Raw genomic sequence first — 60948 nt, 5'->3', positions numbered from 1 at the left:
AGAATCTGAGATAGGTCCAAGGTTGGAAATCACTAGGAGGTGTGCGGACAGGGGCTTGGTCCACTTGCCTCTAATGCACCATGCACAGGCAATTTTAAATTGTGTTTAGTGTGTTCACCTACTATCCAGAGCAAGTCAAAGAAATCCTAGAGTAGTTGGCAACCTTCAGTCTTGAAAGACTCTGGTATCGCGCTCTGAAAGGTGGTTCTGGAACAGCGTCTAGTGTGGCTGAAAAGGTCGATTCGGGAGTGACAATCCCTTCCACACCGGGAGCAAGTGCAGTCTGTCCCTGGTCTGTCTCCCTGGCTATGGGCCTTCCTTCTTTGCCTCTTAGCCTCAGACTGTTGGCCAAGTGTCTCTTCAAACTGGGAAAGGCCATGCTGCACAGCCTGCCTCCAAGTGGGCCGCTCAGAGGCCAGGGTTTCCCACCTGTTGAGGTCCACTCCTAAGGCCTTCAGATCCCTCTTGCAGATCTTGCAAAGAAATCCTAATGTAATCAGTTTTGCACAGTTTACATAGACTGAGAAATAGTCTCCCAGGTGCCTGATAGAAAATTCCATGAAACTCCAGAGCTCCCAGAAAGATCTGCCCAAGAACCACTATATAGCTCCAAAAAATCTCAATGTATGTATTTCCAAGTAGCAATTAGCATATTGGTTGTAACACACAGTTTGTTCATTCATTCCCTGTGTGTACACATGGGGAGGCTGTGATTGACCGTAGTTTCTTAGTGCGTGTGGCTATCGCTCAGCTCGCCTACCTCACAGAGTTGTTGTGAGGACAAAAGAACAACTCTGTCTACCACCCAGAGCTCCTTGGAGGAAGGGTGGTATTAAAAATGTGAGAAATAATTAAAATATATCTGCTCCCTGTTCTCCAACTGGAGGGAGGGTCCAGGGGAGCTTTAGTGTCTTTTGGAAGAAAGCAAACTGGAGGCTTGGTGTTCTGTAGTATCTGTTTTATATACAAATATACAGGTTGAGCAGGCAGCATCAAACACCTCCTGTCCCAGAGCAACTGCATCCTCTCTAAACTTCAGCCAGCTAATCCAAAAACTGTCATTCTTTGCATGCTCCAATTTCTAAGGTGTGTTTTTGGCCCCACAAGAGACACTGGCATGTACGTTCTGGATGCTTTTGCCTGTCCCACCACTCTGCGACATGCAAGATGGAATCCCTACAGAAAGACCCCTCCCAAAGGAGAGCCTGATGATAGTCTTTGATTGTGACAACTGACAGAGGTGGTGCCTCTTCACAGAAACAGACATGTGGCCACCAGGGTGTTCCAGTTAAAGTGGCCACATTTCTAGGGACAATCACCAGCCAGTAAAAATGGGTGTTTCCTGCCTAAAACACACTGACTTAACCACAATCATTTAAAAAAAAAAAAGTGATAGAGATGAGAAGATATCTGCAAAAGAAACCAAGATCTATTGAGACCAATTGCACTCCTAGGCTCCAAACCACCCCACCACTTCTGGCCTCCAGGCCAACCCCAGAAGTTGCAGAGATGAACAAATGTGTGTGTGTGTTTTTCTTTCAGCACCTCTTTCCTCATACTCTGGTGTCCACCGCATACATTCTGGCTGTGGCTGTCTGGGAGGGTGGGTGGTAGAGGCTGGTCACAGTCATTTCTGGAGCAGAATAAGCCTTCCGCAAGGAACTGGAGGACAGGTATCTGCCCGAGCCCACATCTAGGCACAGGAAGGCTGCAGGTTAGCAAGAGCATCACAGACCATCTCAGCTCCTTCCAGCCAGCCTGAGTGCTGTTCCAGCACTGGACTGGAGGAAGGGTCTCTTCCCACTGGACTGGGCTTTGCCACAGGCAAGAGTAAGAATCCTGGTGCTGGCTGAGCAATTCCACTGAATCAGTGAAACGCTTTGTTCCCCTTGGAATTCTTGGGTGTTTCTCCTAAGCAGGACCCTCCTAAATCACCCAGAAATGCTGCACCCCGTGAACAGCCACTGCCATTTCTCACCCAGCTCGCAGAGGCTCTTCCCACTGGGCGCAGTTTCTCGTGGGCCCAACCAAGTCCACAGTACAAACCAACCTACCCAGCGCACTCTTGTTTCTGTGACTCCAGCAACACCACGTGACTTTTTGCCCTTCTCCAGGTCCCTTTTTCTTCCCTCAAAGTTCTGCAGATGTTTTCCCTAAGCAATTCCCTTGATGCAAAATCTCTTCCCAGCTCCCAGAAGAACTTTGCTGCCTTTTTTTCCCCCTTCCATGGCTCAGAGCATGTACTGTGCTGGGGGGAAGCTCCCTCAAGAGTCACTGTCAGGATGGGGGCAGGCTCGCCTAGCCACTGCTCTTGTGTCTCTTCTGCCTCTCCCTTTAGACAGAGAGCCCTTTGGGGACAGGGAACTATGGATTGATTTGTTTTGTTATGTAAACTATGTTGACTTTGTGAACTACTCTTGTTGAAAAGTGGTATATAGTCTTAGTAATAACAATGATAATTTTGTGGGGCCCCCAATTCAGCCCCAAACTTGAGACACCCCCGACCATCACCTCAGCAGCCCATGGCCTTATCCTCTAAGCAGGTGCCTCTGGAGGAGTAAACAAACAAACAAATAAAAAAATGGACAATGACATCCCATTTCCTGATCACCCTAATCACGTGTTCAAACAGGGAGTGCCAGATGGGTGAGCCAGCACATTCCACACGTCCTGCCTTCTTTAAGGGACTACATGAGGAAGGAGCAAAGCAAGGGATCAGGAAAGCAAACTACCTCTTCCTCTTGGCTCTTACCTCTGAAGAAATGCATGCAGCAGGTCAGTAAAGCACCCGATAAGAAACACCCTAGAGATCCACTCAGTCCAAGCCAACACGACCACCCAAATTTATACTGGATGCCCACAAAGACATTGTGCAAAACCAGGGTTGAGCGCTCCACATAGACCCCAATGGCATACCAGGTGGAGCCAGTGAGCCCCGGAACACCTGCAAGAAGCAGAGGAAGCTCCTGAGGACCTGACAGATGAGACCTACCCAGGCTCAGACTGCACCAGCACCATGACACCCCTCCAGGGTACGAGATCAGCCAGTCGTAGAGCCAGTGCTGTTTGAATGCTGAGCTATCACAGAATACAGATTGGTCACAGAATTCAGCTGGACTTCTGAACACAAAGTGTTCCCAAGTTCCTTACTCCATTCGTTTTCGCTGTAAAGAATTTGATCCAGCAGCTATTCATGCAGAAAGATCCCATCAGTCCCATCACTTATTGGTTCTTGCCTCATTTGTTTTGCAAACCGAAGTCATTTCCATTACCTGTTCCCGGAAGACTCCAGAAGGAGCAAACACAACTTTATTAGAACCTGTGGAAATGCAGGACCCCTCATAAGAACATAAGAACAGCCCCACTGGATCAGGCCATAGGCCCTTCTAGTCCAGCTTCCTGTATCTCACAGCGGCCCACCAAACGCCCCAGGGAGCACACCAGATAACAAGAGACCTCATCCTGGTGCCCTCCCTTGAGCTGGGAATCCTGCCCTCCTGCCTGGGATGCCCTCCTGCCTGGGAATCTGCTGCTGGGAGGGGTAAAACCTGCAGGGGGCCCTCTTTGCTCAGGTCCCTTAGCCAGAAGCAGTGGCAGCTCCAGCCACACCAGAGCCCCGGAAGAAGAAGAAGAATTAGGAAGAGGCACAATCTAAAGGGTGTCAGCAGGCCCTTGGAGGGCACGGGGCTCCTGGCATTTTGCCTGCAGATGCTGCATGCTGATGCCAGATCCGGCTCCCTCCTCAAATCACACGAATGTGGTGGGGCTTAATGTCTCAACTCGAGGTTCTGCAGCTCTCCCACAGAGAGAGACATTCCCTCTCCCCATGGGTGTGTGTACAACCGTTGCTGCTTGTCAGTGGGAACACCTGACATGACACTCTTTGCTGTGCGCAAGTCCTGGTGCAGGGACGAGAGGGAGGTTTAAACACTGCTGTGCACCTGCCAAAGTCAACAGCTGCCCCAGCCCATAGCGACTATGATGTACCCCGACTCCCCCTATGGACACCCAGACCAGACCGTCAGGTGCCACAGAATGGTCCAGCCCAGAAGGCCATCAGGAACACCCCCTTGCAAGGCAGGATGTCCTTTTTCTCCCCCTAACCTCAGCAAGATATCACCATGCCGAACCTCACGCAGTTGCCAGAGTCTCAAGGCTCACAGCTAACGCCTGCAGTGCCAACCCCACCCCATCCCTGGGGAAGACTGGGTCCAACAATCATTCTTCCACAATGCTCCCAGTGTGAGTGTCTTTCAGGGTAATTGGGGGGGGAATGGCAGCAGTCAGCAGGGCTCCCCATTTTTCCACACTGTGTCCTGGGTTGACACTCACACTGAAAGCACTGCAAGAACAAATGATAGGTAGAGGTGTTTGAAAATGGTGTTATTAATTTTACTCAGAAGTAAGCCCATTGTTTTCAGCAAGATTTTGCTGTAATCCTATTTACTCACCAGAAACAAACACCTCAAATTATGGGCCTTGTCTACACAGAGCAAGAAAGACTCCACAGCACGGCCACAGCTACCCAAGTAATCCTCTCATGAAGCTTAGGGGTGGTCACCACGAATGTGGGGGGTCCATCAGAGGACCTCCTTGAACCTGGGTTGCCCCAGTGTCTCAAGATATTCCCAGCAGAGGATGCTGCAAGGTGTGCACTGGTGCACCTCAGAAAGCTGAGAGCAGAGAAGATGGCTCTGGGATTCTGGACCCTACACCCCATCCCCTCAGGCCCAACAGCCCTTTGTCAGCTACCTCCAATCAGCAGGGCCAGTCCAGATAGGAAGCAGATGCGGGTCTTGATGCTCGGCTCATCTGGAAGGAATTTCACACAATCGAGGCCCAGGAGGAGGAACATGAATCCAAAACCAGCCAGGACATCGGCTGTGATCAGCATTGCACGGGTCAGGACCAGCTTCACTGGAAAAGAGACAAGGCTGGTTTGGTGAGCAGTGGTGAGAGCCAGAGTGAGGTGCAGAAGGCCTTTCCCAGCCTTGCCACCTGATGGGAGGTGGAACCTGGGACCTTCTGTATGCCCAGGTGACTTGCTTTTCACTTTGGTCCTAGGAAGCCGCCTTTCTCCAAGTCCACCCTTTCCCATCTAGCCCAGTGCACTCCCCAAAGCTAGGCAAGCACCTGTCTTTCCCAGCCCTCCTACCCAAGGCCCTTTAACCAGAGCCACAAGGGCTTCTACATGCAAAGAACCAGCCTGAGGCCCTCTTCTGGGCTGAGTTCAGCCCCATGGCCACCCAGCCAGGTGTTGCTGAGGTTTCACTCCCCCAGATGAGAGAGGGCTAAGATCAATGTCACTGCCCGCCCGTTCCTCTCCTGACTATCTGGGGGAGCAATCAGAGGTGCTTTCCGGCTGCTGGGCAGGGTCATGCGGGCTGCCACCCATATGGGCAATGCCCAGCTGATCAGTGGAGCTGTGCCAGCTTCGCCTCTGCCAGCCAGCAAAGCCCCACCTCTCCCCAGCTGCACTTGAGGCTCTCGTATACCCACCCACACATACCAGGGTGCTCAGCAAATATGGAGTCATACTCGTCACAGGTTGTGATCCCGTCAAAGGCATTGGTGACACACTCCCACCACAGGCCACGGCATGTCGCAGTCAGCTATGGGAGAAAAAGGAATGGTTGCTAGAAGGCTGTCGGGGTGCGGAAGCACTGACCATCTCTGGGAAGGGGAGAACGGGAGACCCAGTTTCAAGAGGCAGGCATGAGTAGGCACAGTCCCAGAGGAAGCCCAGTGCTCTTGGGAAAAGCAGGTGCTGAGGAGGACTTTGAAAAGGAAAGGATGTAGTGGAAATGGAAAAGGCGCAGAAGAGAGCAACCAACATGATTACTGGGCTGGGGCACCTCCTTTATGAGGAAAGGCTACAGCGTTTTGGCCTCTTCAGTTCCGAAAAGAGGTGCCTGAGGCTGGGCACGATTGAGACATACAAAATTATGCAGGGGACGGACAGAGTGGCTAGAGAGAGACGCTCTTTCCTCACTCACTTAACATCTGAACCAGTGGACAGCCACCAAAATTGAGTGCTGGGAGAGTTAGGACAGACAACAGAAAATATTTCTTTACCCAGCGTGTAATTAGTCAGTGGAACTCCTTGCCACAGGAAGTAGTGACGGCATTTTGCCTAGATGCCTTAAAGGGGGATTGGATACATTTCTGGAGTAAAAGATCATCACGGGTTACAAGTCTTGTAGGTATGTGCAAGCTCCTGGTTTTCGAGGTAGGTTACCTCAGATGGCCAGATGCTGGGGAAGGCACCAGGATGCAGGCTGTGTCTTGTCTGGTGTGCTCCCTGGGGCATTTGGTGGTCCACTGTGAGATACAGGAAGCTGGACTAGGTGGGCCTTTGGCCTGATCCGCAAGTCTCTTCTTATGAGAGAGGCAGCCCTGTGGAGTCATTCTGGGGTGGGTGCTCCAGGCCTGGGAGGCAGCAGAGAAGGGGCAGATCCACTTCAGAGCCTCTCTCCTCACACCTCCAATCTTCCAGCTCAGTATCTCTTCCCCTCCACATTTCCTCTTCCTCTCCGTTGCCCTCATTCTTTTTCCAATCCACTGAGTGGGAGAAGGAGGAGCAGCAATGGAAGCAAGAGGACAAGGATGGGCCTCCACCACCAGTCTGCTGCTGACGTAACCACTTCAGTTGGCCTCATAGGTGAGCTAATCCTGGGGCAAAGCCCTCAGGAGTTTGTGCTGGATGCAGGAAAGCCTGGAAGCCAGTGACGAGATCTGACCTGAAAGGGGCAATTGCCAAGTCTGAGCAACAAAGATTCCGAAATCTTTGCCTGAATTCGAAAAATCCCCAGGGAAGAGAGATTTCCAAAGACCGGTGGCAATTGTAAAAGTATTTGTTTAAAGGACAGAAGTCCAAGTAGAGCTTAGGAGGCAGCCAAAAGCCAGCACTCTCCAAGAGGGGCCCTGAACACCCCAGGCACCTTCAGCCTGCAGCCAGCTCATAGCACATGCTCCCTGACTCCATCTCTGTTTCTTCCAAGCTGCAAACGTCTTTGCTCAGTCACACACATGCAGCTGCCCCTTGACCTGAGCTGGTGGGTCTCCTCAGACCTCACTGGCTTCCTCCTAAGAAGCTGCTTAGCGCCAGAACCAGGGGACTGGTTGAGTAAAATTGAGTGTTCGGAGAGTTAGAACAGACAAAAGAAAATATTTCTTTACTCAGCGTGTGGTCAGTCTGTGGAACTCCTTGCCACAGGATGTGGTGCTGGCGTCTAGCCTAGACGCCTTTAAAAGGGGATTGGACAAGTTTCTGGAGGAAAAATCCATTATGGGGTACAAGCCATGATGTGTATGCGCAACCTCCTGATTTTAGAAATGGGCTATGTCAGAAGGCCAGATGCAAGGGAGGGCACCAGGATGAGGTCTCTTGTTATCTGGTGTGCTCCCTGGGGCATTTGGCGGGCCGCTGTGAGATACAGGAAGCTGGACTAGATGGGCCTTTGGCCTGATCCAGTGGGGCTGTGCTTATGCTGTCATCAGAAGGCCATGATGAGCCATGGGCTGTCCACCCAACAAAAGCACTGATTGTCCAGCAGAAGCTAAAACCACAGCATTTGCTGACTGCTCTCAGTGTTCAGGCACAATTCCTTGCTGCCAAGTTTCTCAAACAATTAAGAAAAACCTGCAGAGCCAAGCCTGGTTCTGCAGCACCCAAAAAGTCAGAGGCTGAATCCAATGCAAGAACTGAATCAGGGCCATTTCCATTTCTCCCTAATGTTGGGCTTTGGGGAGTGGGCGGTCCAACTCAGGACTGCTGGGCCTCTGTTCTTTCTGCAAAGCCAACCCAGGGTTTTGTTGCTGGCACAGTGTCCGGGGCAGGCTGATGCCAGCTCCTTCAGAGGACTACGGATCATTACCCACATACTGGTGTTTAGAAAGGCAATGAGCTGATTAGGTGGGAAAAGCCACTCAATCTGTCAGGGATTAACGCTGGAGGCCTTTGCGGAGTGGTTCCATATTCATGCTCAGAGCGGGACGTGTGCGGCGTGGCTGCTGTTTAACCCCCAGCTGCATTAATGAAGGAGGGGATGTGGCAGCTGGAGGTGCCTTTGAACCAGCAAGGCAAAGTTAAAACAATTTTTGCTGCTAACTATGGTGATTTACCAACAGTTCCCTATAATAAATTGCAAAACTGTTGATTGATGGCGTTCTCCAGTGCACAGAATGAACTGGATTTACTGTTGCAAGGGTGGGCAGGGGTGGCAAGGAGAGCCCCGGTGGACTTAGCAGTGGCAAATGTGTGCAGTCATTCAACAGCATAAGAACAGCCCCACTGGATCAGGCCAAGGGCCCATCTAGTCCATCTTCCCGTATCTCACAGCGGCCCACCAAATGCCCCAGGGAGCACAGAAGACAACCAGAGACCTGCATCCTGGTGCCCTCCCCTACATCTGGCATTCTGACATAGCCCATTTCTAAAATCAGGAGGTTGCACTTGTCTACGAATTGACACTCCTTGTCTATGAATTGGCAACCCTCCCATTGCCCCCACTGCGAGCCAGTCCCTTTCTGTTGAATTTCTCACTCTTTACAAAGAGCTTCTGAAGTTGACAACCCCTGTGGAGAAGAGCATTCCCCTAGCAGCCCAATCCTAACTAAATTTGTGATGCCGCCTCCTTCCATGTAACCTGACCTATCCATGGAGGCCATCACCATAAAAAGGGGCCCTTTTAACCATGCTGCCATTGTTGGAGGTGAGGGGGATGGTGGAGAAGAACAGGGAATTCAGTGGTGGTGCCTCAATTGTGAAACTGCCTGCCCTTGGAATTAAGAACTGCTTCCGCTATTGACAACCTTTTGGCAGGTCCTTAAAACATTTTATGTAGGATAGCATTTGATGACTGACATGATTCACTGCCATTTCTAATTAATTTTTAACTCTTAATGGTTGTTTGTTATGATTCTTTTGGCTCTCTGGCTTTACAGCTTTTATTGTCTTATTATTAATTGTTTTTAAATGTTGTAAGACACCTTGGGCATCCTTGCTGAGAGAAAAGCTGCATCCAGCCCAGGGGCAGTCCCAGAGGTCTCCTTAAAGTAAGGGAACTTACCCTTACCTTGGGGTAAGCCTCAGTCACTCCAGTGGGTCTCAGTTGTGCATGCTGCAATCCTATCTCCCAGCCCAGATTCATCCCTTCCTCTCTTTGAACTTATGCCAGAAAAATAGCTGATGTGCGTTCGAGAAGACCCACTGGCAATCAAGCAGGTTACTGGGAAGTAAGTAAAATGATTTTTATTTACTTCTCACCAACTGTTTGATCACCCCACCACCACATCACGCAGCACATGCTCCGTTGGCACGCTGACATGCTATATAGTGGCTGGCGATAGGATTGGGCCCTTTAACAATCATTTTGAAAAACTAGCAGCAGACACTTTTTGTGTAACCTTCTTGCTGGTAAAGGTGTAAAGTTAAGCTGGGCTATGCTGTCTGCCATTCTATAAGTGGGAAAAACATATTACGTACATTAACATTAAAATATTTGTTTTAGAACTTGTTGCCTGATTAATTGGGGACATCATTTCAATCTATTAGGGGGCTTTTAATAATTTAATCTAATTGATCCACTAATTAAAAACTGATACCATTATTATGACGGCAACAACAGCGCATATGGTGCCTTACAGAGAGACATAATCAAATAATAATAATAATAACTAGGTGTTTCTATACCACCTTTCTGGTCATTGGATTACTCCTCTGACTTTATTCAAGGCCTCACTTAATAATCAAAAGACCAGTCTGTGCCCCAAGTAGCATACAGTCTACATTAATCAGGGATGGAGGGAGAAAGACCATCATAGGAGGGCAGCCTGTCACTTTCTCCTCCCTGGAGAATGCCCAGTCGGTAACGTCTGCCCTCTATCTCTGCTCCACCTACTGAATTTCTGCCAGTTATGCAGCTATTAGAATCCCAGGAGCCCTGCCAGGAAAAAAGCTGGCTATGCTTCAGGTCCAGCAGGAAGTCCCTAGCAAGGGTAGCTTAGAAGACAGGGACCTGGCCGGCCACAGTGGTTCTGCTGCCCTCTGCCCAAGAGCCAGCATCCCCCGCTGTTGCGCCTTACCTCAAGGGAGTCATCCGTGTTCACCATCCAGCAGTCAGTCCAGGTGGCTGCAATCAGGAAACCAGCAGCAAAGAAGGCAAAGAAGCAGCCCAGATACTGGAGAAGGCGCTGCATTTCCCACTTCTCAGGGCCCACCTGCTTCTCCCACAAGGCCTCTGCAGACTGCCCTCCAACCATGGGAACGTCCAGCCTGCCTTTGCTAATGATCAACAGAAGACAATGCAGGTTCTGCAGCCACCAGACGGACACAACAGTTGAAGTGCGGGGGGGGGGGGAGCTTGTACCTTGTGCAGTCACCAATCACTCCTATTCAATTAAGGCCGGGGGGGGGGGTGATTTTGCAGAAGGGAATGCCAGACCAAGCCCAGCTATGGCTGAAGAACAGCACTCTTCATGATCATGAAAATCAGGAAGGATCCATGCAAGTAAAGGTCAGGAGCAGGGACGGAGCATGATATGCTTTCTCTCCTCCCCCCATTCTTGCTGTCATACCTGAAATGTCCTTGGTCACCAACTATGGCAAAGTCTTTCAAACAGCTGTCCATATTCTGAGCAACATGGGGGAGGGGTAGTCACTAGCCAGCCAGGTGCTCAGTGAGGTGAGGTAGGTGAGGCAGAGCCTCCCCACCAGAGCCCTTCAGAGCCCACCTCACATGCAGCAGCGCTTTTCAAAGGACTCCAGTGGGCCTCACTTCACTCAGCCTCACCTCACACCTGCCTCACCTCACATGGTGGTGGCACTTTTCGAAGGACTCTAGCGGAGAGGCTCTGCCTCACCTCACACCTGCCTCACTTCACAAGGTGGTGGTGCTTTTCAAAGGACTTGGGTGGGGTGGTTCTGCCTCACCTCATACCTGCCTCATCTCACATGCAGCAGTGCTTTTTGAAGGACTCCATTAGGCCTTACATCACATGACCTCACTTCACACCTGCCTCACCTCACATGGTGTCCCATCCAAATATTCCAACTCCCTTCTAATGACCACTTTTTGGCTAATTAACACCCTCCTTTTCCAAGAACAACAGCTGTGGTGTACAAAGGACACGCACAGAACTCCTTATCAGTTTGTGCAATTAACAAGAATTTATCGCTACTCACACTGACACTCCCTGCAAGTCCTCTTGTCCAGAGGCTTTCCCTCCCCAAGACTCCACTTAACTCAGAGGGTAAGGTCTGAAGCCTCCAGTCCAAGTCCAATCCAGCCTCCAAAGCACAGTCCAGTCCAGTCTTCCCAGTCCAGTCTCCCTGCAGCAGAGTCCCTCCTCTGTGTCTCCTCCAGCAGGGTCCTGGCAGTCCTCTCTTCTGTGTCCTCCAGCAGAGTCCTGGCAGTCCCCTTCTCCCATAGCTCTTGGTCAGGTTCCCTCTGGGTCAAGGGTACCATCTGGTCAGCTGCTTGCGCCTTCTGAAGCTGCCTTTTATCCTGCAGCCCCTTGTTAAGTCCAAATGCAGCTCAGCTGTGAGCTACCTCGTTAGCTCATTCAAAGTCCCATCAAGGTCAAATGAAGCTCAGGTGTCCATCCAGGTCTCCATTGGCCTTGATTGATTACAGCTGTGGAGCCAGCCCTGCCCTTCCCAGAGCTGTCAAACAGCTGTCAAAACATGGAATCGCTGTCAACACCACATCATCCACCTGATGATCTTCTGATCTTCCATTACACATGGTACTGGCACTTTCGAAGGACTCCAGTGGAGAGGCTCAGTGGAGAGGCACCTCACACCTCTGCCTCACCTGACCTCACACCTGCCTCACGTCACACACAGCAGTGCTTTTCAGAATATTCTGGTGGGGAGGCTCTGTCTCACCTGCCTCACCTTACATCTCACCTCACACAGCAGCGGTGTTTCCCCACCAGAGCCCTTTGAAAATAGCTGCCACTGCTGTGTGAGGAGCTTTGCAGCCTCAGTCCTCCCAGCTGCAGTATGGGGATACCTCCTGACTTTCTGGAAGCTCAGCATTAAGAATAGTGCACGTGAAGTGCCAGTGTGAGATCCAGGAAGCTGGGTAGGTGGGCCTTTGGTCTGATCCAGCAGGCTCTTCATATGTTCTTCTGATTGTCACAACAACCCCGCAAGGTAGGCTGGCAGGGGGAAGAGACTGGCCTGCCCAGCATCAGAGCCGAGGGGCTGGGAGCCAGGCCTCCTGGGGCCAGTCCAGTCTGATGCCACCCTCTGAAGACGGCAGCAGAAGAAGGGCAGGAAGCCTCCAGTGTGGCTCAAGTCTCCTGCTTCTTGGGCTCAGGGCGCAGCTGGGGGTCCTGCAGAGTGCCTCACCCCAGCTGCAAGGGGCCCCCTTCGGAGCCATTCTGGGCGGGGGGTGCAAAAGGAGGCGCATTCGGGCGCTTGCCAAACTTGGTGCTTTGCCCCCCCTCTGGCTACGCCACCGCGACGCTGCCTGTCCCATCGCACGCGGCCCGCCTTCAGCGGGTGGAGAATCGCCTCGTCCCCCGGACAGGGGCCGGTTCGAGCCGTCCCGTGGCAGGCGCGGACCACGCCCTCGCTCGCTCCAGCAGCGGGAAGGCCCCCGGGGGAAGTGCGCCCCTCCCGGGTCACCTTTTCGCGGCCTGCGGGGAGGGCTCGGCCCCAGGCTGCGTGGCTGCGCTGCTCAGCGCGGGGCTCCTGGGGGGGGCTGCGGCAGATGGGCAGGTGAGGCAGAGCCTCTCCACTGGAGCCCTTTGAGAACAGAGGGCTGTCAAGTGAGGCAGGTGTGAGGGCAGGTGAGGCAGAGCCTCCCCACCCCTTGGAAAAGTGCGTGTGAGGTGAGGCAGGTGAGGCAGAGCCTCCCCACTGGAGCCCTTTGGAAAGTGCAGCCCCATGAGGCACTCTCAACCCATGTGCTTCAGCTGTCTAGGCTTCACACCTGGGTTGACAGTGCTCGAACGCCTCAAGTGGTGGTGCTTTTCAAAGAACTCCAGTGGGGAGGCTCTGCCTCACCTCAGATGCAGGAACATTTTTTTAAGGTCTGCAGTGGGCCTTGCTTCACGTGGCCACACCTGCCTCACCTCACATGGTGGTGGCACTTTTCAAAGAACTCCAGTGGGGAGGCTCTGCCTCACCTCAGATGCAGGATCACTTTTTGAAGGACTCCGTTGGGCTTCGCCTCACAGGGCCTCATTTCACACCTGCCTCACCTCCCATGGTAGTGGCACTTTTTGAAGTGCTTGTGTGGGGTGATTAGGGTCCACAAAGGCTGATGCCAAATGAAATGGGTGAGCCCTCAAGGTGCAACAGGGCTCTTTGTTCTGCCCTGAGCATTATCCACCAGGGGGCAGCAGCCTCATTCTTCCTGCTCTGCCAAGCTAACTAGAACCAAGTAAAAAGAACTTCAATCTCAACTTTCCACTTAGAACAGGCAGTTGCTGCTTTGAGTGTCCCTTTCCCCAAACTAAGCACAGGGACCCGCTTGCCTTCTGTGGTGGCTCTTAATAGCCTCCCCATTCTGGCAGACTCAAGCAACATATGGGGGGGGGGGGAAGGAGCAGGCAAGCATGCAAATCCCCCACCTGCAGAAGTGGTGCAATTTTGCACATTTGAATGGCCTCTTACATGTTGTACACCAAACCAAAGCCAGCCACCAAATCTCTTGAAAAAGGATAAAGCCACACCATCCAGATCCCATAGTTTGAATCCCAAAATTTTCTGTCCCCAAAGAGGAAGTGCAAGTATTTGCCATGGTCTCTTGCACAGAATGCCCTCCTGAGTTCAGATTAAAAGTGCATTTGAAACCAGTGAGATGAGTAGGACTGTTCCTGAGGGTCTATCCGGTTGTTGTTTTTGCTGCACAAAGGACCATCTGTGCACACGGCAGTTTACAGAGACGGTCTCTGCCCCAAGGAGTTTATAATAGGCAGGAGGGTATGGTCTAGAGCAGGGGTGCTCAAACCTTCAACTTTAGGGATGCTGGACCTTTAACAAGTGTATAGAAGAGAGAACTGCAGCAGGTGCAACTTGTCATCCCACAAATGACAAGCTGCACATGCTGAAATTCTCTCTTCTATACACTTGTTAAAGGTCCAGCATCCCTAAAGTTGAAAGTTTGAGCACCCCTGGTCTAGAGGGTAGAGCCTCCATTTGCCTGAAGATTAACATCCACAAGGTTGCCAGTTCGAGGCCACCGTTCGACCTTGAAGCAGCTGGCAAGCTGAAGCCGAGCTGTTCCATCAGCTCAGAGCGTGGGAGGATGGAGGCCAGATCGGAGTGTAACACCTTGAATGTAGTGGTTCTTGAAAGAAAGAACCTTCTTTCAATTTGTAAAAATCCCTGCGTGGATTTAATAAGCCTGCCTATGTAAACCGCCTTGAATAAAGTCTTGAATAAAGACCAAGAAAGGCGGTATATATAAATACTATATATATTATATTATAATCTAAAATTCAACAACGGAGAAGCAATGAGACGAGGAAGGTAGAGGCATGAACAACAGGAAGACATTTGCATCAGTTTGAGCTGCACGTATATACTGTGCATAGGCTTTGTTTTAACAGGGTTGACATGAGCAGCTGCGGCCAGTGGCTTCACAAGAAAGGGGGATCTGAAGGAAATGAATGAGGGGTCTGTGAGAGGCAGCTCCAAGCTGAAAGGGCAGCAAGGGCAAAGGGCAGAGTCATTGGAGGGCACAGGAGATTGTGGCACAGCTGAGGGTCAAGCTCTTGGGCAGGACTGGAGGGGGGTAGGAGAGCTGAGAGGTGGGGAAGAGGGAAGGCCACGGAGGGCTCTCAAGGGAGGTTGAGGAGTCTGTGCAGCAGACAGAAACCCTGCCTGCCTTGGGTGTTCCAGGGGCCGTCAACGACATTAGACCAGGAAAAAAACTTGGGAGCAAAAGTTCTGCAGAGAGGTGGGAGGGCTGCAGTCCCTTGTTCTGGTTCCCTGTTGCAGAGTTTCACACTCTCTCCTGTCTGGTCTTCAGCCTGCTTGATAAATAGGTTGGTGCTTCTGGCCTTCACCTTGTGCACCAGAGATGCAAGTTTTGTTTCATTTCCTGTGGGAAACCAACACAGACTGGTCCTTAGGGAACGAGAGGGAGAGAGTCTACTAAGCTCTTGTTAACAAAAATGAAGAGAGGACTTCAGAATCATAGCATGTACTGTCCCAGTAGTGGACCTGCCCTCATTGGAACCCAGGGCATGTCTGTGATGTGCGCCCCCCCCCGCACACCACCCCCCTCCCCAGAATACTCCCTCCCAGGATACTCACCAAGGTTCATGAAGCCTTGCGTGACATTCTCCAGCAGTTGAGAAGCCGGGAAGTATTGCTTAGAACAGTGCGAGAAGCCTCTGAAGGTTTCTCAACCGCTGTGGAATGTCGCGCAGAGCCTCACCTGCCCGGAGAATGGCTCGGACAGGCAGGCGAGGTGGCGCAGCGAGTGAGGCAACAGGGGCACAGTGAGTGCGCGGTGAGTGCAGCACCTGGGACTTTTGCCCCCCTGCTCTGCCCCAGGTCTGCCACTGCTGCTTCCCAACATCCTGGAGATCCACTGAAACCACAGCTCTTTAGAACAGGACACACATAAGCGCTCACATCAGAAGAGATGCTCAGCAGCTGAAAGTGCCTTCCTGATGGAGACTTTACTCTCAGTTCAGCTGATGGCATAACAGGATCTCAGCTGCATGTGGACTTGGGGGTGGGGCTGAGCCGTGAACACAAGGGATTTACAATGTGCTGTGAAGATGCAGCATGGCCTGGGCCAGGTCCAGTCCCTCAGCCCCATCTGGAACATGAGGGAGGGAGCCCACGTGCACCACCCTGTGCTCTTTGGGGCAGAGGTGGCATAAGAGCCAGGTGGTGGGTTGCACTACCATCAGGAGTGAGTGATGCTGAACCTGAGCTGGGACCTGCTGTGCCCAACTTCTGTGACCCATTCCTCTGGGGAAGAGCTTTGAAGGAACTCAGGCTTTGGGGGAATCACCACACCTACATCCAGGTGACTCACCATTTCCTGCACAGAGCAGCAGGTGCAATGATGCTGAGAATCAGGCCTGGGCCTTGCTGTGAGACGTGCTTTCTGAGCAGGTGTGCATCAGCACTGAGTCCAAGTATCTGGCCTGAGGCCCTTTTCCCTCCTTGACGTTTCATTGCCTGCTCCTCTTTGGGAGTCATGAGGTTCTTCTCAGGAACTTCAGGGGTGGCCAGGAGGCGGATCCAGCATTTTCTCTTCCTTCTTCTGGTGCTCAGGCTAAAGTTAGTGTTTGCCTGTCATGACCCAAGAGATCAGTACTTTCCTGGGAGTGGCCTAGGAAGGAGGTGCTGGAACTTCCTGGAGGGGTTTCCAGGGGAAAGGTGCTCCTGTCTGAACACGCAAGATTCTGCACGTGGGAGAGGAAGGACAGCCACGCCATGCCGTGACATCTCACTGGGGAGAGGAAGCTGCATGCTAAAAATGAGGGAACTTGCTGACTGAGCTCCAGGGAACTTTCACAATTTTATTTTGCATTTTAAGACATCCATCTCCACTGGAAGATGCAAGGCGGCGGGGGTCAAAGGGCATATTTTATTTACCAAACTTAGATTGACATAGCTTAAAGAAATGTTGGGAATCTGTTGAAAGACTTGAGAAATTTACGCAAGGCTGGTAGTGACACACCTGGCCATACCTGGACCCTCCAGCCTGGGAGGCCTTTGACTGCCAATGAGTGCACCAGCTGGGTTGCTATCAGCAAAGCAAAAAATAGAGAAAGGGCGATCAGCAGACCACTTTGTCCAGCCCATGGCAGCTGCGACATAGGCGGCCGACATGGGCGGCTGACACTAGCCCGGCCAGCTGGCTCTGTAGGGCTGTGGGTTGCTTGATCTTCAGAAAGATCATTCTGTAGCAGGGGTCCAGTTCACACAGGAGCCTCTTCTAACCATGAGAACAAGAAGCGCAGCTGGGTGAGAACATGCCGGAATCTTGGCTTCTTCAAAAACCAAAGGAACCAGGAAACGGTCAACAATAATGAGATGCAACCGGAAGTTCATGAAGCATTCCCAGCAGATCTTTACCAGGGAAATTGTTCAGAAGTTAAACAAACACAGAATGGCCCCTCCTTCTTCCTCTCCAGTTGCACAAAAGCTGCTTCTCTGAGCAGAACTGAATCAGCGGAAGCTCTGCTACAAAAGGTACCTGGAAGGAAATGCAGCTCTGCATTGTCCACTTAAGCAACTGCACAGGTTCACTGTTACCCTGCACATGCCCAATCTTGTCTGATCTTGGAAGCTAAGCAGGGTCGGGCCTGGTTAGTACTTGGATGGGAGACCGCCTGGGAATACTGGGTGCTGTAGGCTTATGCCATAGTCTTTCGAGACTGAAGGTTGCCAACCAACCAGGTTCCTCTGATGAAAATGCATGAAATGCACAGGGAACTCTTCACTCCGTAGCATTTCTGCTGCACCCCTTTGGCTTTGTCCATTGTGCTTTCCCCCCTCAGAACTGCCAGATCTTGCTCAGCTGAAGCCAGACAGAGGTATAGAAACTGGATGAATGATGCACCAAGGTGGCTGGTATGGGTGCTGGCTCAGTTCACAAATGGGCCCCCAGTGCTGAGAAGCCAGCCTGGCTGACTGCAGCAGCTGTAAGTTCTGGCAGGTGCCACCACGTTCCAGAGAGACCTGCCCTGCATTGCTGACTCCCTTCCACTCCCCTCAGTGCTGCAGCAGCAATCCGCATTCCTGCACCTTTGTGCTTTGAGGTTGCTGGGAGGAGGCATCACGTACTGCTGAAGGATTGGGGCTGGAAGGCGGCTCTCCAGGGGTTGCTGCAACCACTGCCAGAGTCCCCAAAGACTTTCCACCCCTTGTGGGCTGCACTGCAAGCTGGTCGAATGTCAGTCCTTGATCTTGGCAGACATTCTGAGTGGTCCTGTGGGTGGAAGAGAGGACGTTTCTTGCAGGATAGAATGTGCAGGGAAGGAGGCTTGTTGGAGAGGAAAAGATGAGGGGAAGGAGCAGGTGGGATTTGGCTGTTCAGCAGTCAGTGGGCCAGGGGCTATGGTGGGGTGGGGGGGCTTTGGGGTCAGGACTGGGAGGATACAGGCGTGAGGCTTTGTGCAGAAAGTAGCTAACACCGTAAGTGGCCCGGTGCTCTCACTTGAGACCCTGACGTTTTTGACAGCAGAGTTGTGGGGGGAAAGCAGTCAACCATTCTGGGTCTCTCAAACCTGGCCACGGTGACCCATGCCCTAGCAACTTCTAGGTTAGATTACTGCAATGCGCTCTACGTGGGGCTGCCTCTGAAGACTGTTCAGAAACTGCCACTAGTGCAGAACGTGGCGGCCCGTGTGGTTGCCAGGGCTCCCTGGTTTGACTCAGTGGGGCCACTGCTTCAGCGACTACGCTGGCTGCTGCTTCGTTTCCAGGACGAATGGACTTTTAAAGCCTTTTACGGCTTGGGTCCGGGGTACTTGAGGGGCCGCATCCTTCCATATAATCCTACCTGTCGTCTCAGATCATCAGAGAGGGGCCTTCTAACTGTGCCACAACCAGCAGAGGTAAGGGGGATGGTGGCAAGAATTAGGCCCTTCTTGGTGGTTGCAGGCCCTAGCTTTATACTCCTGGCGCAACCTCCTGATTTTAGAAATGGGTTATGTCAGAATGCCAGATGCCAGGGAGGGCACCAGGATGAGGTCTCTTGTTATCTGGTGTGCTCCCTTGGCATTTGGCAGGCCACTGTGAGATACAGCAAGCTGGACTAGATGGGCCTATGGCCTAATCCAGTGGGGCTGTTCTTATGTTCTTAACTACAATTCCCAGGAAGCCTTGCAGGTTTCTTGTTATCTGGTGTGCTCCTGGGGCATTTTGCGGGCTGCTGTGAGATACAGGAAGCTGGACTAGATGGGCCTATGGCCTGATCCAGCAGGGCTGTTCTTATGTTCTTAACTACAATTCCCAGAATGCCTTGCAGGTCTCTTGTTATCTGGTGTGCTCCCTGGGGCATTTGGTGGGCAGCTGTGAGATATCGGAAGCTGGACTAGATGGGCTTATGGCCGGATCCAGTGGGGCTGTTCTTATGTTCTTAAACTACAATTCCCAGGAGGCCTTGCAGGTCTTCTTGTTGTCTGGTGTGCTCCTTGGGGCATTTGGTGGGCAGCTGTGAGATACAGGAAGCTGGACTAGATGGGCCTATGGACCGATCCAGTGGGGCTGTTCTTATGTTCTTAACTACAATTCCCAGGAAGCCTTGCAGGTCTCTTGTTATCGGGTGTGCTCCCTGGGGCATTTGGTGGGCAGCTGTGAGATATAGGAAGCTGGACTAGATGGGCCTGTGGCCTAATCCAGTGGGGCTGTTCTTATGTTCTTATCTATGGAATTCTCTCCCCTTGGAATTGAGAACAGCTCCCTCTTTGCAGTCTTTTCAGTGGGGTCTCAAGACTTTTTTTTAATTTAGGGAAGCTTTTAAATGTTGACATCAGGGAGCTGGTGCTTTTTATGAAGCATCTTTTTAACTGATCCAACTGTGTTTTACTGTTTTAATTGTTTTCACTAATGTTTTAGTAATTTTTATCTATTGTATTGAATTATTTTGAAAGCCACCTTGAGGGCCCCTAAGTGGGGTGGAAAGGCAAGAATATAAATAAATAAATAAATAAATAAATGCAGAGCTGAGTTGTGTACAGTGTCTATGTGCTGCAAAGTGAAGTGAGAAGAGCGACTGGTCACAGCTGCTCAGTCAGGAGACCTAAGATAACAGCAGTTCAGAATGAGGCAAATTAGAAGCTGCAGCCAAGCTGGAGGGAACAACCTAAATGCCTTTGAGCAGGGACTGAAGGGGTGACTGCTACCTGAATGGTGAGGAAGAGCACATCTGCCCACATCCCCTGCCACCGGCTCATAAGAACATAAGAGCAGCCCCACTGGATCAGGCCATAGGCCCATCTAGTCCATCTCGGCTCAGTGCTTCTCTTTGGACTCCTTGTTCAACCTTGTCCACCAGATGCTTTCAGGGAGATATTCAGTGGGCCACTGTGAGATACAGGAAGCTGGACTAGATGGGTCTGACCTGATCCAGTGGGACTCTTCTTATGTTCTTATGAGGCGTCACTCAGAGCGTCTGTCCATCCGCCTCAGCTCGAGCAGAGCAACCATGCCTGGTGTTTTTGAAGAGGCCCCAGTTCTGGCAGGCAGGCAAAGTTCTTGCCCAGACGTGCCCTCCTGTTTTCCAGCCTGAAATCCCCCAGTAATCTCTCCAATCCCTCCTGTGACTGCTCGGCAGTTTTGCCTGCCATCGCACTGGTGTTTTGTCTGACTCAGAACACTCCGTTTCAGCCACCCACACACTCTGCAGGCTTGGCCTCTCCGAAAGCCAAGTGTGTTTGGTCTCTTCTTGAGCCTCTGAGCAAGTTCAAACAGAGCCCCTGAGGTCTGTTCTCTCCCTTTCTCTTGTTTTTGTTGTTTTTGTGGCTTCCAGTGCTGTACACTTCCTCCCTGGAGGTGGTGGCAGGCCTTCTGAGTGCCAAGCAAGGGTTAGGCAGGCCCGCCCAGATCCACCTGCCACCTGGGAACAAGCCCCCCCCAGGCCTCCCTGTGACATGCAAGTCCCCCCTCAGCCTCCCCCATCCCCTCTGCATCTCTTCCCCTCCCCATAGTATCCCTCTGCCATTCCTCTGATCTCCCCTGGGCCGCCTCTGCATCTCTCCTGCCCCAGCCGAACACCCTCACTCTCCTCTCCACGTCCTCCTCCTTCCCACTCTCTGCTGTTCCAAAAGACAGACAGGGTCGGGGAGCGACTGCAGGGCTAGAGCGCCTCACCCCGACTCCTTTCTCAAGCAGGCGGAGGGCCAGGAAGCAGACGAGGGCAGCAGCAATGGCAGCAGCCCACCAAATGGGCAGCCAGTGGAGGCAGAGGTCGCGCTGCCCTGGACCACTGGGCACAATTAGCCAGAAAGCCTCAGACTGGAGCCAGGAGATTGGAGGAATTCTTCCTGTGCTTGCCCTTGTAAAGGGGACTTGAAATTCTCCCCTGCCCCATATGATGATGCAGTCGGTGGCAAATCCGGGGACAGACTCACATGCCAGCAGGCAGCGCTTTGCTCTGCATGCATCTGACCCTCCATTAAGATCACAGAGGGTGGTTCTCTTGTGCCTCTGTGGTTTGGTTGGCAGTGATGCGCAAGGTTGCCTTCTTGGTGGTGTCCCCCCAAATGTTGCGTTCCCTGCTGTGTGCTGTGCAGCTGTCTCCCTCCCTACCAGTACTTTGCTGGAGATTGAAGACCTGGCTCTTGACACGAGAGTTTCCCTGAGTTTGCCTTCATTTGTTGCTCTTCCTCCACTGCATGGTTTTGTCTGGCCTGCTGCTGTCACCTGATTGCATTTTGCTATTGCTTGTGTTTTTACTTGATCTGATGAGCCTCCTTGACTCTTCAGCAGGGACAGGTGAGATAGAAATGCTTTCAATCTGTCATTCTATCAAGCCGCTGCCTGCTTTGTCAGACCATTAAGGACGCATCCAGCTCAGGCTGCCAGCACAGACTGGCAGGGGCTCGCCAGGGTTTCGGATGCAGAAGGATCTTTCCCATTTCTGCCTGGAAGTGCTGTCTGGACTTGAGCCCAGGATCTTCTGGGTCCTTCACAGAGCTGCAGCCCTTCCCCATAGAGCAGGGGTGTCCAAACCCCGGCCCTGGGGCCACTTGCGGCCCTCGAGGCCTCTCAATGTGGCCCTCAGGGAGCCCCCAGTCTCCAATGAGCCTCTGGCCCTCTGGAGATTTGTTGGAGCCCACACTGGCCCGACGCAACTGCTCTCAGCATGAGGGTGACTGTTTGACCTCTTGCGTGAGCTGTGGGATGAGGGCTCCCTCCACTGCTTGTTGTTTCACGTCTGTGATGCAGTAGCGGCAGCAAAGGAAAGGCCAGCCTTGCTTTGTGCAAGACCTTTTATAGACCTTGAGCTATTGCAAGACCTTCATTCATTCATATAAGCTCATCTTTAATATACTCATTTATGTAAATTTATTTATATTTGAAATGCAAATTAATTCTTTTTCCCTGGCCCCCAATACAGTGTCAGAGAGGTGATGTGGCCCTCCTGCCAAAAACGTTGGACACCCCTGCCATAGAGCAATTCTCAGGGAAGCTGGACTAGATGGGCCATCAGTAATCAGCACAGTCAGGCAATGGCTGAAGTCCATGCCCATCAGAGGTCCCACCTGGCTGGGCTGACCCAGAATCTTCAGTACTGTGGAAATGGTCGCACCCAGTGCTCCAGCATGGAAGGGGTAAGAGGCTTTCTGTGGGCCCCCAGCAACCTGGCACCAGAATGAGAAAGCAAGGCAGGATCATGCTGGGGGGGGGGGCGCTTCACACGTGCTGCTGGTGCCTAGGACCTGCTGCAGGCTTCTCTTGCTCAGTGGTGGATCATTTGCTTTCCATGCAGGAAGTTGTGAGCTTGCTCCCTGACGCCTCAGGTAGGCTGAGAAAAGATCCCCACCTCAGACCCTGAGAGAGTCTGCCAGTTCAGTTGGGAGAGTCCTGAATGTGCTGGAGGCAGCTTCCAGTTTGTTTACTCCACACAAAGAGAGTTTAAACCCTGCCTTGTCCTTACAAGCAAGCGCGTAAAGTTGTTTATAATGATAATTAAACAATCTACAATAAATACTCATAAAATAAAACACATAATTAAACAAAACATCAAAGTCACACTTCTAATTAAACTTCAAGAAAATAAGATAGTCTCAGCCTGACTCCAGGCCCAATCTTGAGCCTTGCACGCTGGCTCACCGCCGGCACGCACTGTCGCAAATGTGCCATAAGGCACATTTCCAGCCTTACTGCGGGCCCAGCACTGGAGCTAGACCATTGCGAGCCCACACTGGGCCACCTCTGCTACTGGGCCTGCGGTCCGCTGCCCAGCGGCTTGCCTGAACTACTGAGCGACGGAGATGTGAGTGGGAGTGTGGGAGAAGGTGGGGAGGAGGTATTCCGGGGCTGGGGAAGGACGAGCGAAGGCGTGGCAGGAGGGAGTGGGGAGGAAGGGGTGGAAACAGTGGAGATCAACTTCACCAGATCCAGAGTCCTATGCTGGGCCGTGTGGCCCGACATGGGACTCCCTGATTCTGCACCAGCTAAAGAGCCACTGCAGACCTGAGTAGCTCCATTGCAGGGTTACCTCCCTTACCCAGAAGAAGGGGACAAAAGTCCACCTGAGGAGCTGCCCACAGCTGCCCGCCATGCTTAGGATGCCACTGTAGCCATTTTCAGTGCTGCGGTACCCTCGTGCACCAGGTAGTTGAGGATTGGGCTGTCCTACAGTAGTGATTGTAGCAGGCAAAATTTCTAGGAAGTAAGCCTAGGAAGCGGAGGTGCCAACACAGAAAAGGCCCTTTCACAGGGTGATCAGATATCCTCTTTTGCCAGGACATGTCCTCTTTTTTAGCCACTTAAATGTCTTCCTTTGAGTGGGCCCCTGTAGGCAGCATGTTGTCTTCTTGTAATCAATAAACTATATGTAATAAATCATAAGTTATATACATACAAGTCGCTCTCACAGATAAGTCAAGGGCAGGTTTTTGAGCCAAAATCATGGAATTTTCTATGACTCTCAGATAAGTCTGGGGTTAAACTTAGGGAGGTGTCTGACTATAGTTTTGTCTGATTTTACCTGAGGCCAGACCTTGAAAAATAATGTAACTGTTACCAAACTGTACAGTCTCTAATTTATTAGAAATAATAATAATAATAATAATAATAACAACAACAACAACAACAACAACTTTATTTTTACCCCACCTTTCTCCCCGAAGGGACTCAAGGTGGCTTATAACAGATTAAAAAACATAATTTAAAACAAATAAAAACATATTAACACATATCATAAAAACAGCAATCAGAATAAAAAAAATAGGTAAAAAGAGCATAGAGCAGCAGCAAATATAGTAAAAGATCATAAGATACATTTTTATTCTTTAACTTTTTTAATTCTGGTCTTCACATCCTTTTTGTAAACACTATCAGAGTAAGTGCACTGTTAACAACATACCAGTAGAACAATGATTCCCAACCTGGGGTACATGTACCCCGAAGGGCACTCACTGGGACCTTTAGGAGCGCTTGAAAAAGAATTGAATAATGGCAGAAAAAGGCAAGTAGTGCTCCGGAATGCCTTGCAGGGCCAGCAAGGCGGGAAGCCAGGTAGCTAGTTGGCTGTGAAAGCCCCACAAACAGCTAATTTTTGGTGATCAATTCATATATGAATGAAAACCAGCACAGGAAAAAAGCTGAAACATAATATGGAAAGTGATCAATCACCAAGAATTTCTCAGGACAGTTCTGGTGCAAAACAGTGCAAAGGCAGAGTCTTCTGTTCTTCAAACATATAAAAAGAGAAAATACTGTAATGCAGTGGTGCTCACACATTTAGCAATGGGATCCACTTTTTAGAATGAGAATCTGTAAGGACCCACCGGAAGTGATGTCATGACCGTAAGTGACATCATCAAGCAGGAAATTTTTAACCATCCTAGGCTGCAATCCTACACACACTAAGCCAGGAGTAAGCCCCATTTACTATCATTGTTAAAAGAATATACATAGTAGCTTGTTAAAAGTACAGGTCTGTAACATTTCCCCAAATGCAGTCAAATCCCATGGCAGCATCATCTAATATATTACAAATAAAATATTGAAATGAATGGGGACCCACCTGAATTAGGTTCATGACCCACCTAGTGGGACCTGACCCACAGTTTGAGAAACACCGCTGTAATGAATACATGAAGTATGGGTTTTCATATGGAGGAGATGAGGGCTTATATTAATATTAATTGCAAACATTTAGCTAATATGAGGGGTACAATTTATGGAAATGGGTTGCATTTTCTGTATGCAAACGAAAAAAAGTTGGGAACCACTGCAGGAGAACCATTAATCAAATCCTTCTTTAAGGTGCCTGGTGTGTTAAGCCAGAGGCTCTGCATATAAGATGCAACTTATAACACATAACTGGGAGTGTGCAATTCAATTCACAGCAGAGAGACAAGCAACAAGGAATGACTGTGAGCAAGAGAAGCAGCACATAGTTGCAACCCTATTTATTCAGAAGCAGACTCATTGCTTTCCATGGGTGTTATTCTTAAATAATGGTGCACTGAACTGTAACCTGGAACTTTTTCAAATGGAAACGAGAATGACATCCTGGTGTTTAAAAAAAAGAAGACCTCTGCAAAATGCAAGCATTTGCAAAACAGAACAAGGCTTCAACAGGCTCTGTAAACTTAGAGAAGGAGTCTGGCTTCAATTCAATGGAATTCAATTGAAGTCTCAAGCAGTGAAAAGGTTAACTTTGGCTGCAGCTTTCCAGCCTTGGTTGCCTTGGAGATTAACCGCCCTCTAATTTTCTCTGCATTGCCTGTGCTTCAACTTCTTCAGAGTTGAAAAGCTCTGCTCCCTGAGCAACCTTGGAGGTAAGGCCAGGTGATTATCTAAACTTGATTTACTGGCAAAAATTTCTTGCCCTGTAGGCGAGTATCTACAGTAGTTTTAAATTTAATAATAATATAGTGCTTAAATTAACCACATGAAATCAATATATGAGTGTTTTTAGCTTTTATTTTGTCAGGTCTTACATTTTTCTTGGATGTCTGACATTTTGGGGTGCCTTGTCCTCTTTTGCAGTTATGACATCTGGTCACCCTGTCCTTTCACTGCCTCTTGCTCCTATCTCACTCACGATGGCAGAGGGATTTGGGGAAGACCCTCAGTTACAGATCAGAAAGGATGGCAGGTTCCTATGGGGGAAGACAACTCTGCGTTTACGGTCCTTTATTATTTATGTACTCTTCCAATTTCTAATGCTCAGCTGTCTCCAACAGCTTTCTGAGATTGTCCACAAATAGGCTACTGGGGTGGAAAAACAACAAAGCACCACAGAAATGAAGGGGTAGGTTGTGCCCATCCCTGTGCTGGTCTAATTGACATGACCTCATGCTCGTGGTGTCTGTTTTCTGTCTCCTGCGCTGCCCTCCACTTCTTGTGTTTGCGAGACAGAAAGGCAGGCTGCCGGGCCAAGCCCATCTCTGGTTTATTATTGCCACTTCTGCCCGGACTTTGTTGTTTGGCATAAACATGCGCATTACTTTGAAGACCGGGTGCTCTGGTGTGGCAGACCCACAGCTGGCCTCCTCTGTAGCGACCCAAACATGTGCAATCCGCAAGCATGAGATCAGTGTTTGTGAAAGTCTCTTGAGCAAGACTATTTGTGATGCAGTGTGGTGGAGAGAAAGTGCAGGTGAGTTTGCAAGAATGGGAGAAACAGATGTGCAGACTCCCTTTGGGGAAGAAAAATCACAGAATGTCTGCATGGGCGTTGAATAAGGACATGTATATTGAACCAGACCAGTTGTTGATTTAGACCAGTATTGCGATCCAGATAAGGAGGGGCCCACTTAGTTCAGCTCCCACTTCTTCAGTGGCCAACCAGATGCCTTCAGGAAGCCCACAAGCAGGACATGAAGGCAGCAGCTCTCCCCCACTGTTGGCCCCCAGCAACTGGGATTCAGAAGCAGATCAACCCTGAACCAGAAGGTTCCAGTTAGCTATGGGCTAGGGCAGTGTTATTCAAACTGTGCGGTGTGGCTCGTTACGGAGGCGCCAGGAACTGAAAGAGGAGGCACGGGATGTCCTCTCGCAGCAATGCAGTCACACCCCTGGGAAGAAGACGAGCCCGTCTTCTGCCCATCTCTGCGCTTTTTTTTGAAGCAGAAGAAACGGGAGCTGCTCAGCTGCGAGAGTGGCTGCTGCCGCCCCACCCTCTTCTCCCTCCACTCAGAGGCTGCCGCCTTCTGTGTTCTCTGTATGTTGTTTCCAAAGCTCTTCGACTCCATCCCCCATCTGGCAAGTACCAAGCATGTTCATTTTGCAGTCCTTGTCCTTGCTGACCGTCAGAAAGAAGCCCTCCTTGATCCTTGTCTGGTTGGTTCCTACTTCCCAGCCTGGGATCGCTTCTCATCAAAGTGAAATCTCTTTTCAACCCCCTCCCTCTTCCACTCCCCCCTTTCGATCTCCAAACCTTCCCTCTTTCCTCCCCCTCCCCAAATAAAATGCTTCCTATTTTATCAGTCACCAGGGGTCTTAAAGTTGTTTCCATGCAGTTGGCAAAGGGGGGGGGGAAGAGAGAGAAGCACACACTTTACTTGGCCAGGAGCAGAAAAAGGGTACTGTTTTCAAAGTGATTTATTAATCTTGTTGTTTGACTGAAGAGGAGAGGCTGTATTTTTAAAGTGATGAATCTTGCTATTTGAAGGGAGTACTTATCAGCCATTGATGAAGTGATTGCCAGCCCAATCCTATCCACACTTTCCTGGGCGTAAGCCCCATTGACTCTAATGGGACTTACGTCTGAGTAGGCATGCGTAGGCTTGAGCTGTGCATCTCCTAGTATAGGAGACAAATCAGCTTCCTAAGCAAACCCTTATCAGCTCTGATATATTTTCATGGTCTTTTTTTTGTTTTCCCCACCAGCTGCTGGAAAATTAAATTAAATTAAATTAATAAAGGGTTCAATCCTATCCAAGGAGAATGGGAGAAATGACTAGTTGGACTGGGGTCCACAGGGGTGTGTGTGTGTAATGTTGATCAGACTGGTTGTTCACAAAGTTCATTTGATAAAACAATTCTATTGATATGCTTACAAAGTTAAAAAAATGAGTCCACCTGGACCAGACAAAATCTACCTACTCCAGCATCCTGTCTCCAACAGTGATCAGCAGCTGATCATTTACAAAGTGTGTATATTGCTGTGTATTAATAATATATTTTTAAGATTTGCATTTAATTAATGATATGATTAATATATTTTGCATCTTTTTAGATTGTGAGCCCTGTTGGGACACAGAGCCATTAGTTATTTGATTTTTCTCTGTAAACTGCTTTGTGAACTCTTGTTGAAAAGTGGTATATAAATACTGTTATTATTATTATTATTATTATTATTATTATTATTATTATTATTATTATTATTATTATTATTATTAATAATAATAATAATAATAATAATAATAATAATAATAATAATAATAATAATAATAATAAAGAAAACACAGGTCATGGTTCAGGATGTGGACTCACCTCCCTGCATTACAATCTCTGCGCATGAACTGGAGGTTGTCCATGACTTTGTGTACCTTGGCTCAACAATCTCCGACACTCTTTCTCTCGATACCGAGCTAAACAAATGCATCGGTAAAGCAGCTACCACATTTTCCAGACTCACAAAGAGAGTCTGGTCCAACAAGAAGCTGATGGAATATACCAAGATCCAGGTCTACAGAGCTTGCGTCCTGAGTACACTTCTGTAGTGCAGCAAGTCATGGACTCTTCGCTCACAACAGGAGAGGAAACTGAACGCTTTCCACATGCGCTGCCTCCAACGCATTCTCGGCATCACCTGGCAGGGCAAAGTTCCAAACAACACAGTCCTGGAACGTGCTGGAATCCCTAGCATGTATGCACTGCTGAAACAGAGACGCCTGCGTTGGCTCGGTCATGTCGTGAGAATGGATGATGGCCGGATCCCAAAGGATCTCCTCTATGGAGAACTCGTGCAAGGAAAGCGCCCTACAGGTAGACCACAGCTGCGATACAAGGACATCTGCAAGAGGGATCTGAAGGCCTTAGGAGTGGACCTCAACAGGTGGGAAACCCTGGCCTCTGAGTGGCCCGCTTGGAGGCAGGCTGTGCAGCATGGCCTTTCCCAGTTTGAAGAGACACTTGGCCAACAGTCTGAGGCTAAGAGGGAAAGAAGGAAGGCCCATAGCCAGGGAGACAGACCAGGGACAGACTGCACCCCAGTGTGGAGGGGATTGTCACTCCCGGATTGGCCTTTTCAGCCACACTAGACGCTGTTCCAGAACCACGCGCGCTTTCAGAGCGCGATACCATATTCTTACGAGACTGAAGGTTGCCAACAGTGGAATAATAATAATAATAATAATAATAATAATAATAATAATAATAAATATCAATATAGTTAATATATAGTTAATATATTTAATATAGTTAATATTTCTGGCCACTTCCTGTTTAATGATGTCACTTCCAGCCCTCAGGAACGTGATGGGGAGTCATGGCCAACAGCCACGGGGGTCAATGGAACCACTGGCCAGAAAAGTTTGAGTACCACTGGGCTAGGGTGAGGTGGATGTTTTCAGAACAGGGAGGCTACTGGGGTCAAGAGCCCACTGATAGACCTCCTCCCTATGCCTTTGTCCAAGCTATAGTCGCTTGTAAAACACTGTAGCAAGTGGCTGTCACTCCGTCTTATGGTGAAGAAGCTTCCATAAGTGGTAGCAGTGAGGTGTGCCAATTGCATGGTGCTGTCTTGGCTACTGAGGGGTAGAAAAGGAAGGGCTTGCTCCCTGGAGAGTAGAAAAGGAAGGGCTTGGAGTGGGGCAACAGCACTTGCAACTGCCGGACTAGCCGGAATGCCCCTTCCCAGTTTTCTTTGCGCATAACAAAATGTGACTCCCATCCCAGTTTTCTAGTTAGCGGGAGCTTCCAGGTAAGCCCTTCAGGTCACTGTGATAGACCCTGGAAAAGGCAGGTCAGACCCGGCAGCTGCCCTCCCTTGCCAGTGACACAGTCTGTTGCAAACTTCAGCCCCAAGAAGCAGGGAATGGAGTCATGCAACATCTCCCTGCTCCCCCCCCTTGAACGGACTCCACGGACTTAGCTGAGTAGCCAGCCCCTGACCTCAAAGCTGAATGTTGAAATGTTCAGGATCAGTGTTGGTGTGCCTGGGTGGAAGCTGGTTCCTGTTTCAGAAAAGTTTACTAAGTAACATCATACAAAGTCGCTCCCTGCCCTGAGGAGTCTGCAATCTTAACGTCAACAGGGGAAGAGAAATGGGAAGGGAATGGATAGTGTTTACGTGGAAGAAAAATGAGCGGTTGCAGTCACATGTTACAAGCCCAATTTAAATAGGAAAAAAGAACTTTCCCATGTGACACCCGTCATCGAAACTAGGATGACTCACCTGCAGAGATGTTGGTCTGCTCCACCAACACCAGAGCCCACTGCTCACCACTCCTTCATGATTGACGGAGTTCTCACCCCAAGGTATTGTTAGAAGGAAAGGCCTGGTCCGTTATTCACAAAGAACCCAGGCAGGCAGGCAGGCAGCAGTGCACAAGTGGAGTGAACAGCTGCGGCAGCTTTGGGTTCTGGACCCAGGAGGCTTCTCTACAAACACAAATCCTGCACTCAGTTCCGCACAAGCAACAGCTGAATCTATTCAACAAATAATTCAGCCTGCAATGTGTAAATTATGATTTTAAAAAGTTTCATCCCAAAACCTCCACTGCCTTGTGGCTTCATCCAGTTGTAGAAAAGGCTTCAGGAGTCAACCTCGAGGCAAAATCCGGAGCCGGAGTCCCTGAGGCGGTTCATGGCTGAACACAGTCACGTTCTGGCAACTCCTGCGGCGCCGCTGGAACCAACCATATTGGCCTCTGCCTTTCCATTGGACCATTTCAGTGACGTGGAGAGGGGGGATTTGCTGATGGGTTCTGAGCTATCAGTGAGAGATCAGGAGAGAGATCTTGGGGGGGGTGGACAGGTCGATGAAAGTGTCGACCCAATGCACAGCAGCAGTGAAGAAGGCCAATTCTATGCTTGGGATCATTAGAAAAGGTATTGAGAACAAAACGGCTAGTATTATAATGCCGTTGTATAAATCAGTGGTAAGGCCACACCTGGAGTGTTGCGTCCCGTTCTGGTCGCTGCATCTCAAAAAGGACATAGTGGAAATGGAAAAGGTGCAAAAGAGAGCAACTGAGATGATTGCTGGATTGGGGCACCTTCCTTATGAGGAAAGGCTACGGCATTTGGGCCTCTTCAGCCTAGAAAAGAGGCACCTGAGGGGGGACATGATTGAGACATACAAAATTATGCAGGGGATGGACAGAGTGGATAGAGAGATGCCCTTTTCCCTCTCACATAACACCAGAGCAACTTATTTGGCCTTCAGAAAGTCTAACGCTCCATGTGAGGCAGTTAAATATTTTTTCTACAAAAAACAATTTAATGCCTTACTGGTAGATAAAAGCAGAAGTACACCCATGCTCAATGGATCAAGTTGTTGCAAGCAATACAGCAAAAAAATAACAAACAATTTTGGACCATGGTATCAGGCTCTCTTAGCTCCAAAATGGATGACCCAGTTGTAATCTCTTCTTCTGTATGGATTAAACATTTTTCAGAACTATTTTTTGATAAGTGCAAATCCCCAGATACCCAACCCGACTTCAATTCATCTGATCTACCTACCTGGCCCCCTGTGATGCCCATGGAGATTATACAGATAATAGATCAATTGAAATCAGGGAAAGCTGCCGGACCGGATCTAATACCTGAACTCTTAAAATGTGACCCTGAGTGGTGGGCTCACTTGCTTGCACCCCTCTTCACAACGATCGATAGGACTGGCTTAGTTCCCAAAGATTGGGTCTCAGCAACAATCATCCCAGTTTTTAAAAAGGGTGACCCTAAGCTCCCTGCAAATTTCCGGCCTATCAGCTTGCTCTCTGTAATAGGCAAAATTTATGCGAAATACCTAATTAATAAGCTTTTTACCTGGACCAACTCTAAGGATATCCTAGGTCCTGAGCAATCAGGATTTTGTCGGGGCAAATCAACAATGGATAACTGTTTAATTTTATCTCACCTAGTCTATAAACAGATTAAGAAAGCCAAGGCAAGACTCTACATGGCTTTCCTTGATCTAAGAGCTGCATTTGATTCCATTGATAGAGATCTTCTTTGGTCTAAATTAGCCAGCATGGGGATTGATAAAAGACTATTGATGTTAATTAAGATCTTATACTCTAACACATCATGTAAAGTTAGATATACCAGGAGTGGTAGCCTCACACACCCCATTGCTATAAACAAAGGGGTTAAGCAGGGATGCATTTTGGCTCCCATGCTATTTAACCTGTTCCTGAATGATTTAGCCCCAGCCTTGAAGACAGTGGATGGTCACTGCCCGATACTTGGGTCCCATCCAGTGCCGCTATTACTGTATGCGGATGATGCGGCTCTTATTTCTCGAACAAGAATTGGCTTAAAACGTCTACTTAATCAATCTATAGAGTATTTTACATCCAACAAGTTACAGATTAACTACACTAAATCAAAAATCATGGTGTTTGCCAATAATTGGAAACCATTTAAATGGTCATTTATGGGCAACAAAATGGAACAGGTAAAGACATTCAGATATTTAGGCATTAATTTCCACTATAAGCATTCGTGGGTTTCTCATCGTAATGCAGTCCTAAATGCATCAAAAATCCCATCCCTTGCAATTTCCCGGGTTTTTTTTAGCCAAGGTAACAGATATGTCCCGGCTGCTTTAGAGGTATTCAAGGCTAAGGTACTCTCGCAAGTTCTTTATGGCTGTCCAATCTGGCATAAGGCCTTGAATCATTCAACTGAGAGCATACAGACCTCCTTCCTGTGGAGGATCTTGGGTTTTCCCAGATGTGTTCCATACTCTGCTATGTGTCTTGAAGTGGGTTTTATTAGACTCAAAACATTGGCTTGGTTGAGATCAGTAAAATTTTGGCTTGCAATCCTCTTCAGTGCTGCCCCGTATGGGCTAATGTACCAGCTTCTGGCTGATCCAGTACTGCCTGTGGAGGTTGAGGATTTACTCTCCAAGCTTAAATCGATAGGACTAGACACAGCGAGCCTGGGTATGATTGGTTTAAGCGAAGCCTACAGGACTATCAAGGAAAGATTGCTCGATATTGAGCGTCAAGAGCTACTCTGTGCAGCTAACACCATTTGCTCCCCTCTCCATCTGCACATCCCAGTCAGCTTTGGGAAGCCGGCTTCTTTCCTTTATCATCTGCAGTGCCCACAGGCTCGCAGAGCATTCTCCCTTGCAAGATGCTCTGCTAGCGGGCAGGTTTTGTGGCATTCCCTACTCAGAAAGAAGATGTAACTGTGACAGGAATTGTGTGGAGACATTACATCATATATTTTTTTACTGCCCACTCCATGATACCCTTCGTAAGATCTATCTGGCTCCACTGCTGAACAAAATGCAGGGCTGGGAGGATTCATTTAAATTACAAACTCTTCTTTCCATAGAGGAAACTGACTCTCTTGACAAGGTTGCCAACTTTGTTTCTGGGATTCTGGCAGGACGGAATTCTGGGTCTTCCGCTATATTATGGTGAATGGGGGGAGGGGGTATTGGATGATTACGAGTGTTTTATTTTATTGTGTGTGTGTTCTGAATGTTTAATGTTTGTTGTTGTTTTGTATTTCCATAATCTATGCCAATAAAGGTCTTATGTATATATGTATGTATGTATGTATGTATGTATGTATGTAACACCAGAACCAGAGGGCATCCACTAAAATTGAGTGTTGGGAGGGTTAGGACAGACAAAATAAAATATCTCTTTACTCAGCATGTGGTTGGTCTGTGGAACTCCTTGCCACAGCATGTGGTGATGGCATCTGGCCTACATGCCTTTAAAAGTGGATTGGACAAGTTTCCGGAGGAAAAATCCATTCCGGGTTACAAGCCATGATGTGTTTGTGCAACCTCCTGATTTTAGAAATGGGCTATGTCAGAATGCCAGTTCAAGGGAGGGCACCAGGATGCAGGTCTCTTGTTATCTGGTGTGCTCCCTGGGGCATTTGGTGGGCCACTGTGAGATACAGGAAGCTGGACTCAGTGGGCCTATGGCCTGATCCAGTGGGGCTGTTCTTATGTTCTTATGATTTGCTGCATGGGTAATAGTCTATCCTCCATACCTACTTTACCCAGGCTTTGCGCACTGGAGAGGACACTGTTCCGGAACCACTATTCAGAGTGCGATGCCATAGTCTTCCTAGACTGAAGGATGCCAACTGACTGAGTGATACCCACTGATCTTGGTGGTTGAAGTAAAGCTGCTGGCTGCTGGAGACAGGATCCTGCCTGGGTGGGTGGGCAAATGTTGCTCAGAGCCATCTTTTGACAAACTGTGACAAGCTGATAAGCCCAGTGAGAAGCTGACTGCCTGGGCACCTGCGGCAGTTGGCTGTCATGTGCACTGCTGCCATGCAAGACAAATCCTGAGGGGGCTGGATCAGGATCTCATGCTAGCTAGAAAGCGACTGGCTCTCTTGACCTGGAGAAACGTCACTGGATCCATTGAATAGGAGAATGTTGTGAAGACGTTTCTAACTCATCTCACCGCCCAAGAAGACCTCTTGAGGTAGCTTTGATTAGGCAGATGGGACTACTTTTGGTTAAACTAGTTCCTGGAGGAGCAGAGTCCTAGGAGTGGTTGCCAGACACGATGGCTCTGTGGAACCTCCAAGTTCAGAGGCAGGGGGTAGCAGCACTCCACTTTGGCTTGTCCTTGTGCATATTTCGGAGCTCCCTGATCATTTGGGCTGCCCTCTGCTCTGCACATTTCCCAGCTCTCAGATCTCATTTTTGTGAAAGTGTGACCAGAATTGAATCCAGGTTTCCAAATGTGCCTGCAGTTCAAATTTTCATATACTCAGTATCCGTTGGGAATCCATTCCAAGACCCCACACAAATACAAAATTGGGGGGGGGGGCAGCAATGCAATTGCTTACCTGGAGGTTGCACATGGCCTCCTGGTCTTCCCAGAAGCCTCCCAGATGCAACTGGAAGGCACTTCTGGTTTGTGCTGGCCTCTGAGGCTCGACATCCACAGATATTCAAATCCACAGGTCCTGAAACTGCGGATAAGGAGGGCCCTCTCTCTCTCTCTCTCTCTCTCTCTCTCTCTCTCTTTCTGTGTGTGTGTGTGTGTGTGTGTGGCTGCAATCCTAACCACACTTTCCTGAGAGTAAGCCCCATTGAACAAAATAGGACTTACTTCTGAGTAGACCTGGTTAGGCTTGTGCCCTGTGTGTGTGAGTGATCATCTGTGAACAGGGTACAGTGTACGTTACCCTGAATGTGTGGAGAGCAGTATATATATTCTGCAGTCCACATTTTCGAGGGGTCTGCAATGGACTCACATACACAAGCACAGTGTAAAGTGCAAGTGGCCATAAGGAGGAAGCTGTTCATACCAAAAGCTGGGGGGGGGGTGCATTGTTCCTTCTAATTATGCTCCCCTTCCCAGACTCCATCCTTTCTTTCTCTTGCTACTAGATTGTGGGGTGACACAACAAAGAATTTGGATTCCAGTGAATGCTTCTTGCATGGAAGAGTCAGGAGTGCAAGTTGCAACAGGCATGAATCTGTTTGACTGAATCTGGAGTGTCTCAAAGGCACGGACAGGTGGAGGAACAGGAAGCCCAGGTTTGCGAAAGTTCCCAGGATGATGGGAGGCCAAGAGGTTGCAGCCTCACGCGGCATGACGCAGTCTGGTCTCGGAGCGCAGCTGGGACGCCAAGGGCGGTCTGTCCTTGTATTTTGGAAACTCCAGGGATGATTCTTTGCTCTCGGTCTCACATTCCCTGCCTGTTACCAGGTACTCTGGCTCGCTCTCACCTTCCAAAGGAACCACAAGTGACTCATTCAGGCCTCCTGACTGACCTGATTTCCTAGGGATGCTGCCTGGTTTCCCAAGTTGTCCCCAAGCCCCAGAGGAAGCGCTTCTGACTGAAATATTTCCGGCACCAGGAGAGCACCTGGCTGCTCTCTGGGGGACAAACTCCATGCTATGTCACTAACTTGCTTGGCCCTGACCTGCTTCATTTTGCAGCTGGATTGGGACCGTGGGGGGAGCAAAGGGGGAGAGCCCTGATCCCCGTGAGCCCACTCCAGATGGGGCTGCACTAAAGCATGTGAGTGTCGAGCACATCAGTCGTGTCCTGTGTAGTTGGGCTATGGGCTGGGGGCTACTTCTTGGTGGACAGATTTTAAGGCTGGAATCTTGCAAGGGAATGCATGTAGGAGCTGCCTGACACAGAGGCAGCCCTGGCTCTGCCATAAGAACATAAGAACAGCCCCACTGGATCAGGCCATAGGCCCATCTAGTCCAGCTTCCTGTATCTCACAGCGGCCCACCAAATGCCCCAGGGAGCACACCAGATAACAAGAGACCTCATCCTGGTGCCCTCCCCTACATCTGGCATTCTGACTTAACCCATTCCTAAAATCAGGAGGTTGTGCATACACATCATGGCTTGCACCCCATAATGGATTTTTCCTCCAGAATGCCTTATCCAGTACTGCTGATAAATATACTTTAAGAGGTCTGGTCTAGAGGGTAGAGCTTCTGTTTGCCTGAAGATAACATCTGCAGGTCGCCAGTTCGAGGCCACCGGCACCGTGCGACCTTGAAGCAGCTGACAAGCTGAGCCGAGTTATTCCACCTGCTCTTTGGTGTGAGCGAAGAAGCCTCTTGGCTGCCCTCCATGTGAGAGATGAAGGAGCTGCTTGTCAGCTTGCGTGGGAGGAAATCGGAGGCCAGAATGTGATACCAGATCAAAAAAGATCCATCTGAAATGTTGTGGTTCTTGAAAGATAGAACCTTTCTTGGATTGTAAAAATCCCTACGGGGATTTAGAACAGCCTGCCATGTAAACTGCCTTGAATAAAGTCTGAGGAGAAATCTGACGACCAAGAAAGGCGGTATATAAATACATGTATTATTATTATTTAAGAAGAGACTGTGAGTCCTTCCTGCATTCACTTTTGACCTGTCACCTTTCCTGAGAAACTGGAGGCGACTTACAGAAGGAAACGAGCAACATAATTAAATGATAAACTTTAAACAAAAAAAAAAAACAAAACAGAGATAATAGAATTTAGCCAAAGCATTAAATCAGGACAAACTCTAGAAATAGCCTGAAAAGGAAAATCAATATCTCTGTTGAACCTCTTAAAGCAGAAGCACTGCAAAAATGGAAGCAAAGTACCTTCCAGTGAAACCCCACAAAAGACCCCACCCCAAAAAGTTGATGATTAGTTTCCACCTTGGCCCATCCATGAGGAAGTCACTGCAAGGCGCAGATTGACTGGGGGTGCCCACTTTGGTCTGCCAGCTCACGGCCACTGCATCTACGCTAGACCACCACTCACTTCTTCTCCAAACTGCCTCTTCCTCTCCACCCCCTTCCTTCTCTTCCAATCCAGGGAGTGGGCGGAGCAGAGGCGGGCACAGCACCAGGTGGGGGGGCATTTGGCACATCCCCTCAAGCACCAGGAGGTCTTGAGCCAGCCCTCAAGTATTCTCTTCACGCCTTCGCATGAGCACATGGCGGTCAGGGGCAGGGTAGCTGGCACATGCCCTTCTCCCTGCCTAGCAGCCATTGTCCACACAGAGCAGGGGTCTCCAAACTTTTTGGCCAGAGGGCCGCATGAAACATCTGGCACAGTGCTGTCGGCCAGAAAAAAATTTAAATATGAAATTTAAATAAATAAATTAGAGATGGAACTTAGTTGAATGAATACATGAATGAGTGAGTGGGCTCATTCACTCAGCCTCTCCGGCCCTCAGAACACCCTCCAGATGCAATCAGAGCACAGCCCTGGTCATGTTCAGTCAAGTGGACCAGAGTCTTTCAGAAGACAAGAGGCTGGCCATGGGCCAATAGAGGTTCGCTGTGGGCCACATCTGGCCCCCGGGGCAGGGTTTGGAGACCCCTGGCACAGAGGGTCACAAGGAGTTGGAGGGGTGGAATACGCACTTTTTTTTGACATTCCACCTCATTGTTTTTAATGGATTTTTGAGGGTTCAGTCTGCTGGGGAGCATATATTTCCCTGCTGGCCATTTTTCAATTTGTATCCATTTTACTTCATGCACATACATCCACATGCACACAACCTGCTGTTTTTCCTTCTGCAGGGGAAGACATGCAGGGGACAAAAACAGCTCAACTGAGACAGGATTCTGAGAAGACAGACAGAGAAAAGAATAAAGCCACCTGCCCTAACCCCCCTTCCTCCAGTGGCTTTTTTAAGTTTTAAAACTACATTTGGGAAAAGATACTCCGTGAGGTGCCATTTGGCCCTAGCACATCTGTGCAAGCATGGGGGGGGGGGGATGGAGAAGAGGAAGAGTAACTTGGAGCATGTGGGAAGTGGATTGGACAAGTTTCTGGAGGAAAAATCCATTACGGGGTACAAGCCGTGATGTGTACGCGCAACCTCCTGATTTTAGAAATGGGTTAAGTCAGAATGCCAGATGTAGGGGAGGGCACCAGGATGAGGTCTCTTGTTATCTGGTGTGCTCCCTGGGGCATTTGGTGGGCCGCTTTGAGATACAGGAAGCTGGACTAGATGGGCCTATGGCCTGATCCAGTGGGGCTGCTCTTATGTTCTTAACTACAATTCCCAGAATGCCTTGCAGGTCTCTTGTTATCTGGTGTGCTCCCTGGGGCATTTGGTGGGCCGCTGTGAGATACAGGAAGCTGGACTAGATGGGCCTACGGCCTGATCCAGTGGGGCTGTTCTTATGTTCTTAACTACAATTCCCAGGAGGCCTTGCAGGTCTCTTGTTATCTGGTGTGCTCCCTGGGGCATTTGGTGGGCCGCTGTGAGATACAGGAAGCTGGACTAGATGGGCCTACGGCCTGATCCAGTGGGGCTGTTCTTATGTTCTTAACTACAATTCCCAGGAAGCCTTGCAGATCTCTTGTTATCAGGTGTGCTCCTTGGGGCATTTGGTGGGCCGCTGTGAGATACAGGAAGCTGGACTAGATGGGCCTACGGCCTGATCCAGTGGGGCTGTTCTTATGTTCTTAACTACAATTCCCAGGAGGCCTTGCAGGTCTCTTGTTATCTGGTGTGCTCCCTGGGGCATTTGGTGGGCTGCTGTGAGATACAGGAAGCTGGACTAGATGGGCCTATGGCCTGATCCAGCGGGGCTGTTCTTATGTTCTTAACTACAATTCCCAGGAAGCCTTGCAGGTCTCTTGTTTTCTGGTGTGCTCCCTGGGCATTTGGTGGGCCGCTGTGAGATACAGGAAGCTGGACTAGATGGGCCTATGGCCTGATCCAGTGGGGCTGTTCTTATGTTCTTAACTACAATTCCCAGAAGGCCTTGCAGGTCTCTTGTTATCTGGTGTGCTCCCTGGGCATTTGGTGGGCCGCTGTGAGATACAGGAAGCTGGACTAGATAGGCCTATGGCCTGATCCAGTGGGGCTGTTCTTATGTTCTTATGTAAGTAAGGGCTTCTTGATCCTGAATGCTGAAATCCAGTGCAAAGTTAGGGTGAGAAGAATTTTGGAAACATCCTTGGGAGGCTCCTGGAAGGGGGGGGGAGAGAATCTAGCAAGTGATGGTGGCAGGTTCATGTTGACAGCTTTCTCTTTGTTATGGGGTCAGGCTAAGTTTGTTTACTCCTTGTGAGTACTTGGCCTGCTGATGTTTTGCCTCTTCTCAGTCCCCTCTGCGGCTGGGCAAACCACCCTGGGTAATCACCATGTTTTGCAAACCATGTTTTGCAATCTATTCCAAGAGCTCCAGCAAAATTCCTGCAAGTCATCAAGATGAGTGTGGTCTAGTCACAGCCCAGCACCTGAACTCATGTCTCACAGACAGAATTGCTGTTTGTGGTGCTTGTGGCTTGTTTACCTTGAGCAGCAGAACAGAGAAATTATCTAGTGGGGTCTTGGAGAACAAACAGTTATTTTCCAAAGCAAACAGTCTTTATAGGTTTTGAGAAACACAATACTGAGATGGGGGGGGGGGTATTCCACATTGCCCCTCCCTCCCACTGTTTGTGCAAACTAATTTTATAATGTGAGATAGAAAATGGGGCAACTCTGTCTTTGTATATTTTTTGTATTGGCAACCTTCAGTCTCAGAAGACTATGGTATCGCGCTCTGAAAGGTGGTTCTGGCACAGCGTCTAGTGTGGCTGAAAAGGCCAATCCGGGAGTGACAATCCCTTCCACACCGGGAGCAAGTGCAGTCTGTCCCTGGTCTGTCTCCCTGGCTATGGGCCTTCCTTCTTTGCCTCTTTGCCTCAGACTGTTGGCAAAGTGTCTCTTCAAACTGGGAAAGGCCATGCTGCACAGCCTGCCTCCAAGCGGGCCGCTCAGAGGCCAGGGTTTCCCACTTGTTGAGGTCCATCCCTAAGGCCTTCAGATCCCTCTTGCAGATGTCCTTGTATCGCAGCTGTGGTCTACCTGTAGGGCGCTTTCCTTGCACGAGTTCTCCATAGAGGAGATCCTTTGGGATCCGGCCATCATCCATTCTCACGACATGACCGAGCCAACGCAGGCGTCTCTGTTTCAGCAGTGCATACATGCTAGGGATTCCAGCACGTTCCAGGACTGTGTTGTTTGGAACTTTGTCCTGCCAGGTGATGCCGAGGATGTGTCGGAGGCAGCGCATGTGGAAAGCGCTCAGTTTCCTCTCCTGTTGTGAGCGAAGAGTCCATGACTCGCTGCAGTACAGAAGTGTACTCAGGACGCAAGCTCTGTAGACCTGGATCTTGGTATGTTCCGTCAGCTTCTTGTTGGACCAGACTCTCTTTGTGAGTCTGGAAAACGTGGTAGCTGCTTTACCGATGCGCTTGTTTAGCTCGGTATCGAGAGAAAGAGTGTCGGAGATCGTTGAGCCAAGGTACACAAAGTCACGGACAACCTCCAGTTCATGCTCAGAGATTGTAATGCAGGGAGGTGAGTCCACATCCTGAACCATGACCTGTGTTTTCTTCAGGCTGATTGTCAGTCCAAAATCTTGGCAGGCCTTGCTAAAACGATCCATGAGCTGCTGGAGATCTTTGGCAGAGTGGGTAGTGACAGCTGCATCGTCGGCAAAGAGGAAGTCACGCAGACATTTCAGCTGGACTTTGGATTTTGCTCTCAGTCTGGAGAGGTTGAAGAGCTTTCCGTCTGATCTGGTCCGGAGATAGATGCCTTCTGTTGCAGTTCCAAAGGCCTGCTTCAGCAGGACAGCGAAGAAAATCCCAAACAAGGTTGGTGCAAGAACACAGCCCTGCTTCACTCCGCTTCGGATGTCAAAAGGGTCTGATGTGGAGCCATCGAAGACAACAGTGCCCTTCATGTCCTTGTGGAAAGATCTGATGATGCTGAGGAGCCTGGGTGGACATCCAATCTTGGGGAGAATCTTGAAGAGGCCGTCTCTGCTGACCAGGTCGAAAGCCTTTGTGAGATCTATGAAGGCTATAAAGAGTGGCTGTCGTTGTTCCCTGCATTTCTCCTGCAGTTGTCTAAGGGAGAATACCATATCAGTGGTGGACCTGTTGGCTCGGAATCCACACTGCGATTCTGGATAGACGCTCTCTAGATTCTGGATAGGCAACTCTGTCTATACTCATGTAAAATACATATTTTAATCAATCCAGATATTAAGTTTGAATTTCAGAAGTAAAAATGCAAAACTGATTCAAGTTTCACACTGCAAAGTGGCAAATCAGAACTTGTAAGTGTGGTATCAAACAACATTTTGATTGTTTATTGATTGAATATTTATGATCTGCCATGAATATTTAAATCCAGATATGAAAATGTTACCCTGCAGCTTGGCTCTTTAGAGAATGCACTGTTTGGTTTTTACTTTGAATTTGAAAGTTTATAATCAGTTATGGATTATTTTGTTGAGAATCAAGGAATAAATGCTATCAAACTTGGCAGGTCATGTATACTATGATACCAAATATCCAGCCAAGTCCCTAGGAATAGGATTGACTCAGGGTGGATTCTCCAGTGGGCAGAGTTTGAATGTAGTCAACTGGCCTTGTTGATTATTGATCAGTTGGTTGAAAATGAAGACAACACTATCATACTCCATTTTTTTTTAAAATTCAAGATATTCAGAACAGTGAATGTAGGCTTTCTCCTCACTCACAACAGCCCTGTGAGGTAGCTTATGCTGAGAGCTTATGCTGAGAAATGGTAACTGCCTAAAGGTGCCGTAATCTGTTATGGGTTTCCTTTGAATTCGAACTTGAACCCAGGTCTTCCTGATCCAAACGCAACACAACACTAGTCTTTTCATAAATCATGCCATGTGTGCAAATGGTCTGTTGTGGCATGGAGGCTGATGCACCATGTGCAGCCTCTCAAGTGAACACAGTCGTCCATGCTCTGGCAATCTTCAGGGTTTGCTGCTGTTATTCATTGCACATGGTGCTGCCCTTGAAGACCACCAGAAACTGTGCTTGGTTCACAAATAACACTGCACTGTGATGTATTTCAGAGGCCATCCTTCAGGTGCCCCACCAATCTGAGGGCAGGCAGGCAGGTAGGCAGGCAGGCAGCCACCAGAGAGAGGGCCTTCTTGCTGGTGGTTCCTCATTTGTGCTCTTTCCTCCCAAGGGAGGCTCACTTCTTATCTTTCTGTCACCAAGCAAAGGCCTCTCAAGTTTGATCAAGTGTTCAACGAAGGCCTTCTGCCGAGCCAGCCCTCTCGGGGACCTTGCTCTGTCCTGCCTGTGCAGAGTGGGAGCAGGCAGTCCTGGGTTTCAGGGACACAAGGGTATTCCCCTGCCCTGCCTGGGCTGGGACGGAACCTGGGGGGGGGGACCCCTTGCACACAAAGCAGTGACTCCCCTCCCCAATGCTTTCAAAATGTTGAGTTTCAAACACTCTTCACTGCTGCTTTTGCTTGTTCTTAAACTGTGACTTTATTGTTTCCATTAATTCTTTGATAAACTGCCCTGCTAGCATGATAAAAGGACAGCATAAAAAGAACCTTTAGATCAGTGGTTCTCACACATTTAGCACTGGGACCCACTTTTTAGAATGAGAATCTGTAAGGACCCACCGGAAGTGATGTCATGACCAGAAGTGACATCTTCAAGTAGGAAAATTTTTAACAATCCTAGACTGTAATCCTATCAGATTTACCCAGGAGTTAAGTCCCATTTACTAACATTGTTAAAAGAATATACACAGTAGCTTGTTAAAAGTACAGGTCTGTAACATTTCCCCAAATGCAGTCACATACTATAGTAGCATCAAGTCTATATTAAAAATAAAATATTGAAATGAATGGGGACCCACCTGAAATTGGCTCACGACCCACCTAGTGGGTCCCCACAGTTTGAGAAACACTGCTTTAGATAAATAAGTTCTTGGCCCCTGGGTCTCAGGATGGTGCTTGTTCGAAAGACAGGATGATTCTCAGGGCTGATTTTCTACCCAGCACCCAGCATGGCCACATACAGAACAATACAGAAGTGGCTTCTGTATTGCTCCAGAGACGCTGCTCCATCGAGGTCGGATTGTCTCTTCTGCCTGGTCGTGGCTGTCAGCCAAGATAGCTATCAGCTATCTTTCCCAGCCCTCCCTGGAGGTGTCAAGAATTGAACCTGGCTACAGCCCTGCGCCATTTTCAAGTAGGAACCGTGGGGCTGTGGAAGCAACATTGCTTCTCTGTGTTTCCCTGAACCTGGCAAAGGACTAGCCAGGTGACCCACAAAAGGTGTCCATCTGTGAACCATCCATTTCAAGAGGCTTGGAGACTTGGCATCTATGGAAGTGAGGAGGTACTATTGAATCAGTTGTTCGAACATGAATCACCTCTCACCTACTGCTGTTGCTGTACCCTAAAACCACCAAGGGAACAGGGTGGGTCCTGCCATGACTGTGTCATGAGCAAGGGAATACAAGACTCACTCAAGAACACAATGTGTAGGGTTGACATTGCCAAGAAGACATGAATTGCAGTGCTCACATCTAGGGCTAGGATGCTGCAAATGCGCGGCTCCTTCCCTCCCAAGCCCACCCTGCCAATTGCAATCAATATTCATGCCCTTATTAAGATAATACCCATGTTTCATCTGAGGTTTTTGATGATTCTGAACTTCTAGTGAAAACATTCAGGGTGTGAGACTGGACAACTCAAGTGAAACCACCAGAGGGCGCTCCAAGGACTCTGGTTTAAATAGTGAGCCAGAGGTGCTCCGAACTTCAGTTCAGGTGTTTCTTCAGCCCAGCAGCATCCAGCACTGAGACCTTTTGGATTACAAAAGAAAAGGAGTGAGAAGAAGCTTTCTTTGGGTCAGTGCTAGAAGGACCGCTTGGGCTCCACATCCCAGAGCTTCCAGCCAAGGAACCACCAAAGCCTCTTCTTCGCATCTCCCAGGAGCTCCAGTGTGGTTGGGTCAAGATGGCCAATGGAGGTCTGCAGACGCTGGGCTTCATCCTGGCATTCATCGGCTGGATTGGCATTGTCATCAGCACCGCCATGCCCCAGTGGAAAATCTCCTCCTATGCCGCGGACAACATCGTGACAGCCCAGGCCATCTACGAGGGCCTCTGGATGGCTTGTGTGATACAGAGCACAGGACAGATGCAATGCAAGGTGTTCGACTCCCTGCTCAAGCTCTCAGGTAAGCAGCCTAATCACTCTATTTGTGGACATCTTGCCCAGAAGCCTGGACAAGAAGAGTCGGTGCGTGTCTGTGGGACCTCCCTGCCTCCTTCCTCTGTGGGCACATTGAGTGCTTTTCAGATCTTCAGCACCCTGAAATATTCAGAGTGTTGGACAACTGTGTCAGTTCACAGCAACCCTGGGTGGTTGGCTGATATTATTTCTATTCTACAGATGGGGAACTGAGAGCAGTGGCATAGCTAGAGGGGGTGAAAAGCACTACGTTTTGCAGGAAGCCTCACTGCAGCATGCAAGCGCCCCTTCCCCCTCGCTTTGGAGCCAGGCATATGCCTCCGTTTTGCTCCCGTCACCCAGAATGGCCTTGAAGGGGAGGGACTGCTTTCATGCTGTGGTGAGGCTCCCTGCGAAACTTAGCACTTCGTGCCCCCTCTAGGTATACTACTGGCTGAGAGATAACGGTGGCAACTTTATTCATGGCTTCCTAGTGAGTTTATGACAGAGACAGAACTTGAACTCAGATCCTTCAGATCTGAACCCATCCGCTCCACCAGACCACACCATCTGGCCCCAAACAACTGGTGTTTAGAATGTGTTGTTAACATGTGCAGGAGAGTACAGGTCCCTCTGGTTGTTTATGTTCAGGCTTGCAGGTGAGTTTCAACTGATCAGCTCCAACTCCAGCCAAATCCCATTCCATCCTTTTCTGTATCTCACAGAGGTGGGCAACATTAATATGGTGACACCTTGTTTTCAACCAGTTCTGTTCGGGAGGGCACCAACCTCCTGAGCTGCACAGAACTCATTTCACTTTGCTGGAGACTTTTGTCCAGCTTCAAAGGCTTCTACCTTTAAAAGGCAATTGGTTCTATACTAAGCTATCCCTGATCCATCTTGGTTTCCATTGACTGGCATCTGTTGCTTTCACAGGATCATATCTGAACATGGTGCCCAGAGAATCATTCTGTCTCAATCATGGGGCCCTTTCCATGGTATTTTGACAACTGCATGAGAACCCAAAATGTGGCGGTGCAGCTTTCCTGACCACCCCCAAATGCACAGTTCTTCTGGGGGGCTGTCAACCTGATGTTTTCATAAACTGGAAGGCAAAGATGAGGGTGTTCTTAAATAAGGGCATATGTCCAAATGGTTGAGTTTGAAGAATGCAGTGGTGATAAGCTTTGGGTCCCAATGGATTAAAGGGGGCATCTTTACTCTGCATGTGTGTAAATCCAGAGTTGCAGTTGAGGTTTTGCAGAACTGAGAAAGGTTGACTACAGTTCAGGTCAGAGAAACAGCTGCTCTGAAAGCCAAGCTCCACAATCTGTTTTACTGACATTTCTTTGGTAAAACTGAGACAAACTAGGACTTTGGGTGGGGGGAGGGGTCTCTAGAGAGAAAGAGACTCCCACTGTCCAGTTCTTTCTTTCTTTCTTTCTTTCTTTCTTTCTTTCTTTCTTTCTTTCTTTCTTTCTTTCTTTCTTTCTTTCTTTCTTTCTGATTGTATTCCACCTTTCCCTCCAAATAATTGGAGCGCTCGAGGCAGTAAACAATATCATTAAAAAGCAGTAAATTGCAAACAAAGAATGAAATATAAAGTGCAGTAATAGTAAAATAATCGTACCGAACAGTGCAATAAAGAAAATGTATGGAACGGACGTGGGGGTGGGATTGCGCCTGCTGGCCATGCCCCATTCCATTCCCACACATTCATTTGGAATTCAGAATGCTGTTGAAATGTGTGAGCCGGTGTTTGTCAGGCAGAAAGTTCTTGGCCAGTTCCTGCATTTGTTTCTGCACATGAGAATCATTCAAGAGAGAGGTGCTTAACACCCCCACTCCCCACCAACCTCATGCTGTGCTGAAGTTTAGCTCATATCTTACTGCAGTGTTGCATTCTGGTTTGGGTTTACTTGCTGTCTGTAGTATAAACTTGACAGTGATGAGTTGGGACCTTCTCGCGTAGTCAGGAGAGGTGAAGCCATGGAGAGGTAGAGGTGCACCTCTTACAGAGAAGAGCAGTACTTCTTGTCTCAGTCTACACAGGAAAATAAGGGATTGAAGTACATATTCTGGAATAACCTGTGGTGCATCTGCATTTTTTCATGTGAACACAGCCTCTGGTTTCCCATGGGTCTTGGCGTTTTCTTGCTAACTTGTATTGTAGAAATTTTGGAACCAAGTGAAACAGCATAACAAGTGCACATTCAAAAATATCCCTCCAAATCCTTCTTAGTGAATTTCAGTGCTGAATATTCACTGGCTATCCTGCAAACATTTAAATGGATGCTGGATATGTTTGCTGTCTAATGATATTCTGTTTCAGCATTCAGTATATGCTGCTATAGACTAACAGAGCTGCCCTCTGAAAACTGAAACATTTGGCATCTGACTGTTAACTGTTCAACTGTATTTTATAGATCATAGCATTAATAGGCAATGCATTTTAATATTTGAGAAGATGTAATTAGTGACATGTGATGGTATCTGAGAGTACAACCTTATATTTACTTACATGGGATTAAGTTGCTCAGAATTCAATGGGATTTCTGAGTAAACATGCTTAGGATGGGGCTGTGAAAAGATTTGATAATGACCTGCAGTGCCATTCAGTATTTGATAGCTTGTAGTAGCTGAAAGCTCATGAGATTTCTCCCAGGATGCTCAACAAAATCACAACCATCGAAACACTCAAATCTTGAAAGACAGTAAGGCAGCCAAACCAGCACCAAAAAAAATCTGACAAAGGAATCTTCCTTCAAATGCCTGATTGACTAGAATCATTTTCATAGCCCATTTCAAAGCAGGAAGCCTGCAGGCTGGTCTCTTGTGCCCACCAATCTCATTCCAGGGGCAGCTGGCCAAAGAGCAGGGCTGGGGCACCCATCGCACACAGTAGGAAAGATGGCCCTGAAGCCTGAGAGTTGCAGGGCAGCTCTTCCTTGCACCTGCTGCTTTCCCAGAGGCAGCAGGGCACACCCAAATGCCAGCCCTGGGAGCAGCCGCTTGCTCTTCTCGTGCATCTGACCTTCCCACATCTTTCTGTGGCTACTTAACAGGGCAGGAATTATGGCAGCGGTTCCAGAGCTCCAGCTGGCAAGACCAGCACATCTCAGTGATAGAACAAGTGTTTTCTTAGCTCAGGGATTGCAAGGAGTGCTCGGAGCGACAATGGAAGGAGTGAGGAGCCCTCCACAGCTGAAGTTAGCCAGAGTGTGGAACTTGGCAGGAATGTCCTAAGAATGTTTTCATGCTGTTTTGAGAAAGAACAGGTCGGGGGCTGCCTGGGGGGACAGGAACTTTGCAAGCCCCGCTCATGGCTACCAAAGCGGAAACTAGTTTGGTTACAACAGTGTGCATAGAGTCAGTCCACCCCCAGTGGCTCCCCCGCATACACACACGCTTCAGGTTCACACAACCGCCCCCATCTGCATGCAGGTGGGAAATGCTTGCATCCCAGTTACATACCATTGCCAAAAAATGGCAGGTGCAGTTGTGGGAGTGCCTGCCATTGTGTGTGACTGGGCCAATGTACAGTTAGTTCTCTAGCTCATCTCTCCTTTCTCTGTGTGCAAGGAGATCAGCATGAGCCTATGGAAGGTGTGAGGTCTCACCGCATGTTCAGCTGGCCCGCAGATTCCCAGACATGAAATGTTCACGTTTCAGACTGAGGATTTCATTTCCATCTGCTCCGAAATAGATTATGAAAGCCTTGAGGATCTCAGGCTGTGTGTGTGTTTATTTGTGAGATTGCTTTCTGCGGGCAGCTGACCCTTAGTGACGTTCCACTTCTCTAGGAAAGCCTGGAGGCTCTTTCTCTCATAACTTATGGAGTGAGAGTTGGTGGAGCTCAAACCAGTCCAGAAGTGACACTGTGGACCTTGGACACCCTTTCTCTTGATCTTCAATGAGCATGGACTGTGCTTATGCAAAGGTGATAGGAAGGCAATCTGTACATGCTCAGAGGCTCTCTCACTCTCACCCATCCTTATTACCGCTCAGCTTTTTGGACTGAACTTTGGCTCTGAAGAAAAAGATCTAGGGCTGCACTCTAATTAAGACCAGTTCCAAGGGAAATCAAATGGCTCTGCTACTCCTAGGGTGTCTGAAATGGCCTCTATTACCGCTTTCTTGTCTGCAGTGGATGCCATAAACTGATTAGGAGTCTTGCTTTGTTCTACAATTTTCCTCCCTCCACTTCCTCCTATCTGTGCCCATGAGGTCCATCGCACCAGAAAACTTGGCAAAGATACAGTGACATGAGCTTTTGTGGGTGAGAGCTCTTTGGCCAGTGGCATCTGATCATCATGTGTGCTCTCCTTTATGACAGCTGGTGCCTCACTAAACGGGCAAGTCTCTGAGGTGCTCTGATGCACTGAGGGTTTCCTGGATCCTGAGGTCCATTTGTGATAACAGGTGATATTGTTGACCAGAAAAGGCATTCCCTTTGGGTGTGCGGGAAGACACAATCAAGGCCTGAGTGATTTGTAAATCAAGCAAAATGCCCTAGTTTGCCAAGCACCTTGAGACAAACTGGAATACTGAAGGTTTGCTTTTTGATCCAAGCTGCTCAAGAGTGAAGGAAATACTTTCTGGACATGATCAGGGGCACACTTGCTCTTTCTTCCAGTCTCTTCAAGCATAGCTGGAAACAGATTCTAGGGTTGAGGCATACCTCAGATTAGAGTTGGAAACTCCACCCTGTGACGCCCTTTTGGTTTATCCAATGAAACATTAAAGCTGCAGTAATTAGAACCTGCTCCCTGACATTCTGATCCCCGGCCAAAGGAATCATTGTCATTGTCAGCCTCATGATGGAGATTCTGCATCAGATTCAAGAAAGGTTTCCATTGTTTGCAGAGATGATGCTGGTGATGATGCAGGGATTTATTTGGCTCACTGAGTCACCATCTCAGTCCATGCCTGGGTGTTGCTGCTGAACATCCCAACACTTCGAGATCCATTGTCAGGAAGAACCTGTCTTCATACTGGGCCACTCCCTGTTGACTCAAACCAGCTGTCCCTGTTTGCCGCTGACAGTCTAGATCAGGGGTGTCCAAACTATTTGGCAAGAGAGCCATATCATCTCTGTGTCCGGGAGGGGGGGAAGGAAAAAAAATTAATTTACATTTCAAATTTGAATAAATTTACATATATTTACATAAATTAATATATTAGAGATGGAACATTTGAATGAATGAGGGTCTTGCAATAGCTCAAGGCCTGTAAAAGGCCTTGCACAAACCAAGACTGGACTTTCCTTCACTGCTGCATCACAACATTAAACAGCAAGCAGTGAACGGAGTCCTCCTCCTCCCACAGTTCATGCAAGAGGTCAAACAATCGCCCTCATCCTGAGAGCAGTTGCATCAGGCCAGCACGGGCTCCAGCAAGTCTCCGGAGGGCAAGAGGCTCATTGGAGACTGGGGGCTCCCTGCGGGCCAAATTGGGTGTCCTTGAGGGCCACAAGTGGCCCCTCGGCCGGGGTGTGGGCACCCTTGGTCTAGATCCTGCCCTTGGAAAATAACTCTCCATCCCTGGTATAAACAGCAGAAAGGGGATAGGAGGGTACCCACTCCAAGGCTGTTGCCACTGAGAGAAAGTAGGAGGAGGAGGCTTCCTTGCTGCCGCCACTGCCAATGTGCCAGAGAAAGGGAGAGGGGAGAAAAGGGTGGACTCCCTTTGGTGGGGCTCAGCAGATTCCACACCCAAGTGAGGAAAAGGAGGAAACTTGGGAGAGAGAACCTCACTCCCAGACCCAGAGCCAGAGGGGACTGGGCCAGGGCTGGGGGGCAGCATATAGGCTGATTGTGGGTTGGGAAGGGGGGCCCTGGTTCTAACAGACCTGGTTTGTGTTTGGGGTGAACAGGCTCTCCTCAGTTCATTTCAGAACGGACTCAATACCAATGAATCTTCTGAGGAGAAACCTGAGAACTCTCAGGAGTTCTTCCAGACTTGCCATCCTGGTGCAAGAGGGGTTACATGCCCGTGTCTCAGACAGTGGACCTCTGGGAATTGTGGCCCCAGCACCAGTCTCAGCTGACAGCTTTTTGGAAATGCATCTTATCTACCCCCTGCCAAACAGACAAAGCTGGGAAGGGGGAAAAAGCTCTGGATCTGGATGAGGGACAGGAAACATTTTGAAGAACCACTAGAGAGAAGTCATTCAAGCAGGTACTTGGCAAAGGAGAAGCTGCCTGGTCTGGTTATCATATCGTGTAGAAGTCAAGGAGGACAACACTGAGAGGAGGAAGGGCTGGTGGTGCAGGTGCACTTAGCCTGGGCAGCCTCAGGGCTGATGCTGGCCAGTCATGGACAACACTTCTGAGTCAGAGGAGCACTTCTGAGGCCAAGGAGGTCTGGACTCATAGTGTAGCTGAGTACTGTGGACTCAGCACCCACATGAATGTAGGACATTGCCGTCCAGCTGCCAGGACTAGTGCTAGAGCGTGTTTTGCGTGGAGGAGTCTCAAACACTTGTGCAACTGGAACAGGAAGTGCAAAGCCTCTGGGATTGGCATGGCTTCCTCTCTCCTGGATGTTTGCGTGTCAAGGAAAGAAGGAGTGGAAGAGTTGGACTTGCAGCAGAGCACAGGGCCTCCAACAATCACTGGTGGGGTGACAGGGCCCCTGGCCTGCATGCAGAAGGTCCTCCGTGCACCCTGGGCAACACCTACAGCTCAGAGGACTGCAGGTCTCAGGGTGTGGAAAGACTTTTCTCTGGGCCTGGCTGGACGTGCTGGAAGCACGAGAAGACTTTTTGGAGGATGAAGGCCAGCCAAAGTACTCTTGCAGATGTGCCACCATGTGAGTTTGTTGCAGTGGGGCCCATTCAAGCTGTGGCTGAGGAATCACCCTGCCAGAGAGTGTGGGAGGAGCAGTCATCCTGTCTCAGCCCAGAAAGCATATCAAAGGCAGGAACACTGAGGGGAGGCAAGGTTGAGGTTCAGAATGATTCTGGTGTGAGATCCTTGCTGCAGACCATTGGAGCAGAGGCCTGGAGGTGGGACTTCTGTTTCCCAGACTGCAAAATTACAGGCTCAGTGTTGTGGAAAGTATTGCTCAGTCCATCAATTGTTATTAATTGATAGTTACTGTATTGTACAATTAGGCCTGTTTGGATGATAATTCTATCTGGCCAGCCTCACACGTGAAACGGACTGAACCTGCCCGTCCCAGAAGCTTTGAACCAATGAAAGTGGAGGGGGGACAGCAACCTCAACTGGCTGCCATCACTCTCTGTTGAAAGGAACTGTGTTGCGCATAGAGCTCCCTGGAGGAAGGGTGTAAACCCAGAAAATGCCCCAGGATCCTCCTTAGTGATATCACAGAAAATTCTGGGAAATTCAAAACCTCTCTCTAGTTTTATGTCAGGCGCTACTGAAGCTGGAAGCAGCATTAAGAGCTGCATGGGAGCAGCGTTCGGGACAGGCAGTGGCAAAGCTCTGCACATAATGTACTGTCAACAGCCTGGAAGCTAATTCGTCCTGATTTGAGTTTTCCCCAACATGATCACTGATCAAATACAAGAAGCACCCCCCACATCACCCCACCCCACCCACCTCCTCCTTCTGCAAGGCTTTGGAGGCTTCCAAGGTCTCGACTCTGACATCCATGCAAGCCTCTGCTTGCCTCTCAGGAAGGAAACACCCCCTTGTGGAATTTCAGCCTGTTCTGGTTCAGCCGCCAGACCCCAGGTCTGTTCTTCTCCCCACCCTGACCTGGCATGCACGCTTCCTTGGATGCGTTCCCCAAGAACAGAATTCAGGTTGGGGCTGTGCTGGCTCCAGGAGCTAGGAAGGGGGCCTCCACGGGTCTTGGAGTGGCTCCAGACTCTGGCAGTGTAGCGGGACTTCCCAGCCAGCCCTGGGGCTCCAGAGTAGGCAGCACCAATTGAGGAGTCATTTCTGTTTCAGTGTACAGGCCATAAGGATCAGGATGTAAGGATTTCTTTGTTGAAAAGCAGTATATAAACACTGTGGTGAGGAGGAGGATGGAATTTACCCTCCACTGTTGTTAGTGGGAAGAGTGAAACCCTTGCGGTTGGTTGTGCAGCAGAAGGAAAAAGCAGCCCTTCAAAAATAACTTTTTGAGATGCCCTTCCTGATAAGAATGGTTGGTGGCTTGGGTTGGACCAGGGAACAAGTTATGGAGAACCAGTGTAGAGTGCACTCAAGACTATACTCACACGGTCCAAGTGGTGGGGTGTGTGTGTGTGTGTGCAGATCTGAATTCAAGATAAGCGGATTTGCTTAGGAGATTCTCCCCCAAACTATTTCCAGCACTGGTGTCATAAACTAGATTAGCCCTGAGAAAGTCATGGACACGGGAGACTGTGAGGCTCTCAGCCATGTGCTTCCCACACAGCTAAGCTTCATCATGAATCATCCTGCCTCAGTGCCAGGGAGCATCAATTGGACCTGCACAGCACTGGCTGGTCTCACCTGTCCTGCGCTGCCCTTCAGCCGGTACCTGGTACCCTCCTGGTGTCTGAGAGGCTGCAGCCACGTTGACAGCCCAATCTGACACATGTCTACTCAGAAGTAAGTTTCATCAGGGTCAATGGGGCTTACTCCCAGGAAAGTGTGGATAGGATTGGGCTGTGAGTTGGCAGCAGAAAAAAACACCAGTGGGGCTGCTTTGGCAGGTTGACCTCCTCAGTGAGGACATAAGAAGAGCCCTGCTGGATCAGGCCAAAGGCCCATCTAGTCCAGCTTCCTGTATCTCACAGTGGCCCACCAAATGCCCCAGGGAGCACACCAGGTAACAAGAGACCTGCAAGGCTTCCTGGGAATTGTAGTTAAGAACATAAGAACAGCCCCACTGGATCAGGCCATAGGCCCATCTAGTCCAGCTTCCTGTATCTCACAGTGGCCCACCAAATGCCCCAGGGAGCACACATGACAGCAGACACAACCTGATTGCATCTGGCAATCAGAGGCAGCCTGCCTCTAAAACCAAGAGATTGCACATACCTACTATGACTTGTAACTTCCTCCACATCAGCCCCTGTAACTGCATCTGCTGCCAGATGTGGTACAGCCCAGTGTGATAACTTTACTGCTTGATGCTGCTCGGTGTATAAACTGCTCCATAGAAGTGCAACACCACAGAGCCTGGAGGGACCAACAGGTCATCTACTCTGAGCCCCTGCCCAAAATGCAGGACCACACAGAGAGCACCCTGCAGGTGTTTGGCTGCAGACTGCCAGAATGATTTCCAGCACCCTCTCCCTTGCTGAGTCTTGTGTACTTGGTCAAGGTGTGTACCAACAACAACAGTATTTGGTTGTTGTATCTGTGCCCACATATTCTGGCCATCCCTGTCAGCAAGCACTACTTACAGGGGATGGCAGCAACAGCAGCAGCTGAGAACTTTGGTTAGACATGGACTCTGTTCTGAACTCTGGCACAGAAAAAAATGTGCATACCTAACAAATTTGCATACGGAACAAAACAGGTCTCATTAATTGGGAGCATATAATCAGAAAGGCCAGTAAGTCAGCTTGAGGGCCCTTTGGGGGTAGAAAGGTGGAGTAGCAACCCCAGATTAATAAAAAGAAAGCTAAGATAGATAGAAAAAATCTTCCTTCCCCATGTTGTGATAGCTATTAGTTTTAAAAAAATAGAGACATTTATAAAATGCATAGAGTTCAGTGGCTGTTTGTCACCATACCTGACACTGGTGACTGTTGAATTGTCCTGTGGCGAGTCTCTTTCCAATTCTCAAGATCCCAGGAATATCCAGATTTTAAGAGGGTTGGCAGCATTTTGGTAACATCACTGGAAGTTCTTATGTTGTGGGGGGGGGGGAGGGTTACACGTCTTTACCAAGGGGAATTTATTTCTAACAGGCTCTCCTCCCACTGCTGTAGACCCACAAACTACCATGAGGACAACTAATAAGTAATTTGCACGCAGCTCTTTTCCCAAGGAGCTCAGGGTGGCCTTCATGGCACTCAAGCTGGGGACATGGAGTGTCTTCTGCAATCTTATCTCAGCCTTTGTCTTCGGAAGGCAGAGAGCTGAAGCCAACACCCTGAACACAAACAACAGACCAGAACTTGCTGCATTCAGGATGATCCCAGCAAGCCCAGGCCCCTCTGCAGCAAAGCACAACAGGCCACTGGAGGCAGGCAGATTCTGTTCTTGGGGAGGGCACGAGGCTTCATGAGGTCTGGGCAGCAGTTCTGCTGCTCTGCTTTCTTCCTGCATGAGACACTCCACCCTCATGCAGCCAGACTCGAAGCATGTTTACTCTGAGCAGGCAGCCCTCAGGCAGGAGCTGAGTGGGATTTGCTCCCTCAAAAGGATTTCCGCTTGACTGTGGGGAGAAGCTGTTGGTGGTTGTCCCCTCAAGACAGTAGAGGTGATCCGAGAGGGGCAACCCAACATCCTCTGGGACACTGAACAGGATCCTGGCATGCCCCTCTCCAGGTGTACCCACCTCTCTCGTTGGGAGGTTGTTGCTGGAGTCCCAAGAGAAATTATGGTCCCCGAGCAGTCAGGCTGCCCCTGTAGCCCAGTCAGGGCTCCAGTCCTGCAGACAAATGTATGTTTTCTCTGATGAGTTGAGGGACTGGTAGACATTTGCCCTTGCTCTGCTATCCATTCTAGAAATGGTTGTTCTTACTTTTGTCTTAACGTGGATGTTTCAAGTTGCATTTCACGCAGAACGTGTTTGGGGAAGGGTGCACCTCCTCAGTCCACCAGCAACCACACACATTTCTTGAAAGGCCACCAGTGTAAGGCTGTTGTCTAGAAACCAGCCCTTCCTGCAGCGGCCCAAGGCTGCCTTCAGTCTCACGCAGACTCTTTCTTTTTCTAGCATCTCCCTGGTCCCCAGAAGCAGCTTCAGTGGACCACACAAGGGTGCAGAGCCAGTGAGTCGAAACAGCGGAGGCGTCAGCAGGCTGTGCTCACTGACCCAGAGTGTGTGCTCTTACCTAAGATCAGGCCAAGGTCCACCAGATCTGGCATTCTTTGCAGGAATTCCAGCAAACCACAGAAAATGCATGGCTACCACTGAATGAAAGGAATCAATGCATGACCTAGCAGGCCCTGGTGAGATTTGTGTTGTTACAACAGTCCCATTGCACATTCCATTGGATGGTGCATCTCCTGGTGCAACTTTGCAATGAAGATGACAATAGTTTGCTTCATCCCCCTCAGCATTCCTTGGATGAGATAAGGCCCAAAGGCAGCACTGCAGGGTGTGGATCATTGCTGAACAGCGAACACCGTCAGGTCGCAGGTGTTGCCCAAACACCATCAGTATCTTAGGAGGAGGTAATGGCATCATCACTCTCTGGGCTCCTTTTGCCGCCCCATTCGTTGTTCCACAAACTAATTCAGCTTTCTGGGGCCAGCGAGATCATTCTTGGCCTGGGGTGTTGGTGGCAAGTGCAGTAGGTACTCGCTCTGGAATAATTACGCAAAGAGGCTGGGAGTGTAACAGATACTCCTTGTCCCTCGGCCTCCTTGCTACCTGTTAACACAATCCTTATATAAGTAATGATGCATTTACTGAGATGCACCATCCACCCTACCTTCAGGCACGGAATGAGTGTGACCTGACATCAGCTACTGCCATGGAAGTGAGGGGACTTAGTTCCATAGATCAAGCTCACAACCTCAGTGTTGCAAGTTACGCCTGTTATTCCCACTGCACAGAAGAGAGAACTGAGGCATGGGACTGTTTGTGGATGCAGGTTCTGTAGCTACTTTTGAATTGACACCAATAGTTTGTTAGAAGCTGCATAGAAGCAAAACTTTCTCCTTGGAAACCCCCCAAAAAGTTCACAATCCCGAGCAACTCCAGTGGGACTGGAGGCCAAGTCCTGTGGTGCATTATCCATGTATTGATGTGCCCATGTGGGCATTTCAGTGATGACGAGTTGACACAGTGGTGGAACATGTTGGTGTGTCACATGGGAGCAGGATCTGTTCAGCCTCTTGCCCAGGGTAGTAACCAAGAGTCTGGGGGCCAGTTCACTCATCCTCCACCCCACACACATTTGCATACCCCTATGAGTGGAAGGGAAGGAAGATGGCACCCTGCAGCCCTTCCCCCTATGGTCCATGCACCCATTCCCCCAATGGTGTGGAGAGCCTGTGCCCCACAGCTGAATGTGTCCAGGCTGCCCTTCCCAGTGTTCTGCTTAGTGCAGAACAGGTGGGGCTGTGGGGCACATTCCCGCTCCTCCCTCCACGCACTGATTCATGAGGGAGGGAGAGAGACTTATGAACAAGCCTTTGACTTGTGAACTAGGAAGTCCGTGGTCTGAATCTTGCCTCTGTCATGAGCTCACCGGGGAATCTAGGCAAGCGTCTGCCTCTCAACCTTTAATATGCAATGCGTCAGCACACTCGTGACACATTCCCTGCTATCAGATGCGTGGCAGCTGCTGCCAGGGACAGGGCCTTTTCAAGCACAGCTCCCAGTTGTCTTCTTCTCATCCATTTCACCAGGCATTTGGTGCTACATAAGCTGGAATATTCTTTTTAAAAAATAGAATTGTCCTTTTTTGGACTGTGTAAGGGTGTGTGGTAAACTGACTTGGGTTGGTAACTGGAAGGAAGGTTTTAAATAAATGCTAGTCTACTTTGTTGGGTTGTTGTAACATTTACTCCCTTTGAAGCACTTTGACCAGCTTGCAGTATGGTATTGTCTAGAGCAGGGGTGTCCAAAGTTTTTGGTAGGAGGGCCACATCGTCTCTTTGACACTGTGTTGGGGGCCGGGGAAGAAAATAATTAATTTACATTTAAAATTTGAATAAATTTACATAGCTTTACATAAATGAATATATTAAAGATGAGCTTATATGAATGAATGAAGGTCTTGCAATAGCTCAAGGCCTATAAAAGGCCTTGCACAAAGCAAGGCCGGCCTTTCCTTTGCTGCCGCTGCTGCATCACAGACGTGAAACAGCAAGAAGTGGAGGGAGCCCTCATCCCACAGCTCATGTGAGAGGTCAAACAGTTGCCCTCATGCTGAGAGCAGTTGCATTGGGCCAATGCGGGCTCCAACAAATCTCTGGAGGGCCAGAGGCTCATTGGAGACTAGGGCTTCCTGAGGGCCGCATTGAGAGGCCTCGAGGGCCGCATGTGGCCCCAGGGCCGGGGTTTGGGCACCCCTGGTCTAGAGGCAAAGTATCATTATTGAATAGAAATGCCCTGGAAGAAAAGGGCCTCCCAAAAGGCATTGCTGTTGAGAACCACACTGATGTCGCAACAAGCTCCACCCTTGACGTCAGTGGGAGTCTTGAAACTCCTGCTCTGCAGGGCACTTCGGTTTGTGATGCAATTTGATTTTCTGACTGCTCCAAATGGGATGAGCGTTGTGAATCCGTGCCCTGATCGGGGACGTTCAGTGGGTGGGGAGGCAGTGAGGCAAAGCCTCCCCACCAGAGTCCTTTGAAGAGCACCGCCACTGTGGGAGGTGTGCAAGCACATCCCTGACCCTGATTCAGGTCCAGATCCAGTCCAGTCACTGTCTCCCCAACGGAGTGAGTCATAACCTGCACTCATACCTGTGAAATCCCCAAGAACAATCCTCTTGCAAAATGACCTGAAAATACGAAGTGGTGCATAGGGGCTCTGTGAGTGGACATGGGCTTTGCATTGCTCCCCTCAGGTCTGTTTCTTCACAAGAGGATCCTAAACAGTCTGGACCTCTCCAGACCTGACTCCTTAGTTGACTCTTTAGACGCTTCCTGGTTGTGTTGCTTTGACAGAGAAATGCCATCTCTGAAGAGGGCCCATATCTCCATGGTAAGCCTCAGATGTGCTTGGAAGAGATCCCAGGATCGGTTCCCAGCACCCCGGTTAAAGGATTTGAGGCAGAGGGACTAGGAAGGGGACCCCTCTCTGCCAGAGACCACTGGAGAGACACCACCAGTTGGATCAGACCGTACTGAGCCTAGGTGGACCAATGGTCTGACTCCGGCGGCTTCCCTGCTGAGCATCCTCTGTTCTTTTGCAGGCAGCCTGCAGGCCACTCGGGCCCTGATGGTGTCCAGCATCCTCCTGGGGCTCATTGGGAGTTTTGTGGCTGTGATCGGAATGAAATGCATGAAGTGCATGGAAGACGACGAAGTTCGGAAGATGAGGATGGCCATCTTCGGAGGCATCCTTTTCCTGCTTTCAGGTCAGTCGTGAGTTCTGGATGAGCTAAAACCGGTTTGGAATTTGGGCTCCTTGAGGGGATTTGTCAGGGAAGGGAATCTCCATCTGGGAAGGAGGGACAGCTGCCAAGTACGCGTGGCCCAGACCTGGGCTCCTGAGAAGCAGAGTGTGAGGCCAGAGTCGGGGCAATCCTGGGACTGTGGCGGGAGGGCTGAGAGTGTGGCCCGAAGGGTTGTGATGCAGCCTCCTGGCAGGCTGAGCTGCATAGGAGCTGCCTTGAGGGAGTTCATGGTGGAAACGTGGCCTGGATGGGCCTGAGAGCCCTGTGAGTGGGACTCCTCTTGATGTAGTTGTCTTCTTCAGAAAGCTGCCCCAAGGATCTCTGTTTGGACCGGGCTCTGGCCAGGGTGAATTGTTCCTGTAGGGCGCCCTCCTCTTCATCACTGTAGCTAACAGCAGTTTCAGGGGGGTAATTTAAATCAGCAAAATGTTATCCGCCTCCCTCATGCTGTGACCCCAGTTCCAATGCCCTGGGATGACTTTTTGACAAACCACCAGATGTCGGGAGCTCCAGCGACTTGTCAAGCTGCACTCTCGGTGCCAAGCTGGGTTGTGAGGTCACCGCGTGGTGCCTCTGTCGGTGGCACTCTGCACTGCATGAATCCCCCACCCACTTCCACCTTTGCTCTCATGCACCCTGTGGAGGGTGGGTGGGTGCACTTCCATCCCCTCTCCCCTTCACTTAGAGATCACTGCACACAGCCTCCTTCGCCCAGGCCTCTTCGCTCTGAACAGCCCCGGCTCATGCTCATCGCAAACAGAAAAGCAGTGGAATAGGGAGGCTGCAGGGAAGGGGCAGGCGAGCTCCAGATCACCTCTCCCCACCCACTTGGTGTTTCACAAGCCCCAGGTAGGTGGGGAGATGTGATCTGGAGACGTGGCAGCCTTTGCGGTCTACTCCTTCCTCCAGCAGTACTGGAGCCACAGCTGCTGCTGTGATCCTCTTCCAACTTGCTTTAGGCATCATGGAGCACCCAGTGGAGCAGCAGGCTGGGGGTGGGCAGTTGGGCAGGGGGATCTGCTCATCCGTTCGCCGTCCCTCCAAGAGTGCTGCTCCACACCAATACTTCAGGCAGCCTCATGGTTGGACCTCCCCAGTCCCAACTGTGCTCCTGGACCACCTCCATTCTGGAGCGCACCTCGTCAGAGTCTGTGTCTCTGCTTTGCGCTGCTCAATCACAGCTCCCCTCTTTGTCTTCTCTCCACCCACAGGTTTAACAGCTTTGGTGGCCACATCTTGGTATGGAAATGTCATCACTCGGGACTTCTTCGACCCCTACGTGCCAGTCAATGCCAGGTAGGAATCACCAGCACATTGGCCCTTCTGGTCCAGTTGGCTCCTCCAACTGGCAGCATCTCTCCACGATTTTCCCAGCCCTGCTCCTCAAAGCCCTCCATGCTCTCCTCAAAGCCCTCCATGCCTCCATGCCTAGAGGTGCCAGAGACTGAATCCAGGCCCGTTGCTATTCCAAGCTATGCTGGGACCATCACTCTGTCACCCTGTTCTGTTTCCAAAGGGGATGTATTTTGCATTCCATTCATCACTTTGTCGCCCATGTACTGTAAAGTGATTGGTCTTGAGAAGCCCCATTGGGAAGTCCCCTTCTCCTAAGGAGACCTACGGGGGCCTCTGCAGTTCTGTTGGATGCAGCGGTAGCCATTTTGGAGCTAGGCTAGGACTGGACTGTAAAGCTGCTGTCCCACGTACACTCACCTGTGAATAAGCAGCATTTGAAACAGGGACTTATTTTTGAATAAACAGGCAAGCTTGTGCTGTAAGGTGTGGATCCCCATTGCCAGGTCTGCAGGAGACAGGCAGGGGCTCCGCTGACACCACTGTGGGTGATTGATTGGATTGTTCTTCCTTCTCCCAGGTTTGAATTTGGACAAGCCCTCTTCGTTGGATGGGCTGCAGCGTCTCTGGCCTTGCTGGGTGGGGCCTTCCTCTGCTGCTCTTGTCCTCGACGAGAAACCTCCTACCCAGCAGCACGGCCATACCCAAAGAGTGCCCCCTCTGGAGGGAAGGACTACGTATAATACAGAATGGAGATGGCACAAGGAACTACCTTGGCATTGATGATCCCAGGAGGACACGGCCTTTTTGCTGTCCTTCCTTCCCACAGCAGAGCAGATGCCCAGCGCACTGCTCTTGTCTCCATAAAAACAAACGTGTGTGTGTGTCTATGGGTGTGAATGTGCAAGTGTGTGCAGCAGTTCCTGCATGTGTGGTCCGTCCTTGCCCTGCCATCTAATGAGGAAGCCCAGTTTCAAATGTATATACAATGAAATGACAGTGGAGCATCTAGACTTCAGGGAAATGCCAAGAAGAGACCGTTCTTCCAGCCTGCTGGGCTTTTCTCCACTGATTCTCTGTGGTTTGTCTCTCAAGCACGGTCCTGCCATCTACTGCCACTGTCCCCATTACTACTCCCTATGTATGTATGTCTTTATCCAAGCAATAGAAGATTCTAGCATAG

General features: G+C 49.6%; 2 protein-coding genes across 2 annotated transcripts; one reads left to right on the top strand and one right to left on the bottom strand.

Annotated features, from left to right (window-relative positions):
* Positions 1-1553: 1553 nt before the first annotated feature.
* CLDN16 (claudin 16) lies at positions 1554-10200 on the bottom strand. Its single transcript, XM_066622354.1, has 5 exons — positions 10087-10200; positions 5510-5612; positions 4753-4917; positions 2753-2944; positions 1554-1693 (listed from the first exon to the last, which is right to left on the bottom strand). The coding sequence occupies exons 1-5, from the start codon at positions 10198-10200 to the stop codon at positions 1554-1556; spliced, it is 714 nt and encodes a 237-aa protein (XP_066478451.1).
* Positions 10201-44062: 33862 nt separating this feature from the next.
* On the top strand, positions 44063-60508 carry CLDN1 (claudin 1). The gene is made up of 4 exons (XM_066620674.1): positions 44063-44285; positions 58269-58433; positions 59684-59768; positions 60346-60508. Exons 1-4 carry the CDS (start codon positions 44063-44065, stop codon positions 60506-60508), a joined length of 636 nt encoding a protein of 211 aa, XP_066476771.1.
* Positions 60509-60948: the final 440 nt, after the last annotated feature.

The sequence above is a fragment of the Tiliqua scincoides genome, chromosome 3, assembly GCF_035046505.1.
Source record: "Tiliqua scincoides isolate rTilSci1 chromosome 3, rTilSci1.hap2, whole genome shotgun sequence".
NCBI classification, from domain to species: Eukaryota; Metazoa; Chordata; class Lepidosauria; order Squamata; family Scincidae; genus Tiliqua; species Tiliqua scincoides.
Note: the sequence above shows the minus strand (reverse complement) of the source record. Positions and strands in the feature narration are given on the sequence as shown.

What these genes read in the sequence shown, in the direction of transcription:
- CLDN16 (XM_066622354.1), bottom strand. Translation starts at nt 10,200, where the DNA reads ATGCAGCGCCTTCTCCAGTATCTGGGCTGCTTCTTTGCCTTCTTTGCT. An exon ending in ACACGGATGACTCCCTTGAG is followed by an intron (nt 5,613 to 10,086) that starts GTAAGGCGCAAC and finishes TTTCTCCCATAG; the next exon opens with CTGACTGCGACATGCCGTGG. An exon ending in ACTGGCCCTGCTGATTGGAG is followed by an intron (nt 2,945 to 4,752) that starts GTAGCTGACAAA and finishes TGCTTCTTGCAG; the next exon opens with GTGTTCCGGGGCTCACTGGC.
- CLDN1 (XM_066620674.1), top strand. Translation starts at nt 44,063, where the DNA reads ATGGCCAATGGAGGTCTGCAGACGCTGGGCTTCATCCTGGCATTCATC. An exon ending in CTCCCTGCTCAAGCTCTCAG is followed by an intron (nt 44,286 to 58,268) that starts GTAAGCAGCCTA and finishes GTTCTTTTGCAG; the next exon opens with GCAGCCTGCAGGCCACTCGG. An exon ending in TACGTGCCAGTCAATGCCAG is followed by an intron (nt 59,769 to 60,345) that starts GTAGGAATCACC and finishes TCCTTCTCCCAG; the next exon opens with GTTTGAATTTGGACAAGCCC.